This window comes from Salmo salar, chromosome ssa12 (genome assembly GCF_905237065.1).
Source record: "Salmo salar chromosome ssa12, Ssal_v3.1, whole genome shotgun sequence".
In the NCBI taxonomy this organism is placed as follows: Eukaryota; Metazoa; Chordata; class Actinopteri; order Salmoniformes; family Salmonidae; genus Salmo; species Salmo salar.
Genome location: NC_059453.1, coordinates 58,128,804 through 58,200,055, shown reverse-complemented (window position 1 = coordinate 58,200,055; position 71,252 = coordinate 58,128,804). Strand labels below are relative to the sequence as shown.

Here is a 71,252-nt window from a genome sequence, read left to right as displayed (position 1 = left end):
CTATCATTGCTACGCAGACGACACACAATTAATCTTCTCCTTTCCCCCTTCTGATAACCAGGTGGCGAATCGCATCTCTGCATGTCTGGCAGACATATCAGTGTGGATGACGGATCACCACCTCAAGCTGAACCTCGGCAAGATGGAGCTGCTCTTCCTCCCGGAGAAGGACTGCCTGTTACATGATCTCGCCATCACGGTTGACAACTCCATTGTGTCCTCCTCCCAGAGTGCTAAGAGCCTTGGCGTGACCCTGGACAACACCCTGTCGTTCTCCGCTAACATCAAGGCGGTGACCCGATCCTGTAGGTTCATGCTCTACAACATTCGCAGAGTACGACCCTGCCTCACACAGGAAGCGGCGCAGGTCCTAATCCAGGCACTTGTCATCTCCCGTCTGGATTACTGCAACTCTCTGTTGGCGGGGCTCCCTGCCTGTGCCATTAAACCCCTACAACTCATCCAGAATGCCGCAGCCCGTCTGGTGTTCAACCTTCCCAAGTTCTCTCACATCACCCCGCTCCTCCACACACTCCACTGGCTTCCAGTTGAAGCTCACATCTGCTACAAGACCATGGTGCTTGCCTACGGATCTGTGAGGGGAACGGCACCTCCGTACCTTCAGGCTCTGATCAGTCCCTACACCCAAAGAAGGGCACTGCGTTCATCCACCTCTGGCCTGCTCGCCTCCCTACCTCTGCGGAAGCACAGTTCCCGCTCAGCCCAGTCAAAACTGTTCGCTGCTCTGGCACCCCAATGGTGGAACAAGCTCCCTCACGACGCCAGGACAGTGGAGTCAATCACCACCTTCCGGAGACACCTGAAACCCCACCTCTTTAAGGAATACCTGGGATAGGATTAAGTAATCCTTCTAATCCTCACCCCCCACCCTCCCCCCAAAAAAAGATATAGATGTACTATTGTAAAGTGGTTGTTCCACTGGATATCATAAGGTGAATGCACCAATTTGTAAGTCGCTGTATAAGAGCGTCTGCTAAATGACGTAAATGTAAATGTAAACATGTGCGCCTGGCACCTACTACCACGCCCCGTTCAATGGCACTTCAATCTTTTGTCTTGCCTATTCACCCTCTGAATGGTACACATACACAATCTAAGTCTCAATTGTCTCAAGGCTTAAAAATCCTTCTTTAACCTGTCTCCTCCCCTTCATCTGCACTTACTGAAGTGGATTTAACAAGTGACATCAATAACGGATCATAGCCTTCACGTGTTCTTCATGTTTTGTATACACAGTGTATATAACAAATCTCTGTCAAGGTGTTACTATTAATTCTGCTAGATTATACTGGAATGCATCACTGAACTGGAACTCATTTTTTGTTGTTGTCTAGCAAATATTGTATATCTAACAAGGTGAAAGAAGTATCATATAAACTCATTTACAGTCTACCCTGTAAAGACCTTTATTGTATACAAAATCAAAATTTCTATAGATGACAAATGTGTGTTTTGTGGTTGTGACGCAGGGACTCTTGATTAAAAAAAATTGGACTGCTCTCATGTCAGAAGGTTTTTAATTGAGCTAGAATACTTTATTTTAAGGGGAACTACTGTTAATGTTTATTTATTTTGATTTTGATCCCACTGATATAGACCCATGATTCAATTTTAATTGTTAATTTGATTATTTTTCTTGGAAGATTCTTTATTCATAACCTCTTCAGCGTCTCATCCCGTCAGCGGGATCAAAGACCAGCGAAAAATCATATCGCCAATTAGCATTAAAAAAAATCATAATTTAAAAATATATATATATATTTTTTTTTTTACAAACTTTTTTTTACAAACTTCATCAGATGACACACCTAGGACATCATGTTATACAATGCATGCATTATTTTGTTCAATAAAGGTCATATTTATATATAAAAACAGCATTTTACATCGGCGTCTGACGTTGACTAAATAATTTCCCCTCAAATGCGTCCCGGTAAACAATGCTACAATACCCTAAATTACTATCCGATAACGATTTTTTAAATTTATATTGTCAATCTAACATTTATAGATGAATATCTCTTGAGAACACCTGTCATACCAGATTTTAAATTAACTTTACTGGGTAATCACACTTTGCGATAAAAGGAGATGCGATACTCAGAAAATGAGCTAATATACAGAGCTCGGCGCCATCTTGGAACAATCGCATGTCACATCTCATCTTGTATAATATTGTCAATAATCGCCTACCTTTAGTTGTCTTCATCAGAAAGCATCCCAGGTCCACAACAGATGTATTTTCGGTCGAAAAAGTCCATACTTCACGTTCCATTAGCCTGCTGTTGGTAGCGCGTCCTAGGGCTCTCTCCAAGCGCAGGGCTGAAGTTCCGATAAAATGAGATTCTCCCGCCTGTAGGTTCGTTCAAAAATGTCAAACGTTGTAAAACATTAATCTTCAGGGCCTGTAACACCAAGAGAGCCAATAAGATTCGAGGGGGATGATTTCATTGCCTTTAAAACCGTTTCCAAAGGTGGGGGTAGACATGGCCGCCGGCGTCATAATGGTGATGGCCCATCCCCTGTGACCAATTTCCAATGACTCTCATTCACTGAGTTTCGACTGTATAAGGCTCAAACCACTGTGAAAAGACTGGCGACATCTAGTGGAAGCAATAGGAAGTGCTCACTGAACCATGGTTAACGGTGTGATTTATAGGGAAAGATGAGAAGTCGAGTCCACAATTCTGAATTCCACTTCCTGTTTCAATCGGTCTCGGGGTTTTGACTGCCATTTGAGTTCTGTTATACTCACAGACACCATTCAAACAGTTTTAGAAACTTTAGGGTGTTTTCTATCCATATATAATAAGTATATGCATGCCCTAGCTTCTGAGTTTGATTAGTAGGCCGTTGAAAATGGGAACGATTTTTTTTCAAAATGCGCTGTGGCGCCCCCTATCCTTAAGGGGAACTACTGTTAATGTTTATTTATTTTGATTTTGACCCCACTGATATAGACCCATGATTCAATTTTAATTGTTAATTTGATTATTTTTCTTGGAAGATTCTTTATTCATAAGATGAACTGGGCGGAGCACAAACCTCTCTTTAAATTATTTAAGATAGAACTGAAACATTATTTTTAAATTATCAGTAAATGTAGAAACAAAAAAAGGAGTATGTACCATACAAATTAAAATTTACCTAAAAACTGAAATACCCCTGTCTACATTAACTTTATGTACTCCTGTCTGTATATTTCAGTTTTTACATTTTGTGTTATTGTTCAATTCAATTAAGTATTTCAAAAAAGCATTGGAGTTTAACCCCCCCAAAATATCAAAATAATAATAATACAACTTGTTTTTATCTACAGGACAGGCATTTCCACCTCTTTATGAAAAGCTGTGACCTTATGCATTTTTATTGTGTGGCCTTTTAACTTGCAGTGATGAGACTCAAGCCAAATGGATAGGCTACTGCAGCCTGGAGCATGTGATGATGATGATGATGCAAAGCATTGCGCAATGACACTCGCACCAAATTTAACCATTGTGCACTCTCAAATGTTTACATTTTATGCCCTGACTTTCTCTGTTTCTTTTTTTAATTTGTTTAAAAAAAAATATATATATATATGACTATTTCGGTCATGTTAAATATTAGCCACTATCAGTATCGACTGTCAGTAATAATCACACATATTTAACTGGCAATTTATCATTGTTTTGTTTACCTTCATTTGCTTCCTCTGTAAACGCTGTCATGTCCGTGTGGTTGTTGCTGACGATCCATAGCAATAGAAGATTGTAAAAATTAAAAAAAATTAACATGTAGAATAATTAAATCATTATGCAGCACAGACCAAGCCGTAACAGTTTGAACCTGAGGCATGGCGCAATACTTGGCTGTGTCATCACACAGTTTCATGGACAGTGCGTGCAATAGGCCAGGGTATACTATTCTCCCTATTATAATTCTATGTACACTTATCTTCCAACATTATCATGGGTTGAAGAACTGAATGTGGCAATTTTCTGAATTCATCAAACCACCGTTTGTGTGTGTGTGCTTAAAGGCTCTCCAAACCCTATTTTTCCATGAAATGTTTCATGGAAAAGTCCCTAAACATACAGTGTATTCGGAAAATATTCAGACCCCTTGACTTTTTCTACATTTTGTTACATTACAGCCTTATTCTAAAATTGATTTTTTTTTAAAGTATAATCAATCTACACACAATACCCCATAATGACAAAACTTGCATAGTTAAATAAAGGTTAAATAAATAAAATAAATACATTTGCTATGAGACTCGAAATTGAGCTCAGGTGCTTCCTGTTTCTATTGATCATCCTTGAGATGTTTCTACAACTTGATTGGACCTGTGGTAAATTCAATGATTGCACATGTTTTTGAAAGGAATTGTCCGTAGAGATCCGAGACAGGATTGTGTCGAGGCACAGCTCTGTGGAAGGGTACCAAAAACGTTCTGCAGCATTGAAGGTACCCAAGAATACAGTGGCCTCCATCATTCTTAAATGGAAGAAGTTTGGAACCACCAAGACTCTTCCTAGAGCTGGCCACAAGGCCAAACTGAGAAATTGAGGGAGAAGGGCCTTGGTCAGGGAGGTGACCAGGAACCGCTGGTCACTCTGATAGAGCTCCAGAGTTCCTCTGTGGAGATGGGAGAACCTTCCAGAAGGACAACAATCTCTGCAGCACTCCACCAATCAGGCCTTTATGGTAGAATGGCCAAACAGAAGCCACTCTTCAGTAAAAGGCAAATGACAGCCCGCTTGGAGTTTGCCAAAAGGCACCTAAAGGACTCAGACCATGAGAAACAAGATTCTTTGGTCTGATGAAACCAAGATTGAACTCTTTGGCCTGAATGCCAAGCGTCTTGTCTGAAGGAAACCTGGCACCATCCCTACAGTGAAGCATGGTGGTGGCAGCATCATGCTGTGGGGATGCTCTTCAGCAGAAGGGAAGGGGAGACTAGTCAGAATTGAGGGAAAGATGAACAGAGCAAAGTACAGAGAGATACTTGATGAAAACCTACTCCAGAGTGCTCTGGAGCTCAGACTGGGGCAAAGGTTCACCCTCCAACTGGACAACAACCTTAAGCACACAGCCAAGAAAATGCAGGAGTGGCGTCGGGACAAGTCTCTGAATGTCCTTAAGTGGCCCAGCCAGAGCCCAGATCGAAGATCTCTGGAGAGACCTGAAAATAGCTGTGCAGTGACACTCCCCATCCAACCTGACAGAGCTTGAGAGGATCTGCAGAGAAGAATGGGAGAAACTCCCCAAATACAGTTGTGCCGCACTTGTAGTGTCATACCCAAGAAGACTCAAGGCTGTAATCGCTGCCAAATGTGCTCCAACAAAGTATTGAGTAAATGGTCTGAATAATTCAGTTTTGTATTTTTTATACATTTGAAAACATTTCTAAAAAACTGTTTTTGCTTTTTCATTATGGGGTATTGTGTGAAGATTGATGAGAATAAGAAAAAACTTTCAAAAAGCACTGTACATATTGTGAAATATCACATGCAGTGAAATGTTGTTTTACAGGGTCAGACATAGTCATACAGCACCTCTGGAGAAAATTAGGATTAAGTGCCTTGCTTAATGGCACGTCAACAGATGTTTCACCTTGTTGGTCAGGTATTTGAACCAGCTACCTTTTAGTTACTGGCCCAACACTCTAACCGCTAGGCTACCTGCCCTACGAAATGAAATACGCATAGGTTCTGAAACTCAGAAAAATATGTACATGTTTTCCATAGGCTACATTCTAATGTTGTGCCGATCAAATTGAAATTGAAGGTACACAGTATTTAAAAGGATTGCTTTGGATAAAGTAACAAAAAAACTAATTGAAGAAAATGAAAAAGACAATTATGACTCAGATTTGTTACTTTAAAATGTATGTCAAGCAAAAGTCTATGATTGCGAAGTTAAACAAATCATACGACTCTATGCACAAGGACTACTTTTAACCATTTCCATTTTAAAATGAAAAATGTTAGTCTCATCATCACTCTGTTATCGTGGAATTGCCCTGATCAAATTGGTAGGCAACCCAGTGGATGTGTTTTCTGGGATTTTATTCAATGTATTCAGAGCGCACAAGGGAGCCACAACCGCAAACCTCGTTACGCACGTGCATACAGTGCCTTCGGAAAGTATTCACACCCCTTGAATTTTTCCAAATTTTGTTGTGTTACAAAGTAGAATTAAATTGATTTCATTGTTATTTTTTTGTGAATGATCTGCACAAAATATCAAATCAAATCAAATGTATTTATAAAGCCCTTCCTGCATCAGCTGATATCTCAAAGTGCTGTACAGAAACCCAGCCTAAAACCCCAAAACAGCAAGCAATGCAGGTGTAGAAGTACGGTGGCTAGGAAAAACTCCATAGAAAGGCCAGAACCTAGGAAGAAACCTAGAGAGGAACCAGGCTATGAGGGGTAGCCAGTCCTCTTCTGGCTGTGCCGGGTGGAGATTATAACAGAACATGGCCAAGATGTTCAAATGTTCATAGATGACCAGCAGGGCCAAATAATAATAATCACAGTGGTTATCGAGGGTGCAACAGGTCAGCACCTCAGGAGTAAATGTCAGTTGGCTTTTCATAGCCGATCAAAACAAAATACCGAACAAAATACTCTGTAATGTCAAAGTGGAAGAAAAATTCTAACATTTGTAAAACATTTATGAAATATAAAACACTAATATATCTTGATTAGATAAGTATTCAACACCCTGAGTCAATACAGGTTAGAATCAATCACATTTGTCAGCGATTACCGCTGAGAGTCTTTCTGGGTAAATCTCCAAGAGATTTCCACACCTGGATTGTGCAACATTTGCTCGTTATTCTTTTCAAAATTCTTCAAACTCTGTCAAATTGGTTGAAGATCATTGCTAGTGTCACGCCTGCTCCCGCTCTCCCTCTCGAGCGCCAGACTGCCTATCATTACGCACACCTGTCACCATCGTTACGCGCACCTGCGCCTCATTGGACCCACCTGAACTCCATCATTATTTGATTGCCTCCCCATTATTTGTCTGTTTCCTCTGTTTCATCCCTGTGTCAGCATTGATGTCGTTACTTTGTCCCCTGTCCAGACGCTGTTCCTGTCCTGTTTCATGGCCGTAGTTTATCAAATGTTTTTCCTGTCTCCAGCGTCGATCCTCACAGAATGTTGACACCACAATTGGAAGCATCAGGGAGGCCTGGGGTTTTGTTGGTAATGTCAGGTCCAGGTGCCGTTGTCAATGGAACCAAGGGTGCCTCAGCTAGCTCGTCCGGCTTCCATGCCCTAGCTGGCTCGAGAGGTTTTGCTTGCCCCAGCCGGCTTGTCCAGTGCCCATGCCTCGGCCGACCCGTCAGGCTCGCCCAGTTGGGACGCCGGGTGGCGACCCTATAGGGGGGGTACTGTCATGCCTGCTCCCTCTCTGGCGCGCTAGGGCGCCAGACTGCCTATCGTTATGCACACCTATCACATTCGTTACACGCACCTGCGCCTCCTTGGACCCACCTGAACTCCATCATTATTTGATTGCCTCCCCTTTGTCTATTTATTTCCTCTGTTTCGTCCCTGTGTCAGCATTGATGTCGTTACTTTGTCCCCTGTTCAGACACTGTTCCTGGCCTGTTTCATGTCCGTAGTTTCTTAAATGTTCTCCCTGTACCTGCTTCCTGTCTCCAGCGTCAATCCTCACAGCTAGACAAACATTTTCCCGGTCTTGTCATATATTTTCAAGTAGATTTAAGTCAAACTGTACAGTAACTTGGCCACTCCGGAACATTCCCTGGTAAGCAACTCCTGTGTAGATTTGGCCTTGTGTTTTAAGTTATTGTCCTGCTGAAAGGTGAATTAATCTCCCAGTGTCTGGTGGAAAGCATACTGAACCAGGTTTTCCTCTAGGATTTTGCCTGTGCTTAGCTCCATTACGTTTCTTTTTTATCCTGAAAAACTCCCCAGTCCATAATGATTACAAGCATACCCATAACATGATGCAGCCACCATTATGCTTGAAAATATGGAGAGTGGTACTCAGTAATGTGTTGTAATGGATTTGCCCCAAATATAACAATTTGTATTGAAGACAAAAAGTGAATTGCTATGCCACATTTTTTGCAGTATTACTTTAGTGCCTTGTTCAAATCAAAGTTTATTTGTCATGTGCGCCGAATACAACAGTAGACCTTACAGTGAAATGCTTACTTACCAATAGTGCAAAAAAGGTATTAGGATTCATCTTTTGGAATATTTGTATTCTGTAAAGGCTTCCTTCTTTTCACTCTGTCATTTAGGTTAGTATTGTGGAGTAACTACAATGTTGCTGATCCGTCCTCAGTTTTCTCCTATCAGAGCCATTCAACTCTGTAACTGTTTTAAAGTCACCATTGGCCTCATTGCGGTTTACTTCCTCTCCGGCATCTGAGTTAGGAAGGACGCCTGTATCTTTGTAGTGACTGTGTGTATTGATACACCATCCAAAGTGTAATTAATAACTTCACCATTCTCAAAGGAATGAGTGCTTTTTTTCTCTCCCATCTACCAATAGGTGCCCTTCTTTACGAGGCATTGGAAAACCTCCCTGGTCTTTGTGGTTGAATCTGTGTTTGAAGTCCATGCAACTTATTATGAGACTTTTTAAGCACATTTTTACTCCTGAATGTATTTACGCTTGCGATAACATATGGGTTGAATATTAATCACTCAAGACATTTCAGCTTTTTGTTTTTTATTCATTTGTAAACATTTCTAAAAACAACATTTCACTCTGACATTATGGGGTATTGTATGTAGGCCAGTGACATCAAATCAAATGTTTATACATTTTAAATTCAGGCTGTAACACAGCAAAAAGTGGAAAAAGTCAAGGGGTGTAAATCTTTTCTGAAGGCACTGTATGGTAAGTCTGAATTCCAAATGCTGAGAAGTGCTTAAATGAAAAGTGTAAAAAAGGCATACATTTCCGAAGTCTAAATTGGCCCCTTGGGTTGGCGAATTTTAGGAGATTCAAGTGCTTATGAAATTAGCACATTGGATGTGCAATTTGTTACATTTAAATTTACAATTAAAAATGAAAAGAAGATCAAAATACAATTAAAAAGTAATTTATAAAATTAAATCCACCAAGCTGTGGGGGCACTTTTTATAGGAGGGCAAAAGGGCAGTTGCTTGGTAGCTGGTTGAGCCCTATCTGTGCACGTGCCTGCCCAGATAATTAAAATTACCAATTACATTTTTTTCCTTTTGAATGTGACACTTTCCCAGTGGCTTCCATCTGCATTTCCACACCAAATTCAGAAATGATTTTCTGCAGGAGTTCAGAATTGCAGCCAGACTTCCACCACCTGAAAATCTGTTGAATAGAGTCAAGGTTGACATAACCACATAATTGACAATAGCCGAATGTAAACCTTGTAGACCTGAGGAAAACGTGTCTGTCTCTCTGTCTGTCTGTCTGTCTGTCTGTCTGTCTGTCTGTCTGTCTGTCTGTCTGTCTGTCTGTCTGTCTGTCTGTCTGTCTGTCTGTCTGTCTGTCTGTCTGTCTGTCTGTCTGTCTGTCTGTCTGTCTGTCTGTCTGTCTGTCTGTCTGTCTGTCTGTCTGTCTGTCTGTCTTTTTTCTTTGTCCAATAAACCCGTAAGAAACATAGTTTCTCAAAACATGACAACAGGGAGTTGTTTCAGGGCAGTGCAGTGTACTTTGAATGTGAAAGTGATTTTATTTGTTTTTGAATAGGCCTATTTAACATGCATAACAATTTATTTTGTATTTTTTTCAGAAAATGAAATATCCTTGGATTGTTTTCCTAACATCCACTACAAGTTGTGCACAACATGTGTAACAACCACCACAGAAAATTCCCAAAACGTTCTCATTAGGTTTCCAGGTAAGGTAATAACTAACACAATGTACCAGTAATGTTTATAGAATATACTGCCACAACAAAATGTGAGAGCAATGTCCTGGGAACGTTCTTGCAACATCAAGCCAATGTTTTATACAAACATTGTATAATCATCAGCACAACTGGACAGTTTTTGTGTTATGAGAATATTTGCCGCTGGAAGTTGAAACCAGTCCCCTTTTTGCACCCCTTACCCTCTGATTGTTTGAAGAGGCCCCGCTTACAAGAGAACCGTGGCTCAAACATTTGGGTTAAATGATTTGGAAGTATCAGTGACTGCCCTCATACAGTTTTTCTCAGTCGCTTTGGTGCATTTCTTAGATCAAAAGTGCCATTCTTGATACTACTTGTACAAATTCCAAATCATCTAGTCACTTGTGCACATCATTAAAGGAATTTCTTATTCCTTTAAACAAATTACAATTGCTTTTGTACATATTGCAATTGATAATGTACAAGTGTCAGCTTTTTTCCACATTTTCAATTGCTCATGTCATGTTGATCAAAATATAGTAGATGGTTCTCTGTTGAATAGTCTTACCCCTCAAAACATCTAGGCATTAGTTCCTTGCATAAGCCATTACATGCAAAATTGTTGAACTATTTGTCATATACTGTCAAGCATAGTTTTACACATTTCAATTGTTTTACACATTTCAATTATTAGACCTTTTGTACAAAAACGTGAATTGATGAATGGTGCAGGTGAAATTGACCCTCACTCATGAAGGAATGTAAAGCGTTAGTTCAACCAACAATCAACCAGTTGTCTAAATTGCTCAAAGGTGCATCTCATGAAGAATTCATTGGCAAGCATATATAGACAGACCACAACACAGAGTTGCAATTTTCCAATAATGGATGGACCAGGAAATGAACAGGGTCAACAGCCAAGAGGAGGAAGAAGAGGAGCAAGGATGCGTGGTGGAAGGCAAAACAGAGGAAGAGGCAGAAGAGGACATAGGCGCATATCTGATGACATAAGGGCCACTATTGTAGACCATGTTGTCAATCATGGCCTTACAATGGCTGAGGCGGGTCGAAGGGTGCAGCCGAATATTGGGAGATCAACCGTGTCCTCAATAGTTCAAACGTTTCGAAGAGAGAACAGGTATGTCCACCAATGTACAGTGCACAGTTACTGTATATAAGCAGTATACTGTATACTTCCTACAATGCTTCATATTACAGTAGTCCACTTGTATTTCACAGCATACAGAAATATACTCTATACAGATACATACTGCACCTTACATGCACCCACCTGTATGTTTTACAGTAATATGTGTGTTCGCATAGACAAACTATGTGAAAGTGTGCGATGCATCACTGCATTTTTCCCCACATAGGACTGCAAGATTACCTCAAACCGGTGGCAGAGGACGCCTTTTCACACCTCAACAGGAGGAGGCTATTTGCACCATGGTCCGAGCAAAAAATGCCATGAGACTCAGGGAAATACAAAGGACCATTATAGAAGACAACGATGTCTTTGAAAACATCCATACGGTTAGCATCTCAACCATCGACAGGGTGCTGCATAGAAACCAGATGAGTATGAAACAGCTGTACCGTGTACCATTCCAAAGGAATGAGGACAGAGTTAAGGAGCTACGGTACCAGTATGTACAGGTAAAACATATATCTATGTAACTACTTTACAGCAACATTTTATAGTGATACATAGTACAGTAAGCATAAACTGCACACATTTCCATTGCTGTGGAAGGAACATGCAATATATGTACATTTTATGTCACTCTTCCTTACCAAAACAAATTCAACTGTGTGTTCTGGGATATAGCGTATAATGGAGTTGGAATCAAGTGAACCCTCTCACAACTTTGTATACGTGGATGAGGCTGGCTTCAACCTGACCAAATGCAGAAGGCGGGGTCGGAATATCATCGGTCACAGAGCTACTGTGGATTTGCCAGGCCAACGGGGAGGAAATATCACCATGTGTGCTGCTATTTCGGAGCATGGTGTCCTAACCCATATCCCCCTTATAGGGCCATACAACACCCAGCATCTACTCAACTTTTTAGAGACTCTCTACAGGGCTCTCATCCCTGATGATGAGAGGGGTCTGTTTAGAGAGGATTTGCCAAAGTATGTGGTCATTTGTGATAATGTGAGTTTCCATCGATCAAACATCATAAGGCAATGGTTTGTGACCCACCCGAGGATGCTCATAGAATTCCTCCCACCTTATTCACCATTCCTTAACCCAATTGAGGGGTTATTTTCAGCATGGAGGTGGAAGGTGTACGATCGTCAGCCACACACACAGATGACCCTGCTGGCTGCAATGGATGCAGCATGTGAGGACATCACAGTAGACGCCTGCAGAGGATGGATAAGGCATTCCAAAAGATTCTTTCCACGTTGCATTGGAAGGGAAAATATGTGATGTGGATGAGAATATGTGGGCCGACAGACAGGAACGTCTGGATGTGTAGAGACAGCACTAGAACAGTGCTGCGGGCAAAGTTGTGCCTTAGGGGTGGTTTCCTGTGTTTCTTTCTAATTTAGTTTTTTTCCCTTTGTGTCCCTTGGGTTGTCCAGTCTCTTTCAATCAATAACCCACATACAGTAATATGTAAATAGTACTGTTGAAATTGATATATGCCATAAAATTGCAGCCTTGTGCATTTTCAATACAGTAACTGTCATCCAAACTGTAGCCTAAGTTTACATCAGGTAATACTGTCAAAGTACACACTTCCATTGACAACATGCCTAAACATTTTGACGACCTTGTTCGTGAACAATGACTCAATGACTTATCATTCTGATGACACTGACATGATCATTGGCATGAATATTTACTTTTGAGAGATGTACTAAGGATTTTTAGTGACTGACTAGCTTTAGAAACACATCTATTGTATATTGCAGTTTGTACAAATTGTTCTGAGAAATGCACTTATTATTTTGCACATGTTAGGGATGATGTGAAAAATGCACCAAAGCGACTGAGAAAAACTGTAATAAAGTCATGACTCATTAGACAGCCTGACAATTTTTCTGTTGTGATAATGTTTACTGATTCAGATACACTTGAACAATCTGTCATAAGGGTTAATAACAAGCACTTTCATATCTATATCAGTGTTATGTAACCATTGAAGAAGGTTCAAATAAAGTGTTGTGGTATTTCAAAATAAGTGAACAATTATAATAGTCATGTTTTTATTTGTGAAGATTTATAAAAGACTGCATTTGGATATCTTAGGGGTTATTGATTATGCATACAAAAAAAATATTTGTTGAAGACACAACGACGACATGGCCATCCATATTGTATCCTAGCAACTGATTGGACCAGCTGATGTTTGAAGATGAAAATCAGTTCAGTTAAAAAAAATATTTGGTTCAGTTCTCTTAGCAACAGTTATCCCTCTACAAAACCACAAAACAGGAAATTCAAACACTGAAATAAAAGTCCTCAATAGATAGCTCTTCGAGGCCAAGCGTGACATAATTGGTTAATAAGTCAAAAGTGTGTTGATTTAATAATCATGCCTTGTATGCTTTTTATTATGAATCCTTTAGGTACTCTCTGTTCAAGAATGTATATGAAATTCTTAATGTGAAGCAATGAAACGTAGTTTCTCATTTTATTAGCTGTCGAAATGTTCATTCTTCAAGACTCATTCACCTAAGTCTATTTTGCAATACTTTTTTGCAAGTCTAATTTGTAATGTATTTGTGACATACAAGTGATGTATAATGTATTTTTGCATTTATAGAACAAATAGCTAAGTTTGTTAGTTTGTGGCCAATGATCAGCTACTTTTATTTTGAAAGATGAAAAGCCAGAAGTTAATATTATTTGTAGCTAAATGCTGCTATTTGTACAGCAGCTGTCATCTGTCGAGCGAAAACTTGTGTGATTTGCAACGGTAGGTTGGTTTTGCTTTATTGATGATGTTCAATATAACAAATAACAGTTTTTCTATGTGATAGCTAACATGCTGATTATAGATAAGCTAGCTACGTTAGTGTTGTTCTTATTTGAATGGAAATCGAGTAAAAACTAGCTAACTTCTGTCGTCGAGCTAGAAGTGCGCATAACGACGTGATTGCTGACAGTCAGCCTAGCTTGCTATGATGTTAATGTTAGCTAGCTAGATTTGAAAAACTGCTTCAAAACGGCTTTATTGGCTCTGATTCAGTCTGTTAATCTTAGCATGGCTGGCTAGCTAGCTAGCTAACGTTAGCTAGTTATACAGCATGTGTCATGACTAATGACTGTAGGGCACGACATAGCTAACGTTATTATTTTTTTTAAATTTCTTTATTTAACCTTTATTTAACTAAGCAAATCAGTTAAGAAACAATTCTCATTTACAATGACGGCCTACCAAAAGGCAAACGTTTGCACCTGCACAGTCAGTATATCTCACCAGACTGGATGTTCCAGCCCGACTCTACCTGCTGTAGTTACTGTAGTAAGATACGGTATTTAAAAAAATAAATTAAAAAAAACAGTTGGAAGATGCTGTTTACGTCCAGAGCAATCAATCGTTGCATTTGTTGCCAGATTACTAGCTAATGTCGTTAGCCACCTCAGTCATTATCTGAGCTGTCATTTTTCAGATCTCTCAGGATACGCAGCTAACGTTATAGCTACAGATTTTGTTACTATAGTCTGGGAGTCAGTCTACCATTCTGTTTTTTCTAGGACTGTTCTGAATATGGCTGTGTCATACCTCATGGTCCTTTCAGCAGCTTTGATCCTGATCAGTCGTGAAACTCCAGTAACTAAGGTAGAGTAACATACAGTAACGTTACAGGTCATTCCTAAAGTGTTCAGACCCCTTCACTTTTTCCACATTTTATGTTACAGCCTTTATTAAAACGGATTTTTTTTAAATCTAAAAATTCCCTCATCAATTTATACACAATACCCCATAATGACATAGCAAAAACAGGTTTGTATACATTTTTGCAAATGTAAAAAAAAAAATACTAAACTGAAATATCACATTTACCTAAGTATTCAGACCCTTTACTCAGTACTTCGTTGAAGCACCTTTGGCAGAGATTGCAGCCTCAAGTCTTCTTGGGAATGACGCTATAAATCAAATTGTATTTTATTTGTCACATGCGCCGCATACACCTTACTGTGAAATGCTTACTTACAAGCCCTTAACCAACAATGCAGTTCAAGAAATAGAGTTAAGAAAATATTTACAAAATAAATAAAAAAAATCGAATCAAAAAGTAACACGAGAGAATTGCATAACAATAACAAGGCTATGTACAGGGCTACCGGTACCAGCCACTCCTGGATTGTCTTGGTTGTGTGCTTAGGGTGGTTAAGGTTTACAGTGTGTGTTTTTTTTTTTTGTAGGCCCTACATCAGAATCCCTTTGACTGCTGTGGAGAGCGACAGAGGCTGAACAGCTCGTGCTCAAATAGCACTCAATGCGAGCCAGGTACTGACCACCATGTCATCCTATAGTGCAGTTCTGTTAAATGTTATTCATTAACTTTAGAATTGCAACAGTGAATTCCTCGTACATTAGTAGTAGCCCCTTTTGGATTAGACGCATGTACTAGGATTAGAAAATAGACATGGGCCTTTGTTCTTCCAACATTTGAGCAATCATCAAATCTATTTACTCAGGATGCTACCTGCGTGTCCTTGAGAACAACACAGCTGTGTGTATGCACTGTGACTCGACTATTGCAGATCTTGAGAACTTCACCGCTTGCAACTACAGTAAGTGGACAAGTACTGGACATGAAAGCTAGGTACTATTGAATAAGAACGCAGGCCACTGAAGAGAGTTGGGGGGAGGGTTCAACAGGTGTCCTGACCCTGTTCATTTCCCCCCTTTATCTCTTTGCCTTTAACAGCATACATCACAGACAGGACCAATCGTACAACTATAACTACAGTCCTTCCCACAATTGGTAAGAAATGGTGCCAGTTATTCTTTACATACATTTTGGTTAATTCACAGGTAACTGCCAAAATAAAGGAAACGCCAACATAGTGTCTTAATAGGGCATTCTATAGGGTAGAAATCACTGTCTCAAGCGCCACTCCAGAATCTCCCATAAGTGTTTAATTGGGTTGAGATCTGGTGACTGAGACACGCACCCTTTAAAACCCCTATGCTCCTTTGAGACCCCTCTTTCAAAGTCACTGAGGTCTCTTCTAGTCATGCCAAAATAATGGGCAACTGGGCATTTTTATACATGACCCTAAGCATGATGGGATGTTAATTCCTTAATTAACTCAGGAACAACACCTGTGCGGAAGCACCTACTTTCTATATACTTTGTATCCTTCATTTACTCAAGTGTTTCCTTTATTTTGACAGTTGCCTGTGTGTTGAACTGTCAAAAACTGTATGGGCTGTATCCAAACTCTTCTATTGTTGTCATGCCATATGATTTGGGTATAGCACATATAGCAGGCATTGACATTAAGGGTTGTCCTGATGCCTGGGGAAAGTGACCTGAGCTGTTGCGCAAGTTGAGCCTGCTCTGAGTTTGCCCCTTTGGGCAGGTGATTCTTTTTTTAAAGTGAAGACGGCCTAACTGCAAAGAATTCCTGTCGCCTAAAATTGATATTTCTCGTTCCTCCCCATTGAAAAGTGAAAGACAGACAATTAATGGCAGTCGGTCAAGTGGAGCCTGTTCTGAAAAGTTATTTATTTTATTGATAACAACCAGAATACAAAGAATTCCAGAACTGATCATTCGGACCCCTCCCCTATGTGTATGTGAAAGGCAGGCAATATATGGCACTTCTGTATGTAAATAGCTAATTAAATATTTCAGGCAAGTGATCATAATCTTCAGGCAGCCAAAAAATACTCCTGACTTGACCGATGGGCAAGTTGATCCCTAATACAGCATGGGGCTAGACTAGATGAGCTGTATGTTTAGTGAGAACACTAGGAGTGATAAGGTTTATTTAACAATTGTCTGTCTGTGTGAACAGGTGGTCCGGGTGTGGCAGCCTCTCTTCTGTTCGGAACTCTGTTGATCAGCCTGTTCCTGATTCTCTCTGTTGCCTCCTTTTTCTACCTTAAACGCTCCAACCGTCTCCCAGGTATCTTCTACCGGCGGAATAAGGGTAAGTCGGTTCGATAATGGGTTGAATTTGAATAACTGTAAACAGGACAATAATTCTATGGTGTGCTCGAAATATGGAAAAGGTAACTAATACGTCTGGTGTACTTTCACAGCCTACATATTCCAACCAAATGAGACGGTAAGTCATTTTCAAACATTTCAACCGATTTATTGTGAAAAATGTACATTTGTAACAATGGAGTAAATGTATCACCACATCGAATAAACAATACATTAGAATGATTTTATATGCAGTACCGAAAATGAATATCAAGAAATATGACTTGTGAATTTTCATCTTTCTTCAAGGCTGTCATGATACCATCGGCGACCTCTTCAGGTAAGAACATTTCACTAAAACACTTCACAACCTTCGATAGGGTTTTTGGTTGTTGTTTCACTGAGAAAAATGTGTCTGTCTGGCAATTGCGTAATATCATTGTTTTCAATCGTTTTACATGATCTCACTCCTTTATCCTGGCACGATCTTAGTCAAGAGTTTGAACTACCTGCTGTGTGTGGGAAATGTCAACATTGGGGTCAAACCGTATCCTATTGGGTTTATCATCCTCCTCTCTCTCCATTGTGTTGTGTAATCTGTAGTTAGGAAACCCAGATATGTGAGGAGGGAGCGGCCCTCAGCAAACTCAGCGTCCAGCGCTGCCACCATCCCCACCACTACCACAGTCTACAATGTGTAGGGAAGGATGAGGTCCAATGGAGGAGGCCTGAGCCAGCTTGCTAGCAGGTGCCAAATGACAGGCTCAGGCCAGAGCACTTACAGTAAATTGGTGAGCATGTGTAGGCCTGTCCCTCCTCTGTAGTGTTGCCTAAGAAGACCGTTTACTTAATTCAAAAGCAGGTGGTGTCAGCTTTTTGACTCTGCAACACCTGCAGTATAGCCTTGTTACCGGAATTATGTTTTGTAATGTAAATAGACCTTAGATTATTTATTTTGAATCCATGTTTTTTCTATTTAGATTTTATTCTATTGCTGTCTAGAATTGGGCCAATTGTTTGTTTTACTTGAACTCTGTAGAGAATGGGATGAGGTGGACAGTGATAGCTTCAGTGATAGCCCTTAATTTGAGGTTTATAATTTCCAAGCTGATTTCAATATTCTTATTGTTCTCATTTAGCGAATCTTCTCATAGGAGTTTTAAATTGCATACTTATTTTTTTTGGTTTTTTGTTTCTCTGTGCTTTATGCACTGAACCAAACTGAATGTATTTTAATTTATTTAATACATGCACAAATACAAACACTACAAAATGAGAACATAATATAAAAACGCTTAAAGCTCTTTAAGAGCTCTCCTCGCATTCCATGAAAGGTGTGGATCTTCCAGAGCAACACACACCAAGTACGCTAACATGTGATCCACTGGCTGTGAAATATCTTAATGTCTTATTTAATTCATCCCAAAAAGATGGATCCTCAGAAAATGTTATTTCTCTATCAAGTAGGAAAATGGTCATCTAAATGTTGGATGGAAAATGCTTCTCAGTAAAAATCTTTATAATATTCACCCCAACACAGGTAATAGGACCTGAAAAAGGGTGCTAGCTAATATGACGTATGCTTTATCTGGCCATAATGTGGGAAATTCATGCTGCCATTTTGCCTGATCTTTTCAGAACCACTGCACATAAGCTATTACTTGAATTCCTTTATTTCAAGCATAAATTGTGACATTTGTTGGCTAAGAGTAGCAACTGTTGTCACTGTTGCCAAATATGTTGTGATGCTTGTCTTACCAAAAGAATGTGCACTAAACTGAAGTCGTTAGTGTGCCATTGATGTGAATTGTGCTCAAAGATTTCTCCAGGAAACGGGTGGTGATCGTTTTAAAGACAGGTGCATATGTTGTCTTTTGATTTATTATTGGGTATTGAGGGATCTCCTGTGGCTTTTTAGCAACACCTTGTATTAAATCAAGGGTGAGTATTTGTTTTGTTTTTTTCTTGCTGGAGGAACGGTACAACGGGTTTTACTTGCTAAACTTCAAGTGTGATTGAGTGATGATATGGTGAATTTAGGGACAAGTTATTTTTAAGTTACATTTTTAGTTATTTATGCTGGAAGAACTGTGGTATGAAGACATTTTGAGAACTAGTGTGACTGGTAATTCCAGTTTGTGTGTTCAGTAGGCATGAGTCTGAAGTGATGGTATTTCCAACAACAGGAACAACTGATTGTAAAATAATTTTAATCCCAAATAGAATTTATCCTTCTTACATTAGCTGTTGTACAGCCATTTGTAAAATTGTACATAGTTTTTATACAAATGATGTATTGTTTTTGTAATGTGGTATTTTGTACTTATTGATTCTAGTTTTACATTTATGAAGTATTTTCTGATTCTGAAGAGTATGTATGATTTACAAAAATAAAGCACCTTTCTCATAATCCTTTGGTTAGTTCATTTATTATAATTTAATATTTACATTACTGTTGGTAAATAGTAGGATTTTACAATAGGATGTGTTGTAAAATTGGAATAAACAGATTGCCATAGCATACTCTTTTCCCTATAACCTCTGTGAAGGCTGAGTACCTGGAAAGAGAAGAGTATTATGTGCTAAATACAGCTGCTAGAATCCTGACTAGAACCAAAACATTTGATCATATTACTCCAGTGTTAGCCTCCCTACACTGGCTTCCTGTTAAGGCAAGGGCTGATTTCAAGGTTTTACTGCTAACCTACAAAGCATTACATGGGCTTGGTCCTGCCGTACATACCTACACGTACGCTACGGTCACAAGACGCAGGCCTCCTAATTGTCCCTCGAATTTCTAAGCAAACAGCTGGAGGCAGGGCTTTCTCCTATAGAGCTCCATTTTTATGGAATAGTCTGCCTACCCATGTGAGAGATGCAGACTCAGTCTCAACCTTTAAGTCTTTACTGAAGACTCATCTCTTCAGTGGGTCCTATGATTGAGTGTAGTCTGGCCCAGGAGTGTGAAGGTGAACGGAAAGGCTCTGGAGCAACGAACCGCCCTTGCTGTCTCTGCCTGGCCGGTTCCCCTCTCTCCACTGGGATTCTCTGCCTCTAACCCTATTACAGGGACTGAGTCACTGGCTTATTGGTGTTCTTCCATGCCGTCCCTAGGCGGGGTGCGTCACTTGAGTGGGTTGAGTCACTGACGTGGTCTTCCTGTCTGGGTTGGCGCCCCCCTTGGGTTGTGCCGTGGCGGAGATCTTTGTGGGCTATACTCGGCCTTGTCTCAGGATGGTAAGTTGGTGGATGAAGATATCCCTCAAGTGGTGTGGGGGCTGTGCTTTGGCAAACGGTGGGGTTATATCCTTCCTGTTTGGCCCTGTCCGGGGGTATCGTCGGATGGGGCCACAGTGTCTCCTGACCCCTCCTGTCTCAGCCTCCAGTATTTATGCTGCAGTAGTTTATGTGTCGGGGGGCTAGGGTCAGTCTGTTATATCTGGAGTATTTCTCTTGTCTTATCCGGTGTCCTGTGTGAATTTAAGTACGCTCTCTCTAATTCTCTCTTTCTCTCTCTCGGAGGACCTGAGCCCTAGGACCATGCCTCAGGACTACCTGACATGATGACTCCTTGCTGTCCCCAGTCCACCTGGCCGTGCTACTGCTCCAGTTTCAACTGTTTTGCCTGCAGCTATGGAAACCTGACCAGTTCACCGGACATGCTACCTGTCCCAGACCTGCTGTTTTCAACTCTCTAGAGACAGCAGGAGCGGTAGAGATACTCTGAATGATCGGCTATGAAAGCCAACTGACATTTACTCTTGAGGTGCTGACTTGTTGCACCCTCGACAACTGTGATTATTATTATTTGACCATGCTGGTCATTTATGAACATTTGAACATCTTGGCCATGTTCTGTTATAATCTCCACCCGGCACAGCCAGAAGAGGACTGGTCACCCCTCATAGCCTGGTTCCTCTCTAGGTTTCTTCCTAAGTTTTGGCCTTTCTAGGGCAGTTTTTCCTAGCGACTGTGCTTCTACACCTGCATTGCTTGCTGTTTGGGGTTTTAGGCTGGGTTTCTGTACAGCACTTTGAGATATCAGCTGATGTAAGAAGGGCTATATAAATTTGATTTGATATTATATTATATTTGCAGCTGCAGTGTGTTTTAATAGGGAAGCAGGACTGGTGCTAGTATCCAAATGCAAGCTGCAGTAGGGGGTGCTGCATGACCTTCCCAAATCCACTGTCACATTGATTGGTAGTGACCAGTTTATGAGTTCTGGATTACTACAGTATAACTATGTTAACACGATCATTGGAGCACCTTCCCTGAGGATGAATTTTAATTCTTATCACTCAACGATATCTTATCTGTAAATCCTGAATAATTAATTCAGAGTGAAGTTAGACTAATCTTTTTGGGACATAAATAATGAGATGCAGCTGTGTGAAGTGTACTACTTTCAGGATGAGGAAATTGTATTTGAATATAGTTCTCTGGCTGCTTGGAAAAGAATCACCATGGAAGTTCAGATAAGCTTTATTGTGGCAGTAAGTCAGTTTCTGAATGTAGCTCTGCCTTGGTTGTATTGAACTGTGTCACTACCCGAGTCACAACACCTTTTATGATGCAGTGACTTTTATATAAATTTCATTTACGTATTTCTCAGTGTTTATGGATAGACATTTGATATAAAGAGCAATAAAACCAGTTTAAACACATGGTTGTATAAATAGTGTTTTGATCTTCTGACTTTGATGACTGGTGAAGTAGTAAGACATTGTCTGTTTTGGTTCACATCCTTGGGTATACTGATGTATTAATAAAATACAGTATCAGTCAAAAGTTTGGACACACCTACTCATTCACATAATAGTGAAGACATCAAAACTATGAAATAACACAGGGAATCATGTAGTAACCAAAAAGTGTTGAACAAATCAAAATACATTTTATATTTTAGATTCTTCAAAGTAGCCACCCTTTGCCTTGATGACAGCTTTGCACACTCTTGGCTTTCTCTCAACCAGCTTCATGAGGTAGTCACCTGGAATACATTTCAATTAACCGGTGTGCCGTGTTAATTTGTGGATTTCTTTCCTTCTTAATGAGTTTGAGCCAATGAATTGTGTTGTGACAAGGTAGGGGTGGTATACAGAAGATAGCCCAATTTAGTAAAAGACTAAGTCCATATTATGGCAAGCACAGCTGAAATAAGCAAAGAGAAACGACAGTCCATTACTTTAAGACATGAAGGACAGTCAATGCGGAAAATGTCAAGAACTTTGAAAACTTTGAAATTATGAAACTTTCTCTCATGAGGACCGCACAGGAAAGGAATGCCCAGAGTTACCTCTGCTGCAGAGGATAAGTTCATTAGAGTTACCAGCCTCTGAAATTGCAGCCCAAATAAATGCTTCACAGAGTTCAAGTAACAGACACATCTCAACATCAACTGTTCAGAGACTGTGTGAATCAGGCCTTAATGGTTGAATTGCTGCAAAGAAACCACTACTAAAGGACACCAATAATAAGAAGAGACTTGCTTGGGCCAAGAAACACAAGCAATGGACATTAGACCGGTGGAAATCTGTCCTTTGGTCTGATGAGTCCAAATTTGAGATTTTTGTTACAATCGCCGTGTCTTTGTGAGACAGAGTAGGTGAACGGATAATCTCTGCATGTGTGGTTCCCACCGTGAAGCATGGAGAAGGAGGTGTGATGGTGTGGGGGTGCTTTGCTGGTGACACTGTCAGTGATTTATTTAGAATTCAAGGCACACTTCATCAGCATGGCTACCACAGCCTTCTGCAGCGATATGCCATCCCATCTGGTTTGCGCTTAGTGGGACTATAATTTGTTTTTCAACAGGACAATGACCCAACACAGGCTGTGTAATGGCTATTTTACCAAGAAGGAGAGTGATGGAGTACTGCATCAGATGACCTGGCCTCCAAAATCAACTGACCTCAACCCAATTGAGATGGTTTGGGATGAGTTGGACCGCAGAGTGAAGGAAAAACAGCCAACAAGTGCTCAGCATATGTGGGAACTCCTTTAAGATTGTTGGAAAAACATTCTAGAGAATGCCAAGAGTGTGCAAAGCTGTCAAGGCAAAGGGTAGCTACTTTGAAGAAACTCAAATATAAAATCTGTTTTGATTTGTTTAACACTTGTTTGGTTACTACATGATTCCATATGTGTTATTGGATAGTTTTGATGTCTTCACTATTATTCTACAATTTTATTTATTTTTATTTCACCTTTATTTAACCAGGTAGGCAAGTTGAGAACAAGTTCTCATTTACAATTGCGACCTGGCCAAGATAAAGCAAAGCAGTTCGACAACATACAAAAACACAGAGTTACACATGGAGTAAAACAACATGCAATCAATGATACAGTAGACAAAAATAAGACTATGTACAATGTGAGCAAATGATGTGAGATAAGGGAGGTAAAGGCAAAAAAGGCCATGGTGGCAAAGTAAATAAAGTATAGCAAGTAAAACACTGGAATGGTAGATTTATAATTTGAAGAAAGTTCAAAGTTAAAATATAAATAATATGGTGCAAAGGAGCAAAATAATAAATAAAATAAATAAATACAGTAGGGGAAGAGGTAGTAGTTTGGGCTAAATTATAGATGGGCTATGTACAGGTGCAGTGATCTGGGAGCTGCTGGTGCTTAAAGCTAGTGAGGGAGATAAGTGTTTCCAGTTTCAGAGATTTTTGTAGTTCGTACAATGTAGAAAATAATAAAGATAAAAACCCTGCAATGAGTAGGTGTGTCCAAACTTTTGACTGGTACTGTATGTCCCTCAAACATACAGCCCAGTGGTCAAATTCAAGCCGATTTATGTGTTTTTATCATGAATGGGTAATACTATATGAGCTCCATTAGGCCCTATGTTTCCATTCACACCCATACTACAGTATGTCATACCAGGAAGAGCTCTTTATTTTTACAGTAAGACTCACTCCCTACTAAAGGTTTATCAAACAAACTTTATCAAATCTTTTGTCACTGTTATATGGCAAGATGTTTGTGTGTGTGTGTTTGTGTGTGTGAGGAGTGAGTAAGTGTTTTCCATTCCCTCCCACCTCCTTCCTGTTCTCCAGACAAGCCTGTGAGCACTGCAGGTGTAGGTGAGACTCCACTGTTAGTTCGTAGACAGCAGAGCAAGGAAAGCAGAGAGAGGGAGTGACTGAGTTATTACCTGAAGGATCACAAAGACAAGAGAAAGGTCATAGCTGTTGATGCTCCATCAGTTGGCCAAATACTGCCCCCTAATACCACTCCCTGCAGGTAAGGACTATACTACTGTTTTGAAATGAATGGTAATGATAACACATTTTGGTCCTCCTTATCTCTCTGTTTGTTGTTGTGAGATGTCATTGGCAGCAAGTCATAAAGGAAGCATTCTCCTAATAGGATATTTTAATGCATGTTAACATTTTAAACTAAAGCTGCTACCAAGCTAAAACATTTCTATACTGTAAATTGATACCTGACAGTCACTGGTAAAACTGATGGAAATAATCTTAAAAATGTTATAAGGATGTTCGAGCTTCCTATGCTGCTCCATGTATAGAAGGAAGGGAGAGTCAGGAAGTAGAATGTAAAGTTAATGATTAATCTGCTGGACATAAAATGACGCCTGTCACCTTCCCTCTGGGCCGTTAACAAAGACCACACTCACCTGTTGGCTACACTCACGGACCTAGCCAGATCAATAAGGAAATGGGGATTTGGGATTTCTGTAACAGTTTCCTTTGTTTCCATTTCCCCTGATGTTTCCTTTACATTGTCAATGTAACACATAATGTCTACCCAAAAAGGTTATGACAGACTATAGCAAGGACAGACAGAATACACAAGACAATGTAAATGTGTAATGTAGTATAACGTAAATGTTTAAAATATACCCAAACAGACAGTAATGTTTAAGGGTTGGTTGGCATAGTTGCATCAATGAAAAGCCTCCATTGAAAACATGTTCAGTAAAAGATAAGAGAAGCAAGACATGAAGAAAGTGAACAGTCTAATCTATAATGTGTACTTCAATGCACTGTCTAATATTTGAAGAGAGACGTTTTCTTTGGTATTGTACTGCCCTCAAGGAATCATTGTGCCAAAACCTTTAGTCAAATTGACACAGGCTAATCAGACCTAAGACTATCCCTTCTTAATCTTCATGGTGTGCAAACAAAACATGACACCAACTTAAACGTTTTCAAACAGTCACTGTCATCGTGGGCATCTATTTCTTTAGGTGCGTATCAGAAAACCAGAGGGAGAGTAAACCATGGAGGTCACCAAGGTCTGGCACACCCAGGTCCTGGACCCAGTGCCCGAGGAGGATGAGCAAGAGTCGGACCCTTCCTCCGGCGGGGACAAGCCAGAGTGCTCCATCTGTTTCAACACCTATGACAATGTCTTCAAGACGCCCAAGCTGCTGGACTGCACCCACACCTTCTGTCTGGAGTGTGTCACCCGGGTCATGGCCGTGTCTGTGGAACAGGACGGGGGCCAGATCCCCTGCCCCCTCTGCAGGCACCCCACCTCCATCCCCGCCAGCGGTCCCCCTGCCCTCCTCACAAGCCTGGAGGTTCTGGGCAGGCTCCCCACCCACCTGCAGCAGGAAGAGAGGGTGTGGATGGAGGGGAAGAAGCTGTGTTACTCCAGCCTCAGCAGCCCTGACCCCCTCCACCCTGTCGGCTCCTCCACCTGTATCTGTATCGACATTGGGAGGATCCAGGAGGATGCTGTGTCCAGACAGACTGAGGCTGAACAAGGGAGACGCGTCTGGGCCAGACGATGCCTCTGTAGGTCCTTCTCAGACTGGAAGCGGCTGGTGTTGTTCGTGGTGCTGCTGGTCATGCTGGTGTGTGTCATCATGTGGCCGCTGCAGTGTGTCTTTAGTACTGGATCGGTTCGTTGTTTGAAAAGCAAGGCTCCAGCCACTGTGGGGCAGACCCCTACTCCCTCTACAGCTTCCACCATCACTCAGCTGCTAGGGTGAGATAACGAGGGGAGACCCAATGTGCAGCAAAGGGCCTGGGGGCACCTTATTATCGCAGGTGATTCTGACTGGCACAGCAGGACTGTGAAGGATGAGACTGAAAGACAAGCTAGCTCTTCTGGTGAAAGGACTTCAAATGAGCCATAGAGATCCTGTTCAATTACTAAATGGGCTACATTGAGCTCCAAAAGTATTGGGACAGTGACACATTTTTTGTTGTTTTGGCTCTGTACTCCAGCACTTTGGATTTGAAATGACAACAATGACTGAGGTTAAAGTACAGTCAGTCTGTCAGCTTTAATTTGAGCGTATTTTCATTCATATCGGGTGAACCGTTTAGAAATCACAGCACTTTTTGTACATACAGTGCCTTCGGAAAGTATTCAGACCTCTTGACATTTTGTTACGTTACAGCTATATTCTAAAAATGTATTAAATGTTTTTTTTGCTCATCAATCTACAAACAATACCCCGTAATGACATCCAGGCTGTATCACAACCGGCCGTGATCGGGAGTCCCATAGGGTAGCACAATTGACCCAGCGGCGTCCGGGTTTGGCCGTGTAGGCCGTCATTGTAAATAAGAATTTGCTCTTATCTGACTTGCCTAGTTAAATAAAGGTTCAATTAAATAAAAACAAATGACAAAGCAAAAAACGTTTTTTATTTATAAACCTTTTAAAACTGAAATATAACATTTACATAAGTATTCCGACCCTTTAATCAGTACCTTGTTGAAGCACCTTTGGCAGTGATTACAGCATCGAGTCTTCTTGGGTATGACGCTACAAGATTGGCACACCTGTATTTGGGGAGTTTCTCTCATTCTTCTCTGAAGATGCTCTCAAGCTCTGTCAGGTGGGATGGGAAGCGTTGCTGCACAGTTATTTTTAGGTCTCTCCAGAGATGTTCGATCGGGTTCAAGTCCAGGCTCTGGCTGGGCCACTTAAGGACATTCAGAGACTTGTCCCGAAGCCACTCCTGCGTTGTCTTGGCTGTGTGCTTTGGGTCGTTGTCCTTTTGGAAGGTGAAACTTTGCCCCAGTCTGAGGTCCTGAGCGCTCTGGAGCAGGTTTTCATCAACAACAAAAAAGGAGTCACTGTCCCATTACTTTTGGAGCTCACTGTATGTCATCAACCCTGAAAGTCCCAGAATGGGATGAAAATGGCAGCCGTATTGGTCAGGGAGAAATCCAAACAAGTCCAATTGGAATGAATGCCAGTAGAGGCATAATCCTGATTTTACTTATCCAGGATATTAAAAGTAAGGCATGTGATATATCAGAAATTGTGTCATATAATTTTTGTCAACCTAAGATATTGTCATATAATTATAAATACAGTTTATATGGTTTTTATACAGATTTTCTGAAAAAAATGTTGGCACATTGTCATTTAATTTAAAACATTTATGGAATCATTATTCTAAAACTGTCTGGCTAGCTAGCTAACAAATATACTGTGCAGATACATTTTTCAAATTCATAGGTTCTTTGAGGGTACATTGTTTTATATGATAGTTTGTTTTATATGTGAGATATTTTTTGATTAAATCATGTACTAAATTTAACAATTTTGTTTTTAGCAAATCATACTGTCTTTTTTAGGATACCTAGGGCTCTATTAAATCTGTAACGCTAAATAAATTGTTATCTAAAAAAATTAAAATGCTACAGATTCCGCAATATAAACGTAAAGGTAATTTCCAATTGATCCGACATATGCAGTGTTTTTCATGAATGCAGTCTCTGCTAAAGCGAGAACATTGCCTTTAAATTTCAATCACGCTGTAACGCTGAACTTCCGTGATGCCTTTTGAACAGAGCCCCTAGTGTTTGGTTTGTGGGTTCTTTGGAAAAGACAGTGGCATCTTGGCATTTTCATGGCCTTGAGTGGTGATCATCACATGAGCACACCTAATCCGCATGCACGTGTTACTCTTGTCTCACATTCACACTTACACATTTTATTACTTTCAATCTGCTGACACACAGCTATTTTATTGTACTGTACCTCCTTATATAAAGACCAGTACACCTCTATTTCTGCTCTCTTGTCTGTGCAATCAGCTTGTTGTGTCTGTCTGTACACACGTTCATCTATTTAAGCAACTTTCTTAAGAGCGCTATGTTATCAAATGGTCTGTTTGGTCAGTGTATCACCTCATGCTACCAGATACTTATGTAATAATGGTACGTTCATGAAGACAAAACTCTCAATACAGATGTACCATATCCACTTGTCTACACACACACTAATACTCTCTTTATCACTGCCTCTGTTTAGATATAATATGCTCACCGTTGTTATTGTGTAAGGTAATAGGTAATTATACAATTGATCCTATCCTACCTCTTCCACTTCAGAGGGCTTCTATTTAAGGCACTGAAATGTTACACCTCTGGGAGGGAGATAAAGAATGGGGGGGGGTCCGGACCCGAGCAGAGCCCTACATGTGACCAGGAGACAGACACACCGCTACAGGTCTATTTATAATGTGGTGAATGGCTAGGCCCCACTCTGACTCTGCTACACCACAGGCAAGGACAGGGGGACGCAGGAGGACAAACACACAGCATGTCACTGCTGCAGGACAAGCTGAACCTGGAGACTTTATACTCATCCCACAGGTAGGAGGCCATTCTTGCTGAACAGACACTAAAAATATCAGCATGGAATACCTACACCACACATACTGTAGCCTACAATACAGTTCCCATCCTTCTTACTGAATGCTAGAATGCTACTTATGGACCCGTGTTTTGCTTATGACAAAAGTTACCACTAGCCTACAAGGCCTCACAGTGCACTTTGCAAATTTTTTGCACATTTCTGACTTAATTTCATTATAAAAAGCTGTCTGTCAAACCAGAACAAAGCCTCAACAGCATACGTTGAATGGTATCTGAACTTGTTTACTTTGAAGAGTTGGACGGGTTAAAGCTCTTTCCATGAAGTGGATTTTAATGCACATGAATCTTATATCTTTATGTATGTGAAAACAAAAGATACGCTAACTTGAATGTATTTATTTTGGACCACATTAGGATTTATATGGGTATGGACTGTATGTCAAAGTTTATGCAGAGTGAAGAGGTGAGTTACAGTACGTCTAACATAGATTGTACACGCTAATAGAATTTTAACCTTGAGATGTTTCCAGTATGCATAGTATGTTGTGATATTGTAGGTGGAAGGTTACAGTAGTGTGGTTGCCCAACTCTGATCACATGACCATTTTTTCCAGGAGTAGGGCCATGAAGTATTTTTGGGGGTCTGTTATAGAACTGCAACTGCCATGTTTCTGTGACGCATATAGCCCATAACATTTTTACATTAACTGATCTACAGTGTGTAGATTTTGACAAGGTACTGCTTGAACTAGAGTCAGCTTTCAAATAGCAAGAGAGGAGGGCAGTGAGGTCATCACAACAACACCCCAAGACAAATCAAACATTAGTTCTAAGTCTGAAATGGCATGAGGGCACCGTTTACAATCATCATTTTCAAATATATTCTGTACGGCATTGTGCTTGATTTACGGAACAACATAAAACAATAACACTTTTTGCAGATACTGCAGAAAAAAACTATTAAAAAAGTAATATTTTATCTATCGTTTATTAATTATAATTAGCAAAAGATGCATAAACAATGTGTCATACTGTAACAACATGTGCCTTACTTGCAATTTGTTTGCACACTTCTCCCCCCAAGTAAGAATACACTGCATTCGGGAAGTATTCAGACACCTTCACTTTTTCCACATTTTGTTACGTTACAGCATTATTCAAAAATTTATTAAATAGTTTTTTTCCACTTATCAATCTACATACAATACCCCATAATCACAAAGCAAAAACAGGTTACATACGTATTCAGATCCTTTACTCAGTACTTTGTTGAAGCACATTTGGCAGCAATTACAGCCTTGAGTCTTCTTGGGTATGACACTACAAGCTTGGCACACCTGTATTTGGGGAGTTTCTCCCATTCTTCTCAGCAGATCTACTCAAGCTCTGTCAAGTTGGGGAGCGTCGCTGCAGACATTTTCAGGTCTCTCCAGAGATGTTCGATCGGGTTCTGTCTGGGCCACTCAAAAACATTCAGAGACTTGTCCCGAAGCCACTCCTGCGTTGTCTTGGCTGTGTGCTTAGGGTTGTTGTCCTGTTGGAAGTTGAACCTTCGCCCCAGTCTGAGGTCCTGAGCGCTCTGGAGCAGGTTTTCATCAAGGATCTCAATGTACTTTGCTCCGTTCATCTTTCCCTCGATCTTGACTAGTCTCCCAGTCCCTGCCGCTGAAAAACATCCCCACAGCATGATGCTGCCACCACCATGCTTCACTGTAGGGATGGTGCCAGGTTTCCTCCAGACGAGACGCTTGGCATTCAGGCCAAAGAGTTCAATATTGGTTTCATCAGACCAGAGAATCTTGTTTCTCATGGTCTGAGTTTCCTTTAGGTGCCTTTTGTCAAATTCCAAGCAGGCTGTCATGTGCCTTTTACTGAGGAGTAGCTTCCGTCTGATTAGTGGAGTGCTGCAGAGATGGTTATGCTTCTGGAAGGTTCTCCTATCTCCACAGAGGAACTGGAGCTCTGCAAGAGCGACTATCGGGTTCTTGGTCACCTCCCTGACCAAGGCCCTTCTCTCCCAATTTATCAATTGGCCAGGCAGCCAGCTCTAGGAAGAGTCTTGGTGGTTCCAAACTTCTTACATTTAATAATAATGGAGGCCACTGTGTTCTTTGGGACCTTCAATGCTGCAGACATTTTTTGGTACACTTCCCTAGATCTGTGCCTCGACACAATGCTGTCTTGGAGCTCTACGGACAATTTCATGGCTTGGTTTTTGCTCTGACATCACATGCACTGTCAACTGTGGGACCTTATATAGACAGGTGTGTGCCTTTCCAAATCATGTCCAATCAATTAAATTTACCACAGTTGGACTCCAATCAAGTTGTAGAAACATCTCAAGGATGATCAATGGAAACAGGATACACATGAGCTCAATTTCAAGTCTCATAGCAAAGGGTCTGAATACTTATGTAAATAAGGTATTTGTTTTTTATAAGTTTGCAAACATTTCTAAAAACCTGTTTCCACTTTGCCATTATGGGGTATTGTGTGTAGACTGTAACGTAACAAAATGTGGAAAAGGTCAAAGGGTCTGAATGAACTGTATGTAAAGGATTCTATAACCTTTCAACTTTGACATTTTAACACTGACGTCCTTAAATGTTGTGTTGTTTACAGATGCAGGAGCCTGTGAAGGTTGCCATGGATGACTTAGACCACAGTGTGCACATAGCGGAGCATGACTGGGACAGCTTCTATAAGGACAGTGAGGAATGCTCCCTGCCACAGCCCGAGCTCGCAGGCTCAGACGACTTGGGCCTCAGTGATGAGGAACCAGAGGATTCTGTGTGTCCAGTGTTTCCGGCCTTAGGCAATGTCCAAGATGACCCCCGGCAGCAGAATGCAGCTCAAAACACTGCCATCCCATCTGAGCCCAGTGTTAAGGAAGAGGCTACCCTCAGAGAGGTTTTCATCTGTACAGACCTGGCTGTAAAGATTTGTGAGAGTGGCTCTGAAGAAACACAACTAAATGATCCATTGAGCTTAACTGAGGAAGAGGGTGGTGGTCTCTTGGACAGGGTCTTTGACAACTCCCCCCATGCACAGAAAGAATCAGATTCTGGCTACTATAGAGAAAACAGAGAATCTGGCTACTTTGAAGAAAACTGCCTCACCACAGAGTTGGTAAAAGAAACCCCAGGAGAGACTGCTGAGCAGAACACAGAAGAGACCTCTAGGAACCAGGACGTAACTAAAAATCTGGGTTCAGTTCCAGAATCTTCTAGCAACACGTGCATAACTAACAGTGACCCCTCTGGAGCCTGTGATGTCTCAGATATCAAAGGATTTGACGGAGAGCTACCAAGCGAAGGTGGCACTGGTACATTCCGTGGCATCTTAACACCCCTCTCCCTACAGCCTGTTCCACTACCACCCCAAGACGTGTATCCAGGCCAAAATATCAGCCAGGAGCAGCTGTTCTGCCACACAGAAACAGCTATATTATGCGAGAGACACGCCAGAGTGGCACCAAGGGAAGAAAAAGAGCGCTGGTTTGTGACCGTGAACGAAAGTCCAGCGCCTCACAGAGTGCATGCTGCCACCGCGGTGAAAAAAAGAAGAAGAAAAAAAAAAACTTGTAGGAATTCAGTCCCACGGGGCCACCACACCTCAGAGGGGCCAGACCCTCCCCCTGAGAGTGAGTCAGAGATAGATATAGACGGAATGGAGGAATCTAACAAACAGGAGACCATGAATGAGTTTAGTACCCAGTCATGCAATAAGTCAAAACCACTGCCAGACACACACACGTTGCTAAATCATTTTCATCGAGAAGTCTATATAGAGTTTCCCAAAATAAATGTAAGCTATTCAGAGTTACCCCCTCTATTTTCAGAGTTAAGCTCTTCATCATCATTCAGTGAAGAAGTGAATGTTTCTACAGAGTCGCCCCTTCAGAGGGAGGACTCTACCGAGGCGCTCGACACAGAGTCATCTACAGAAGAAAACAAACAGGAAAATTACAGCTCAGCCGTTGGCTTAAAAAGGTCAGTAGACCATCCATTATCCAAACTACAACACCTATTATTTGCACTTCACCGCTCTGAGTCTGTGTACTCGAATGAGGAAGGGGAATTATTTTACACCACCAGCACCAGCTATAATTCTGAAGAGGAGTATGTCTCAGCCACAGAAATGGAGGATACTAACACACCTTCCAGTGAGATAGGTGGAGAGAGTGGAATCTCTCTTCCCCTACAAATCGATACTACTAATTCACAGCCACTAATTCAGGAAGACTGTCTAAATTGCCCCTTGCAGTCACAACGTGAAGGTTATGAAAGCACAGCTGACCAGGCTTACATCGAGTCTGTCAGAACATGTCCCTCCACTGGTCACAGTAACAGTAACCCTATAATGTCAGAGAAAAGCTCAGTGCCAGCTGATTCAAACCACAGCCTTGACTTCCACATGACTAATGAGACACCAGCACACAGAGTTGGTGAGCAACTTACAGTCTGGGAACATTTACCACAGACGAACACTTCAGAAGATCAACCTTCTCTTCCTCTTCCCGAAGTAACAGTGACACCAACAGAAAACCCTGAAACATCATATAATGCATCAGACCCCACTCGCCCAGTGTATGCCATCTCTGCTTTTTGGGATGAAATGGAAAAATTGACGATTAAAGACATCTTGCACCTCAGGGTATGCAGAAGCCCATCTCCCCCGAAGGAGACCCTCCATCCTCAGGAATCTGACATTGCACATGTTGCTGTCACAGACGTAGACATGCTGAACAGTTCCCTGACTGATATTGCGGAATACTATTCACAAGACAGCTCTCTAATGGACACTTCCGATACTGCAGACTCTGACTATTTCACACACAACGATGACTCCCCCAAGCCAGACTGCTCGAGTTGCGAGTTCTCTACCTTCTCCGATTTTGACGAAGACTACATGCCATTTTTCGGCACTAGCTCAATCCCCAGCCCTGAGCTTGGGAACTTCGAACGGAGAAAATCAGAGTCTCCCTGCTCAGGGGCCATCTCACAGGAGGAAGAAACAGACTCCAGTACTGGCCTGGCCACTCCTGTTGACTGTGAAGAGCTTGCAGCACTATCCTCTTCCTCTGAAGACAGCATCCCCAACGAAGACAGCATCTCCAACACCAGCCTCCTCCCAGAAGCTACATGCCTGAAAAGGATCAGGAAGAGCAGAAGCATGCTCAACATTGTGCAAGCTCTGGAGGTAGCTCAAGTAGAGATGCAGCTGAAAGACATGCACAATGCCCAAGCTCTGGATGTCGAGAAGCAACTGAAAGACATGTGCAATGTACAAGCAGCTCTGGAGGTCCACATGCAGCTGAAAGACGTGCACAATGCACAAGCTCTGGAGGCAGAGATGCAGCTAAAGGACGTGCCCATTGTACAAGGTCTGGATATAGAGATGAGGCCAAAAGACATGCGCAATGTCCAAGCTCTGGAGGTCGAGATGGAGCTAAAGGACTTGCTCGAGGAAGCCGAAAATAGCTTATTTCCCAACAGCTGTGAGGACTTAGACTTTGCGGAGAATCCTGTTTTTGCAGTGATTGATAGAATCAGCCGAACACCCTCCCCAATTCTACCCAGTACAGACATACTGGACGAGCGCTACAGAATCACCTTTCCAGAACTATATGAGTACCTGTTCACAGAGGATGTCCTCTCTGTCTACGAGTCCCTTATGTCTACGTCAGTGGCTGAGAGCTGTTATGACTACTCTCTCTCTAAGTACGGAGCTGGAGTGTTATTCCCTCCCCTGGTCCAGCAGTCTCTGCATGCTGAAGGAGAACCAGTCCCCATCTTCTCCTGCTCCCGCTTGGCTGCACAAGACCTCAGGTCCCCCAAACTGGAAGATTTTCTCTTCCCACAACAAGACACATATCTCGAATCCGAGGAGGATGACTGCTCTCCTATCCGAGTGGTGACTCGCTCCGACATCCAGGCCAAAGAGGCTGTGTCCTTCTCCTCGTCCTCTTCTGCAGCCCCAGATGGTTACCCACCAAACACCCACTTCTACAGCCAGAGAGGCTGGACAGGGAACTGGAAGAGCCTGCTCTCCCTGAGGAGGATCCGCTTCCCAGGAATGGGCAGCACTAGCAGTAGCTGGTGCTGGAGGTCTGGTGCCTGGATGTCTCCAGCTGTGGGTCAGGCTCAGAGGGCTCTGCCCCCTCCCATTACACCGAGCAGCCAAGCTGATACAATTGTCAATGAGGCAACCAGGGTCTCCCCTCCTCCACCTGAGGTCATTCAACTCGGACACGAGATCTTCAGACAGCTTTCAGAGAAGCAGAGACGATTCAAAAGCTTACAGACAACCGTCTCAGTGTCAAGTAAGTATTATCCAGTGATGTGAGATGGTTGATCCTTTACCTATACAATCACACATTGTGTACATACATACTCGTATACTTATACACATACAGGTAACTGCCAAAATAATGGAAACACTTGAGTAATTGAGGGATTCAAAATATATTGAAAGCAGGGGCTTCCACACAGGTGCAGTTATGAGTTAATTAAGCAATTAACATCCCATCATGCTTAGGGTCATGTATAAAAATCCTGGACAGGCCATTATTTTGCCTACCATGGCTATGCCCCCATAGGATAACAATGCCCCCATTTATTAGGCACGAGTGGTCACTGAATGGTTTGATGAGCATGAAAATGATGTAAACCACATCCCATGGCCTTCTCAGTCACCAGATTTCAACCAAATTGAACACTTATGGGAGATTCTGGAGCGGTGCCCGAGAGCTCGTTTTCTACCACCATCAACCAAACAACACATTTCCCGTGGAAAAATGGTGTCACATACCTCCAATAGAGTCCCAGACACTTGTAGGATCTATGCCATCTATGCTGTTCTGATTCATGGTGGCCCAACGTCCTATTAAGACACTATGTTGGTGTTTCTTTTATTTTGGCAGTTACATGTACATTATACATAATACTTAATACATTTTATGTATTAAGGTAATGTATTTTCATTGACCCATCCCAGTTACATGTGTTTTCCCTCCTGTAGAGAAAGATGGCATCCTCTTCTCACTGAAGCAGTCTGACATGTGTCTGGTCTGTATTGCCTTTGCCTCCTGGGTACTGAGATCAGCAGATCCAATGGCTGCCGATACATGGAAAGCAGGTAAATCCATAGAACTGCGTACTATTGCCAAAAAGCACTGTCATCAACTATCATTGGTTTTTATATCAATGTTTTATTGTATTTATTCTATAAATTTCTTAGGTATTAAAACAGAATATTAATAAGTCAATTACTCATGTCTAATTGTAGCCAGGATGATAGTCTGTTTCTGCACTTGCCAACTCCTTGTGGAATTGCCATGCCAAACATTGGCCGGACAATGAGTTACCAAGGTAGCACAAACAGAGCTTGGACCAGACTGGTATAATTGCGAGACATGTTTCAAATTATGTAAACAACTCTCTCTGAACAATTGTTCAGCTCTGCTGGCAAATGTGAGTGCCATATCTGCCATCCAGTACCTTCGGCGCTACGTGGTGAAGAGAAGGGAAGCTGGAGATCTGAATGATTCAACTGAAGATAAGGCATGATATATAGCTATTGCTTCTAGAGAACCCTTTCCAGACATTTTAACTTGGGTCCATAGGAGTGTCATAAGAGTTTCATACAACGTAGAAACACGAACAACCATTTACCGTTGAAGTCGGAAGTTTACATACACCTTAGCCAAATACAGTTAAACTCAGTTTTTCACAATTTCTGACATTTAATCCTTGTAAAAATTCCCTGTCTTAGGTCAGTTAGGATCACCACTTTATTTTAAGAATGTGAAATGTCAGAATAATAGTTGAGAATTATTTAATTCAGCTTTTATTTCTTTCATCACATTCCCAGTGGGTCAGAAGTTTACATACAATCTATTAGTATTTGGTAGCATTGCCTTTAAATTGCTTAACTTGGGTCAAACCTTTCAGGTAGCCTTTCACAAGTTTCCCCACAATAAGTTGGGTGAATTTTGGCCCATTCCTCCTTACAGAGCTGGTGTAACTGAGTCAGGTTTGTAGGCCTCCTTGCCAACACATTTTCTATAGGTTTGAGGTCAGGGCTTTGTGATGGCCACTCCAATATCTTGACTTTGTTGTCCGTAAGCCATTTTGCCACAACTTTGGAAGTATGCTTGGGGTCATTGTCCATTTGAAAGAACCATTTGCGACCAAGCTTTATTAACTTCCTGACTGATGTCTTGAGATGTTGCTTCAATATATCCACATAATATTCCTTCCTCATGATGCCATCTATTTGGTGAAGTGCACCAGTCCCTCCTGCAGCAAAGCACACCACAACATGATGCTGCCACCCCCGTGCTTCACGGTTGGGATGGTATTCTTCGGCTTGCAAGCCTCCCCCTTTTTCCTCCAAACATAACGATGGTCATTGTGACCAAACAGTTCTATTTTTGTTTCATCAGACCAGAGGACATTTCTCCAAAAAGTACAATCTTTGTCCCCATGTGCAATTGCAAACCGTAGTCTGGATTTTTTATGGCGGTTTGGAGCAGTGGCATCTTCCTTGCTGAGCGGCCTTTCGATATACGACTAGTTTTACTGTGGATATAGATACGTTGTCCTGTTTCCTCCAGCATCTTCACAAGGTCCTTTGCTGTTGTTCTGGGATTGATTTGCACTTTTCGCACCAAAGTACGTTCATCTCTAAGAGACAGAACACATCTCCTTCCTGAGCCTTATGACAGCTGCGTGGTCCCATGGAGTTTATACTTGTGTACTATTGTACAGATGAACGTGGTACCTTTAGGCGTTTGGAAATTGCTCCCAAGGATGAACCAGACTTGTGGAGGTCAACAATTTGTTTTCTTAGGTCTTGGCTGAATTCTTTAGATTTTCCTGTGATGTCAAGCAAAGAGGCACTGAGTTTGAAGGTAGGCCTTGAAATACATCCACAGGTACACCTCCAATTGACTCAAATTATGTCAATTAGCCTATCAGAAGCTTCTAAAGCTATGACATCATTTTCTGGAATTTTCCAAGCTGTTTAAAGGCACAGTCAATTTAGTGTATGTAAACTTCTGACCCACTGGAATTGTGATACCGTGAATTATAAGTGAAATAATCTGTGTGTAAACAATTGTTGGAAAAATAACTTGTGTCATGCACAAAGTAGATGTCCTAACCGACTTGCCAAAACTATAGTTTGTTAACAAGAAATTTGTAGAGTGGTTGAAAAACGAGTTTTAATGACTCCAACCCAAGTGTATGTTAACTTCCGATTTCAACTGTATATCTCAATCACAGTAGTAATTGCAATAGTATTACATCGTTTTTACTGGCAGGACAGTAGAAGTAAAGTTAATAAGCATTCTAATCCACATAGGGGCAGTTTTCCAGATACAGACTAAATCTAGTCCGGGACAAAAAAAAAGCAAGCTCAATGGAGAATCTCCATCGAAAGTGTTTTTTTAGTCTGGTACTGGGCTTAATCTGTGTCTGGGACACTGGCCACTAATGTTTTACTCAACAGGAAGCTTGAGCTGGTAAATTATATTAGATTTTGACAGTGAGACATTACCTAAATTACGATGTTCAGTATGCAAATATTTCTCAGACAGTATTAAACACACCTAAATAGCAGTGATAAAAATGTTCTGGGTGAACGGAGGTTGATGTGGACCATAGAGACTAATAGAGACTGTGCAGTATGTCAATGTAACTTTACAGTAACATGGTAAGCATGACTTTGTGGTGCCTTCATGTAATAAAGCAGAGTATTTGGGTCTTGTAAAAAGCATTTGTTGTGATTAAGTCAGTCAGTATTGTCAGTTCCTACATTTTATCAAGAGAATTTTAAAGCTAACCATAGTGCCTATTTTTGACAAATGTGCAAAGCAAAATTAACGCAATTTGTATGTAGAAAGTCTATGTGGAGAAAATGGATTTGTCAGAGTTACGTGTAAATCAAAGATGTCAGTCAGCCTGGCAGGTTTGTGTTAATGTTTCGGAGAGAGGCTACAGCCTACAGTATATGTCTTTGCTTTGTCATGCATGCAAACGGGAGAAACGTGCTAAATATTCTGTGCCTGCAAAAAGGGAGATGTGCAACATTTCATGTGAATGTACATGGTCAACGTACGTATAGTGTATTGTACATGGTCAGCGTACGTATAGTATAGTACATTGTACATGGCCAGCGTACGTATAGTATAGTACATTGTACATGGTCAGCGTACGTATAGTGTATTATACATGTCATGACAGAATGTCCTTCCAAAGCGTTACGTTGAGGGAAGAAAAAGAATTGGAGGAAGAGTTTTAAGTATGTCTAAATGAAAGAATTGATACAATTTCATAACGCGTGGTTGGTTGCTGTGTAATAAATGATCTAAATGATTGTCAGTCCAAGCAAATCATTCAGCTGTTGCAAATTACCATCTCAGATATCAATTACATTTCCACCAAGGGCTCTGTTGTGTACACAACATATTATATCACATTGTGCACCTATTAAAGTAACTGAATGTACTTCAGCATGATTCTGCATGATTATAAAATGCCAATATTAACACGGTCTATGCAAGGCTCCGATTTGTTTTCTCGGCACTGGAAAGAAAGGCCAAATGGTATCTGCAATATTTGAGAAATTTGAAATGAATATCAAAACACTAGCACTTTTCACCTTAGAAAAGTTTCATGAACCTCTATAATAATATGGTGCTGTGTGTGTAAGTTGATGGAATAACTTCAAGAAGCTATTTGTCATTGTTTAGCAATTAAATGTACCACTGTGCATCTCTTCCTCTCAGTCTCCACTTCATTTACATATAATTGCACAAGTCTGGATGTAGGGTCTACATTACCATACACTCAGTGTGTTGGGATTTGAAATGGCCACAGAGTGTACAGTGATCCTACTGAAACAGCACAGCTTCAACGAGGAAGGGTGAGGATTGCCCCCTATTGGCCAAATGCTGTTACCAGAACAATTTCCCCAAAAGTTCTATCCTAAGCAACCATACATACAGAAGACATACATTGAACAAATGTTATCATGTTATTGCAGAATTATTTATTCAAATAAATATGCAATGCATACATTTTGTTTTTCCATATTATTATTATTTCACATAAATATTAAAACAGGATTTGTCCATGGTAGGGATGCCAAGGTTATAATGCTTTTTCTGTTTCGTCTAACCAACACAATATTACTATCCGGATCCACTGTTCTAAACACCGTTTTCTGTCAGGGGTGACAATAGTGATACTCCAATTTATAATTTCCTGTGCTAACCCACTTTACTTTATAACGCTATATATACTGTGTGTATTTCTAAATAATTTAACTTTATTGTGCCAGCTTGCAAGTCAAGAATTCACACCTCATATTAATAATAATCATAGTTATTAATATAGAATATTGAACATATATTATTTACAATCTCAAAAATGTACTGTGTGTGTCAGAGCTTAGGTTAAATTGTGAAAACTTATCTTGAAATATATAAAACTTTAGGGTTTAGACAAATATTTAGCAGATATAGAATAAAATTAATCTACTATGCTTTTTAGTTGTCTAAACACAAATGAACAACGCTACTCTAAGTTCTGATGAAAATCGAAAGGGAAACAGTCATGCAAGGTTATTACAGTCAATCATCCAAACATCTAATATTAAATGTCATTCTGTACAAGGAGATCATTCAGATTGTTTAGAAATTAAAATGATAGTTCACCCCCCCAAATCAAAGTTTGTCAGATGTTTTCATAACTCCAAAAAAGGTGAGCCATATTCCGCACTCGCTATATATTGCATTAGAACTCTAGAATCGACAAAATCCATATTAAGTGGTAGACAACAAATGGCATGGAATAGAGACTACGCTAATCTTCTACTTTTATAACCAGACCATTATTGAAATATGAAAAAGTCTCACAAACTTGGATGATTTGGGGGTAAACTATCCCTTTAAGTGCTGAGCAAGAAACAAGCATACAGATCCAAAGATTGTTAATTCTCAATTACATTTAGACTTATAGAAAAGGATACACTAAGATTAGTTGTCGCATAATGTATGTCAAAAGTACACAGCATTGCTATCTCTATGTATTTTCATGGTGACTCACACCGCCAGGTGTCTCACGATGGCTTGTCACCTTCTTTCTTCAGGCGGCTGCGGAGGAAAACAACAACAATACAATATTAAATGTCAGTGCAATAGCTCATCAATAAACCAAGATCCTACTTTGGTCTAGTGATTTAAGACTTCTCAATAAATGCATAAATGAAAGCGCTGTGGTTCAGGTAAACTATTGTTGTTGGTTGTTTTTTGAGGTGGTAATCACCTCACCTGTAGTAATCCTCCTGCCCAGGCAGAGGCCCCCCATGTTGTAGGTGATGGTGTCCATGCAGCCACTGCTGCTCCATGGCCAGCCTCTGCAGCTCTGCCGACTGGGCGTGCATGGCCTGGAGCTGGTGGGCTGCAGACATCTGTGGGATGGGGCCCTGAAGCTCACGGGGGTACCCTGCTCCTGCAACAGCGGCATAGGCTGTTGATCAAGGGACACAAAACCTCAGAGTGAGTCTCAGTCAACTCACAATAACACAGAAATATAGACTAAATACAGTGAACTGAATGTGTGCGTTCACATATAAAACAGTGAAGGTTGAGGTTTCTCACCAAACAGTGGGTGTCGCAGCATGTCATGGTCGTGGGGCAGGTCGTTGAGCAGAGGGTTGGGGATGGGGCCTCCGGGGAAGGGGAAGCGGGCCAGGCGGGGCCCTGGAGCCAGGGGATCCAGAGGGTGGGGGCCATTACCTGGGTGACAGTAACACACATCATCTAATGAAGCAGGAGAACAAACAGTATATCAATTAACACATGTCACACACATCAGTTAACATAGGTCGGGGTGAGCAATACACGCATACCAACTGACAACTACACTGGTAGGCAGACACAGTAATATTGAGAAGCATCCTCTCTCAACAATAAATAAGACTACCAAACAACACTAAATAACAATGAATATTTTTTTTAAATGAAGATGGCTACCTTGTAGCAGAGCGTGGTGGTTAAGCTTCACTCCCCATAGATTATTACCACTTAATTCTGTGCTTTTTAAAAACTTTATTGGATTTTATTGTTTTAGAAGACAAAACTAAAACAATAATCGATTTGTGAATATGCAGCACACATATGTACACACATATCCTGAAGATGAAACAAAAACATACACGTGTCCTTACCCTCACCTTGGTTGAGTGGGTCCTGCTGGTGCAGGTGCAGGTGTGAGTGGATGTGGGAGTGCTGGTGGTGATGCGGCGTCACATTCAGCATCTGCAGCCTGGCGGCCGGGTCGTTCGCCACAGACGCCATCCTCTCTGCGTGGAGCCTCTCGGCAGTCAGCCGCTCAGCGTAGCTCAGCTCCGGACGCATCTGGGGCCCGGCCAGGGCCAGCGCCTGTCTCTCCCTCTCCAGGTGGTTCTGCATGGCCGGATGGAAGTGGCCAAAGGGGTGGTGGGGCGGCCCAGCGATGTGAGGCAGGGCCAGGGCTCCATGTCGGGCAAAGTGCTCCATGGGGTTGGCTGATGGATGCATGGTCTCCATCTCCGGGGGTTTGACCTCAAAGCCGGGCTTCATCCTCTCGCGGAGCTCCCTCTCCCGGAGGTTGCGGAGCTCCCTCTCTCGCATGCTGGGGTCGGCGGCGTACAGGCCGGGCATGTGGTAGGCCAGCAGGGGGTCCCCGGGGGACAGGGACACGAAGAAGGGGTGGTTGCGGTTGGTGGGGGACATGACGTGGGGTCGGGCGTACTCACTAAGGGTGCGCAGGGCCGGGGTGTCGGGGCCGATGTAAGGGGGGACGGCCGCCACGCTGGTGGGGGGCTGCTCGAAGGAGGAACGCATGTGGACCTGGCCGATCATCTGGACATCACTCATACGGCTGTCGTGGGACGAGCTGGACGCTCTCTGGAAGAGGGAACATTTAGGTGGTTAAAATTTTCGAGAAAACAATGTATAGAGCCCTACAGGCATCATTAACTGATTACGTTGTTGTACTATGTAATAATATCATTGCTGAGATAGGAGATAGTAAGACATGTCAGTTTCAGAAAGGAAACGATAGGCTCTGCTCCTTCATGTAGCTCAGTGCCAGAGCAGTGAGCACAATATGCTCTATCAAATCCCTTGGAAGAAGAAACACAGAAATCAGACAGGCGGAGGCTTGGGGGAGGATCAGAAAACAGCAAGCATAGCGAGTAATAGCAGCACGGCAGCAAGAGACACCAGCGCATGCGTGCGCCTGACATCAAGGAAGCATGCGTAGAACTGGTCGACTTAAATAGACCGCAAGTAAATAAGAGTGCGAATCCAACTTGTGCAATATCCGCTGATGCCACCACACTCGGGTTTCCCTTCTGAATGGGCCACGATTTATTTATGTCAAAGAAAACGAACAAGGAAAAGAGGGAAGACCACAGCATATTACTCACAGCATTTTTCTCTTCCTGCCTCTCTCGTTCCCTCTCCCGCTCTCTCTCCCTGTCCTTCTCCCTCTCCCTCTCTCGGGCGTTGTGTTCAGCCTCTCTCTTGGATCTCTCCACAGCCTCCTCTCTCTTCTTGGCCAGCTTGGATGAGGCCAGAGGGGTGAAGAACAGGTCTGTTCTGGAACACGAGTTGTAGCCACGGTCCAGGTGTTTGATAAACCTGAAAAGAAAAACAATGGACGTGTATCAAAACAGCATATTTTGAAATCACACAACATTATGTTTGAGAATGTAGCAAACTCAGATGAACAACATCTGGCCACAATTAATATGGCAACAATATGGCCACAATTAAATCTGTAAAGGAAACCTATTCTATAGGACCGTCATGAGTGTTGTCATGCAGTAAGTACCGTGCTGATTGGCTGGCGTGGCTGGCGATGTCGACAACCGAAGGTTCTGGCGAGGGACTTCTGGGTGGAGGGGGCGGGCTCTCAGGCTCACACTCATCCAATGGCTCTTCTTTAATCTGGACATGTGACCCTCCCATGCCAATGGGGTTTCCGGGCGAGGGGCGCAGGGGCATGGAGGAGAAGGAGGGCTGGAGACCAGGGACTGGACCCATGTTAGAGGGAGCAGAGGCAGACGGGACAGGGTGCAAGGCCGAGGGGCCAGAGGAGGGCAGGGTGGAGTGGGAGTGACTGCCTCTGCCAGAGAGGTTCTGCAGCTGAGTGAGCACAGGAGGCTGGGGTGGGAGTCCCTGCTGCATGGGCAGGGACTGGGGCATGAGCTGGAGGGGGGGTGGAGGGGCACCGGGAGGGTGCTGGTTGGGCAGGGAGTTGAGGGGCTTCAGTGCTGGTGGTGGGGGCAGGTTGGACGGCATCTGGGGGAAAGGGGGAGCAGAGGAGAGGTGCGGTGGCTGCTGCTTGTGCGATGGTGGGATGGGTGTGGTTGGGGGTGGTTTGATTTGTGGCCCAGATGTAAGGGGGATCGCCTGGGATAAAGGAGGTTCCCTGGGTATGTGAGGAGGGGGTCGCTGGGGGCGGGGGCCCTGGGTGGGAGCACCATGCAGGGGCAGGGTGGGAGGAAGAGATCCAGGTGGAGGAAGAGGACCCTGGAACACAGGAGATGGAGGATGAAGGGCCTGTCCCAGTGGTGGAGGGAGGGGCGATGGGCCAGAGATGGGGTGAGAGGAGTGGGGTGGGGGTTGGCTGTGTGGTGGGCCTGACTCATAGCCAGCTGACTGACCAGCCTGGGGGGGCTCTGGGGAGGGGGGTGCCTGGGCCTGTACCTGGCCAAGCTCTGCAGAGGGAGAGGTGCCCTGGGGGGGCAGGAATGTGGTCGAGACTGCAGCCTGCGATGGAGGAACCGTCGGTGCGGTCTGTGTTACAGCAGCAGGGGCACTGATGGTCTCTGCTGCCGCCTGGTGGGCACCCTGGGGCTGCTGGGCAGAGGAGTCGGAGTCGCTCTCATTGCCTTCGTTGCCCTGGTGAGGGCTGGGGATGCTGGGGGAGGAGGAGCGGTTGTCCTGGTCGATGTCTTTGGTGTCGCTGCTGCCGTCGTCCTGGGCACTGCGGCTGTCTGAGCAGCATTCCTCCTCCACCTCCCCCCCCTCTGCCTCAGCCTCTCCATCGCCCTCTGACCGGCACTCCACCTGTTCACCCTGAGAGGAATGACACACGGTTAGAATTGTCGATGAGGGGAGTTCTCATCATGTTAATGTTACACGAAAAGAGGCACTGGATAGTTCCAGGCACACCCAACAATGTAGCTCAGGAAGATAAGGAAGATAAGACATTAACTGAAGAATAATGAGGAAACAAAAGCGTTTCTGAGAACTGGTTTTGTACATTTTGCTTCTCACTGATCTTGATCCTGTTCGCTGTCATCGCCTCGCTACCGTTTTAGTCTCTGTCTCACCTGCTGTGTTTTCGTCCTTTTAGTTGCTGTTCTCTCAGGCTCCTCTGGGTCCTGGGCTGCACTCTCCCTAGAACGTTTAGTACTCTTTGGTAGAGGCACCTCTTCCTTGATCTTCTGTTGGATGGAAGGAATAGAATTCGGTTATTCAATTCAGTTCTACAATGTACGTACAACACAGTCAAAAGTCTTCGGACGAAGAGGAAGCTCTGGTCTGAATAGCAGATATACAAGTAGACATTTGTTAAGATATGAAGTGTACTTTCAATTCACAAATGCGCCATTACAGTGAATACAAATCTATATCCCTGACTTAAAACAAAAGAACATGTACCTTGCCAGGCTTCTTTGTGGAGTCAGTCTTGTCTGAGCAGGAGCTTCTGGATGTGTTGGAGGTGGAGCTAGCTCCACTGGGTGCAGGAGACGGATGGCTACTGGACTGCTGGTCTTCACTGGTAGGAGAGCCGGTCCGCCTCTTGTGGCCACTTCTTAGTGAAGACAACTGGAGAGAGATACAACTTGGAGTAAGTATTGAAAGAGAGAATGATTATAACAACAATAGACAAAGATCTGGACGGTACTGACTGAGACAAATGAGTGAGGGTGGCAGGGGAGGTATCCACTAGATGGGGCTAAGATGGGAGGTTCTCAGCCTTACCGGTGCTCTGCTGCGTCGCGTCCTCATGCCGTGCTTCCCGTTGCCCTCCTCTTCCTCTTTGACAGGTTTGAACATGAAGGGAGGGTCAGCAGGCTTGGGGCCGGGCGGCAGGCGGCCATGTTTGTTGTAGAAGGTCCGACAGGTGGTACACAAGAGGATGTTATCTCTGCCGCCGTGCTGCCAGTCCTTAGAGGCTGAAATTAAGGCCCAGTGTAGTCAAAAAAGGGAATTTCCTGTGTGTGTGTATGTATGTATGTATGTATGTATGTGTGTGTGTGTATACATACATTTCCACACTATGAGGTTGGAATAATACTGTGAAATTGTGGAAATTATGATAATGCCCTTTTAGTATACATTTTTGCCTGTTTTTGTGGGATGGAGTTTAATTTAATCAACGGTATTGATCCCGAAAGGAGAAATTGGATTTGGCAGCTACATAGTACACAGACACACAATGCATCAGAACCCATTGACCTGAGCGCTGGTGGAGTAAGTACGATACATGACATCAATGCAAGCTAATAGAATCAATGGGGGAATAACATTGTTGTGTTCTCTGGAGAGAAATGGAGAGAGTTCAGCTGTACTCACTGGTAGTAGCACAGTGTCCACAGGTGCCCTGCTCGCTGTCTTCACTGTCCAGATCGTCCTCACTGGCCGAACTCACGTCCACTGCAGGAGAGAGAAGAGATCAGATTAAAGACTATATCAGATTAAAGTTACTGAACTAGAAGATAGCTGATTTTATGGCAGGCCGTTAGTCTAAATCTTAGGGGAATTGATCATCCCCGGCACTCACATGATTGGGCCCGGGAGGGGGTATTCACAGTGGCAAGGGCGGCGCGAGTCTTGGCCTTGCGTGAGGATGGCTGTCTACGGTGCTGACGGTAGGGCCGGGTGCCTGCAGCCTCGGGTGTCTTTTTCCAGTGGTAGTAGAATGTGATCAACTCACCCTGCCAACAACACAACACGCATGATTTTGAGGAGGGGCACAGATTGCAGTTAGGTCTGTTGATTGTGTGTATAGTTATGTCCAGTTATATCTGTCCGTTATGTCCAGACAGACATGAGAGACAGTATGATAGTAAAATATACTACACCAGGTGTTTTCATTTACCGTTTTCTTGTTGGGCAGCAGCTCTTTGCGAATCCTGAAGAAATGTTTACCGTACTGTCTCAAACCTTTGATAAACCGCTTCTGTTGATTGTAAAAAGATTGATGTGGAAGCAAAACAAAGTCAACATAGTTCCAAAACATTTACGTCATTTAGCAGACGCTCTTATCCAGAGCGACTTACAAATTGGTGCATTCACCTTATGATATCATTTGTCTTGTGCAATATACCATGCAGTGTAAACGTGTTTCGTAATGTTGCACTGTTGTCTATGTTACACAATGGCCATAATTCATATTGAACATGCATAGCAATGTTGCTTGGAGTAACCCGATGCAACCACAGAGCAGCCCTAACAGCACATAGGGCCATATTCTGTCTTGAAATTTGAGCGCTTAACTCAAATATCTGCGCTGACATCAAGGAATGATTTATGCAAAAGCCTGAGTTGCAACGCTCATCTTAACTCTAAATCGAGTCCATAGTGTCTAAAGTTAAACATTGTCTTTGCACCCGAAGTAAGCATGGTGCACGCTGCCTTACCACATCATCTTCTGACCAACATTTCTCAATAAGTTTGGGCACAGGTTTCTTCACTAGGCGCTGCAGAGCTTTAGCCGCGTCGTAGCGGCTGGCGTGTAACTGTAGAGGGAGACAAAGGAACACAGAGCTTCTGAGAAGGGTTACAGATCTTATTCGTAACAATATATTGTTCACACAATTGTACACTGGACATTTTTTCTATAAAAATGTTCTCTACCATTTTTTTCAGAAAAAAAAACAAATTACATTTAAAAAGGAAAAGGAGAAAAAATGAATTAAAACAGGTGAAAATTAAATTATGTTATTGTTCCATTTCATATTCCCATTTAGATGCAGCAAAGTTATCCTGCTGACCATGTTTAAAGCGTTGAGTGTGGTATCGTCACGAGAGGCCGCCAAACAACCATCCTCTGTGGATCCTCCATCACACATCCCTGCAAATGCTGCCATGCTCCTTCAGTCAGGAAGAGGCAGGGAATATAAATAAATTAGGAGGGCTGTGCAGTCAGTCAGGATGACAAGCATAAAAGCATTGTACACTACAGACCCCTATAGAAGTGTTTTTAAATGACATTATCTTTAACAATAATGACCTGACAGGCTAGCTCGAAGAACTCTGATAGGACAAGTCTTTAGACTAAATGACAACTAAAAACCAGCAGCAGTCACACTTGCTTGATATGCTCACCAATCTGAAACAATTATGTTCTTTCTGCACACAACTTAATGACCATAGTAATGCACATCCCTCTCACCACCAGTGTTATGCAATGCTGACAGACACCAAGGTTTTCAATGCATCCCATCAGTCTTTAAATCTGCCAGGAATCGTATGCACCATTCATCACACAAGAGATACAGTATGAGTGTAGCCTGGTCCCAGACCCATTTGTGCTGTATAGCCAAAAACAACAAGAGTTGGATATACAGCACAAACAGATCTGGGACCAGGCTAAATTGAGTGCTGCTGAGTTGACACTAACCTGGCAGCTCTGAGGTACATGAGGAGGTCACAATCATTGACCCCTGGCATCCACACCAACTCTTCATTCTCTGTCTGGGTCTGCACACCAAACACAGGGCGTGGTTGCAGCTCAGGGAGCTTGGCCTGCATACACACAAATAATACAGACAGGTACCATGTTAGTCTCACCATCACAGACAGTTTATTACAATGATATGACTTTTGCACCATGTAATTCACAAATACGGGCAAATCTATGACAGGTTATGACCGTGAGATGATGACACACTGTATGAATCAAGTAGCTCACAGATTTTGCAACAGAGATTGTCAAAGACATAGTGGTACTGCTAAGGTCTCGTATGGGCAATACAGACTAGACAGAGTGACATCCTGCCTACAGGGGGTTGTTGGACTATTACCTGATGACTTGATCCCACTCTGATCTCCCCCTGCGTGCTGTTCAGGCTCCTGGAAATAGGGATAATTCAGTTATAACATAAGTTACATATAGTATTACATTGTTATATTATTACGTTATTATAGATTTCATTACATTAACTAGCCTTTATTGTATAATATTTGCAACTGACAATATGAACAGAAAGGAACCAAGATAAATATTTTTTGGACAATGCAATGCAAGAAACAAGTCTTTTTTTTGTTGTTGCATCAAGTCAACTTGACACAATTTCATCAACTGTATTACTAATCAAGTAAACAGTGTAAGGCCGATAGGTAGCCCAGCGGCTAAGGAGTTGGCGCATTAGCTGGTTGCTGGTTTGAATCCCGGGAGGGCACTGGAAATAAAGGGCGGATTTGATCTGGCAACTGGAGAGCTGCTGGGTTCACAGTTTAACAACAATCCCCTATGGTTGGGCCCTTAACCCCACAACATGCTCTTCATCCAGGGGTGCTACACTGCAGCTTGACCCCGTGCTCTTCTCAACTGTGTGCAATCAAATTTCTGTTGTCTGCTGTAACATATGGATAATAAAGTTGTATTGGATTTTAAATGTTTATTGCTATACAATTCATGTTCTGTTCTAAAACAGAAAGAGAACTAGGTCTACTGCTAGATGCCTCCCTTTTTATGACATACTAATGCATGTGTTGTTTATATGCAACAGTGATTATGCATATTTAACACAAATCACAAGGCAAACAGGCTATATGAGTAGTGGCAATATTTTAATCCCTAATCTAAATATCAGAATATTACTGTTTTAAAATTGCATTTCAATTGGGCAGTGCTTTCCTTTAATCCCGCCCATCCATCAGTAAGAGCCAATCTGAGTGCGGCCATTACGTTCCCGCCTCCAAGCATTACATAAACGAGACTCGTCTCGAGGCCCTTGCAAACATATCAATCACACATTGACATCTTTTTACAAATTGTCAACAAGCATTTATTGCTCTCGAGCGTATAACGCATATTTCTGATTTAAAATAATCAACCTCATGTCGTCAACGCGTCTATTTACGTGGCACGACAAGTCTCGCAAAATGGAGTATTGATATAACCTAGCTACATACTCTTTTCCAATGTGTAGCTAGCTAGCCATCTTTACAGGGAGCAGAAAATCGACAGAAACCACAGCAACTCTGTCGCAGTTGATTTGGCACATACCGGTATGACACTAAAGTCCAAAATTCACTAACGTTAGCTAATGTAATGATATTTTCTCCGTGCGGTAGCTAGCTTGTTAGCGTTACATAGATTAGGCTAACAACACCATCGCGACAATTGCAATTCCCAAGGATGTCATAAAAATGGCAATGTAAACATTACAATACAAGATGTTCACGTCCAAAAACATATACATTTAACGAGGCAACTCGAATACCTTCTCGGACTGAACAAGTCGTCCATGTCGGAGGCTTGTGTCGTTTTTATGTTGACACTGCCAGCGTAGTGGTCGATACAAACTATGCAATTCCTCTATTTCATAGCTACTACTCAAAATGGAGGCTACGAGGAGTCGATTTTTTTCCTACCACTAAGCTGTGCAATGACCTCAGCCCCCACACGCAGCCTTCAAAGTTCCTTTCTCTGTAGACATAACTGAGCATGTGCCGCGGTCCCTAATAGGATCATCCACTTGATGTCCACAGAGCCGTCCCCCTTTCGAGCAACGACGGGAAAAAATACAGAAGATCATCAAACCTATACAATATAGTTCAGAATTCCAGGAAGATTGTAGAAAGCGAGAAAACTGATTAGGTTAAATGAAAACTGTCCGTACAAAAAACATTTAGCTATAACTCAATTCAAGATTTCCATTCACCCATCACACTGTTATTATAATATGCTTGACAATCAAACATTTACACATCCTGCTGAGAATAAATGACCAAAGAATTGCAAATGGCTCAGTTTCAAAAAAAGGGGTTTATTCACTGCATCTACAGCTAGGCTGCAGCTTTTGTAATTTCACAATCCATTACATTGATTACTCATGGATATAATTATTTTGCTCTATATTGGAAGACATTCATTGCAACTCACAGGTAACTTGTTAATCTAGGGCAGCGGAATGTATGTAATAACCTATGGTATTGGACTGGAACTTTGAATGAGTCTTTCTAGCTACCTCGTTATGTGCATGTAAACCAAAATCTGAAAGAGTATCAGTAAGCTTCTTTAGCATTTGTAAGTAATCATTAGAATGCTTGCTAAACGCCCATGAGTATGTTCCCATTGCACTCAGTTAAGCCAGGGGGTTCCTGAAGTTCTTCCCAGCAAAGACTGCCTTGTCTCCCAATTCCTCTTCAATTCTGAGAATGAACGGGGGGGATAAAGTTTAACACTACAAAGCAATATTCAATAATACAATTGTTATGATGCCATATGTGAAAACCATGCTCAACAAGAAAGCCTTTGTAGCAGAACAAAAATGACAAGCGTCACAACATTGATTAGGCTGTAAAGGACATGAACCCTCACCTGAGAATCTGGTTGTACTTGGCCAGACGCTCAGAGCGGCAAGGAGCCCCGGTCTTAATCTGGAGATGAACAGAGGCAACATTACTTAAACAGCAGTAATGAAGACAGTAACTAAAATACAGTAATATGACTATATAATACAAATTGGTATTTCAACTGTCATATACAGTTGAATACCAACAGTATTTCCTTTGGGAAGCCCCTTACCTGTCCAGTGCATAGGCCCACCACCAGATCAGCAATAAAGGTGTCCTCTGTCTCCCCAGAGCGATGGCTGACCATCACTCCCCAGCCACTGGACTGAGCCATCTTGCACCTGGACAGTGGGAAGAGAGGAGTCATTAGGTAGACATTTTCACACAGTTGGAAAATTAAATAAAATGTAAGGCTCACGTTAGACTTGCAACTGTCAGGCTGTTTGACTTGCCTCATATGAGACGCATCTCGGTTTGTTGACAGTTTCATGAATAGATCATGATTGTAATGCATATTTATAGTGCAATTACGTCAACTCAAATCTCAGAAAAGGCATAAAATAAAAGAGGCTGGAGTTCCTCTTGTATAAGTCATTATGGAGTAAAGGGAGGTTGAAACTTACGCGGCCAGAGACTCGGTCACAGAGCCGATCTGATTGACCTTCAGCAGCAGGCAGTTGCAGGCCTTGTCCTCCACGGCCTTGGTGATGCGTTTGGGGTTGGTCACTGTGAGGTCATCGCCCACCACTTGGATCTCAGTGCTGCCGGTGAAGTTGGACCACGCCTCCCAGTCATCCTGGTCAAAGGGATCCTCAATGGATACCACTGTCAAAGAGGGGACATTGATTGTAAGTGATCACATACAGAGAGGAAAGTCACAGTCCTATACTTTACAGAGTAGACAACCATAGAAAAGGACAATTGATAACTTTGTGTGTAACTTTAATTTCAATTGCCAGCTCAGAGCAGTCCTACAATAGGTATTTGAACCATAATATTCAACACAGTGCCCATCTCAATTATAGCGTACAATGATTGAATTGTGAGAAAAAAAAGAAAAAAAAAGTATAAATAAAGCTGATCCAGCCAGAGACAACATTACATAGGTTTAAAACAATTATCAAGGAATGACTAATAGGTCAACAAAAGAGGACAGGACACACACACCTGGGTAATCCTTGCAGAAGCTCTTGTAGAGGTCAGCCAGCTCATCAGGAGTGATGTAACGCTCTGGGTCATCAGGGGACTTGAAGTCTAAGTCGTATTTCCCATCCCTGTAGAACTCAGAGGCTGCCACATCCATGCCGATCACAACCTCTTCTGTGTATCCTGCTTTGCTGATAGCCTCTTTGATCAGCTCCAGAGCTATGGAAAATTAAGCAGAGATGTACATTTGTTAAAATATGGTTAATTAGATATTGGCAGCACCTTGTGATCATGTGGGTACTACACAGGGGTGAATGAGGTGAGTTTTTCCCTTAATGTAAAGAGCTGAATCCAATCAAGTATCACAATATAGTTTTTTGGGCTGAAAATAAAACCCTCTGATCCCATTGTTCTCGTACCTTCCTTGTTCTCCAGGATGTTGGGAGCGAAGCCCCCCTCGTCTCCCACATTGGTGGCGTCCTGGCCGTACTTCTTCTTGATGACGTTCTTCAGGTTGTGGTAGACCTCAGCCCCGATGCGCATGGCCTCCTTGAAGGTGCTGGCACCCACCGGCAGGATCATGAATTCCTGCATGGCCAGCTTGTTGCCCGCGTGAGATCCACCGTTGATCACGTTGAAGGCCTGGGAAATCAGAAATCCACAATTTTTTAAAATGACATTTCATTACATAATATCGAATTATTTTATTAATCAGTCCCTTAAGATCTTTTGACAAAAAGACCTAGGTGGAGAAATGTAACTACACAACAAGCTGTAAGACAGGCAGTGGTGGAAAAAGTACCCAATTTTCATACTTGAGTAAAAGTAAAGATACCTTAAAAGAAAATGACTCAAGTAAAAGTCACCCAGTAAATACAACTTGAGTAATAGTCTAAAAGTATTTGGTTTGAAATGTACTTAAGTATCAATATATATAGTTTTTTTTAAACGGCTAGCCAGGGGCACAGTTCAACACTCAGACATAATTTACAAACGAAGCATGTGTTTAGTGAGTCTGCTAGATCAGAGGCAGTAGGGAAGACCAGGGATGTTTTCTTGATAAGTGCATGAATTATACGATTTTCCTGTCCTGCTAAGCATTCAAAATGTAACGAGTACTTTTGGGTGTCAGGAAAAATGTAAGGAGTAAAAAGTACATTATTTTCTTTGGGAATTGGAGTAAAAGTTGTCAAAAATATAAAGTACAGATGTTTTAATTGTAACCTTTATATTTAACTAGGCAAGTGAGTTCAGAACAAATTCTTATTTACAATGACAGCCTACCGGGGAACAGTGGGTTAACTGCCTTGTTCAAGGGTAGAGCGACAGATTATTATTATTATTTTTGTTTTTTACCTTGTCAGCTCGGGGATTTGATCCAGCAACCTTTCGGTTACTGGCCCAACACTAACCACTAGGCTACCTGCTGCCCCACAGATACCCCCAAAAACTACTTAAGTAGTACTTTAAAGTATTTTTACACCACTGAAGACAAGGCGGCATTTGTGAGCGCACTTTGATATTAAATAACAGTAAAATATGCCCTGTGCTCACCGGTACGGGCAGTATGACCTCTGGGTTCCCAGCGAGGTCAGCGATGTGACGGTACAGGGGGACGCCTTTCTCAGCTGCACCAGCCTTACACACCGCAAGGGAAATACCCAGGATGGCATTGGCACCAAACTTGGCTGATGTGTCAAAAACATGAAAAATAAATAAGTGAAATAGATAAGATACACTTTCATATGGGGCAAATATTTAGTCATTCAGCAGACGCCCTCATTCAGAGTGGCTTACAGTCAGTGCATTCAACTAAACTAGGTAAAACATAAGACAATATAAACAATACTCCTCTGATGTATTCTAATCTGAAACAACTTACACTTGTTCTCGGTGCCATCCATGTCAAGCATGATCTGATCGATTTTCTCCTGCTCAACCACAGACACCTCCTGAGATGAAGAAATAAAATGAGTGTTTGGCACATTGCACACTGAGGAACTAGGCCTGCATTAACTAGGAGTATGTGGAAGTGGAGTGAACACTAGACCTGCTTATCTTTACTAGGGTGGGAAACATCAAGACAACATTCCATGTCATTGCCGGAATAACATCAACTTTTTAAAAATATTATGTTCCTACCTGCCCAACGAGTGCAGGTGCAAGTGTAGAGTTAATGTGGTCCACTGCTTGTGAAACACCTGAAAGACCAAGGAAACATTACTGACTAAGAAACATGGAGACAGATGGGGGATTTGGAAACAAACAATTCAATCAACATCAACAATCCAGTATGCTTTTTCAGACGCAAACAAAATGGTCCTCAAAACAGTCAGAGCACTAATAATCGAATACGTTTTTTTAGCTTCCTTGTTATCAAGCTTGGTGAATCATACAACCATTAGTGACAAAGTGTTGACTTCATGCACAAGGATGACTTCATGCACAAGGATGAGTACAGTAGTTAAGAGAGACAACAGATCAGTCTCGCTTTTCATTTCCAAAGTCATCAAGAACATACATCACACAAGACAGGAAAGATGCCTTGGATAAACAATTAAGCTAATTCGTAAAAAGAAATCATGCATAAGTGATCACCACTCCGTAGTTCTCCAGTATGTCGATGCATATGAATGTTGATTTGTCTAGCAAATCTTCAATGTGTATAAACCCTGTATGACTGACAGAGGGCGCTGTTTTGGTACTCTTCCTCAATTGTAATTTTTTTTAAAAAGCAATACAAATGTCTACATTCGTTTTTGCCAAGTATATTCTATGACAGACACCTTAAGGCAGTGATATTCAAAGTTGTGTTCTAAACTGCCCCCACCCTTAAAAAAAATAAAGAGTACAGATTGTACAATTATGGGACCATATACAAATGTTTTTGAGAAAGAGCATTTGAAATTAAATGTATAGGCTTCTTTTCTTTGTGATAAGAGACTAAAATGTAATTAATTTAAGGTTACTTGTTTTCTGAAAAAATCTAAATGTATCGATTTTAAGATTGTGACATATATGGGATTGGTTCATCAGAAATTCTGGTGGAATTAAAAAAATATTAATAAATAAATAAAAAAGGGGGCCCCGGCCGAAAAGCATTGAATACCACTGCAGGTTTAATTAATGTATACTTTAAAATTATATTATGTGAACGAAACAAAACAGTGATAAAAAAATTATAATTTAACTAATCCTAAAGTCCCAACTACAACAAATACATGTAATTTTGTCATTTTATTGAAATACTGTAGAATTCCACTCATTCTCCTTCTGAGGAGAACCAATATGGCATCCTGTGGCTTTAAAGACTCATTGGCCAATACATAGCATCGATAATCCAGGCTTTACACACATAATTGGAGCAAACTCACCAATGTAACAGGCTTTTTTAGACCTGACAGAGAGGAAGAGTATAAAAAAGGAAGGAAGACTGTGAAGATTGCAGATGGCAAGTTATAGAGACCTCCCTGGAAAAGACTGCCATCATAATCATACAGTATAATGAAGTTACACTATTTTAGCCCCAGATACACACCTTTCCCAAGGTAGCGTGACTTGTCGTTGTCTCTGAGCTCCAGGGCTTCATAAATACCAGTGGAGGCACCACTGGGTACAGCTGCTCTGAACAGACCTGGGAGATGGAGAACAGTGACAGAGATAGAAAATACTGACTCATGAAAAGTAGGGCAATCACCTATAGGAGGAACTCTTGAACTCACTGTCAAATTTGAATAAAAAAAGGTAGGGAGGGTGAATGAACAGGCTGCTGCACAGTCACTACTTCTAGAGCACCTGGTTAAATTGTGCATAACAGCATTTTTAAAACTCTCCAAATGTATAATCTAGTGAGAAACATACACTGACTGTACAAAACATTGAGTATCATGCTCGTTCCATGACAGACTGACAAGGTGAATCCAGGTGAAAGCTATGATCCCTTATTAATGTCAACTGTTAAATCCATTTCAAAATCAGTGGGGATAAAGGGGAGGAGACAGCTTAAAAACTCTAACTTGTGAGACATGATTGTGTACATGTGCCATTCAGAGGGTGAATGGGCAAGACAAAATATTTAAGTTTCTTTGAATGGGGTATTGTGGTAGGTGCCAAGCGCACTGGTTTGAGTGGGTTAAGAACTGCAACGCTGCTAGGTTTCACACTCAACAGTTTCCAGTGTGTATCAAGAATTGTCCACCACCCCAAAGGACATCCAGCCAACTTGACACAACAGTGGGAAGCATTGGAGTCAACATTGGCCAACATCCCTGCGGAACACTTGACAGTCCATGCTCTGACGAATTGAGGCTGTTGAAGGCAAAAAGGGGGCGCAATTCAATATTAGGAAGGTGTTCCTAATGTTTTGTACACTCAGTGTATGAGATTTTTTTAAATACATATATTTTTTTACAATCTGCGTTTGCTTCATTTACTATCATCCTAAACTAAGCCATATTTAATATTACGCAACTTTCCTTGATGTGAACATTATGCGTTATTAAAATTACACAAACTCATGTTGACCAAATCAAATTCGAGGAGGAATTACACATCCTTTTTACATCAGATTGGTGATGTTTGTATAAAAAAAAGTATATTGATTTTGTCATACGCACTGGGATGGCGGGGGCGCAGGATTTAGAACCGCAGTCATTTTCAAACTCAAATGGGACAGCGATTTCAGTACGGTCTCTCTTTATAAAAATGGTCACTGGCCTCACAACAACACAGATTTGAAAGTCAAACTATCACTTCAACAGCCAACCTTGTCAGTGTTGATATCCTATGTCGGGTTGTGATTCGTTTGCGTTAGATAACAAAGCAACTGATTCGTTTCATCCCCGTTTCGGCAGCCTCCCAGAATCTCCACCCGACATTACAAAACTTTGACCATAGTCTTAAGCAAATTCTCTTGTAAACAGTGATATAAAAATACTCATTAGTGTGGCCTTTGAACAATGTTAGTTTAAACAGTATACACAACCGAAACATTTTCCCCGACGATTTCGATGTGATATCAACGAGTGATTAACAAAATAGTGTTATGTTTACCTTTTTGCGTTGGCGACCCACGTGAAAAAAAAAAAATATATATATTTTTTTTTAAATTGCAACAATCCAAAATGTAGCTGGCTGTCTTCTCCATGTTGCCCTCTAACCAGTGATATGCATATTATTCCCAGGATCCTGCAGTTTCAGTAGGGTTAGTGTCACCAGCGCATACAACCCGTTGCCCCCCCTAATCGATACAAGTGATTTATTTACCACTTGTCAAAAAGGGTTTTAGGTGCATATGCAGTTTAAGGTGGCGACAATTTTTATTAAAAATACTAGTAATAGGATTACTATTGTGGCACATGTAGTGTATATTAAACATAAAATGTACTACATACATGACCAACAGTATGTGGACACCTACTTGTCAAACATCTCATTCCAAAATCATGGGCATTAATATGGATTTGGTCCCCCCTTTGCTGCTATAACACCCTCCACTCTTCTGGGAAGACTTTCTACTAGAGGTTGGAACATTGCTGCAGGGACTTGCTTCCATTCAGCCACAAGAGCATTAGTGAGGTCGGGCACTGATGTTGGGCGATTAGGCCTGGCTCGCAGTCGGTGGTCCAATTCATCCTAAAGGTGTTCGATGGGGTTGAGGTCAGGGCTCGATGCAGGCCAGTCAAGTTCTTCCACACCGATTGACAAACCATTTCTGTATGGACCTCACATTCTGCACTGTTGTCAAAGTTGAAAGCACAGAATCATCTAGAATGTCATTGTATGGTGTAGCGTTAAGATTTCCCTTCACTGGAACTATGGGGCCTAGCCCGAATCATGAAAAACAGCCCCAGAAGATTATTCCTCCTCCAAACTTTAGTTGGCACTATGCAGTTGGGCAGGTAGCGTTCTCCTGGCATCGCCAAAATCAGATTTGTCTGTCGGACAACTAGATGGTGAAGCGTGATTCATCACTCCAGAGAACGTGCTTCCACTGCTCCAGAGTCCAATGGCGGCGAGCTTTACACCACTCCAGTCGACACTTGGCATTGCGCAGAGTGATCTTAGGCTTTTGTGCGGTTGCTCAGCCACGGAAACCCATTTCATGGAGCTCCCGACGAACAATTATTTTGCTGACGTTGCTTCTAGAGGCAGTTTGGAACTTGGTAGTGAGTGTAGCTTCAGCACTCAGTGGTCCCGTTCTGTGAGCTTGTGTGGCCTACCACTTCATGGCTGAGCCGCTGTTGCTCCTAGACGTTTCCATTTCACAATAACAGCACTTACAGTTGACTGGAGCAGCTCTAGCAGGGCAGAAATTTGACGGACTTGTTAAAAAGATGGCATCCTATGACTGTGCCACGTTGAAGGTCACTGAGCTTTTCAGTAAGGCCATTCTACTGCCAATGTTTCTCTATGGAGATTGCATGGCAGTGTGCTCGATTTTATACACCTGTCAGCAACAGGTGTGGCTGAATTAGCCGAATCCACTCATTTGAAGGGGTGTCCACACATACATATATACACACACAAAGGTATCATAAACTGTTTCTGCATATTGAGTTGGACACTTCAGAAACTGTGTTTTGACATCAAGCAATTTATCAAAAGTTCTTGTCAATAGGAAACAGCGACAGAATCATTTTCAACTTATGTTTAAGGAATAAACATTTTACTTTCAACATTAACTTCCAATAGTATTCTAATTAAATCAGATAAAACTGCTGAATGAGTACAAAAACGTGCTGTGATTAAGTTATTTTGATGATATACCAGAAGTCGTGAAAACGGGTTTGTCCTGTCCAATAAAAGGTAAAAGGCCCTAACCTGGTTTTAATATCATCAAGTGAATGCTTTTACTTGCGAGTTCTTTGTAAGCTAGTGTTTACCTGGGTAAGCTAGGCTTAAGCTATTTTCAGATTTTATATGCCATTTAGCAGACACTTATCCAAAGCGACTTAAAATGTATGCACGCAGTGAATGTTTTATACTGGCATTGCAAGAGCCATGCTCTACCAACTGAGCTACAGAGGACCACTTAACATTATGTTAGGCCGATAGCAACGTTTACCTTTGTCAGTGTAAAGGTCCACCTCCACAGTGGGGTTGCCACGGGAATCAAAGATCTCCCGGGCATGAATCTTCAGGATGGACATGGTGCTCGACCTTTAGAGGAGAAAAGTAATTAAAAAAAAAACATGTTTTAAGACTACCAGATAGTCTCACCATGACACGAGTTCTTAGTCCTATAAAACATGATACCTCAATGTCCATTGTGCAAACTCTCTACTGAGCCTGTAAATGTGAATCAGCATGTTTCTTTCAGTTTCAGTAATTTGAGGTACTGACGTTTTTCAGAAACCATCTGACCTTAGGTCAAGGCAATGAACGTGAACACTGCCCCAAATGGCCTTTCCATATCAGAGGCCAATTGACTGCTGAATACAAATAACCTATCAAGTCCAGTACAACCTGTCAGTGGTGGATAAAAATACAAATAAAATTCACCCAAGAGTCCCCCCCCCCCAAAAAAAAAGGTGTCCTTCCTGGCGGTTTTAAAGCTTAGTCGTGCTAGCAGTAGGTTGGCTGCCTAATTCGATTAGCTACTGTCCATCTGATAAATCACAAGATACTGGACTGCAGCATTGGTAAGGTATCTTTAGGCCAAGGCTAGAAGGACTACAGGATGTCAATAGACGACGTCTTGAAAGTCAAACCAATAATTTATCGTTCTGAACGTTGCAAGCCATCTACTCTTGGCGTTGTGGATGACATTGTGTACGTTTTTTCTTAGGATCTCAAATGATCCGATTGACATGAGATCCCCTATAAATCCTCCCAATGGAACGTCCCTTGAACCTGGAGTTGGTGTGCAAAAAGTCGCGTACGTGGGTTGAGAATGCACGGTATGAATGAAAAGGTTACTCACACAATTCTGGCAACATCACTGCGATGAAGATGAATTGTATCGTCATATTACAGGAAAATGCACTACAGATGGCTACATCATTTTTAACACAGTCACTGGACTAAATGTTGCGTAGCCAAATGAGCTAGGAATCTAACTAAAGTTACTCAAAAGTTAACGTGCGAAAGTGCGGATTACACTGTTTGAAAACAGGATGAATCAACATGATAGTGGATGGGCTGGCTAGCGGAAACGAATAACCTTATTTTATACCTCAATGGGAACAACTCAAAGCTGTGTCTTCAAAACAGTTTGAATATTGTGAAAACACTAAGTTTTCTCACAAAACAGATGAATGTCGGTTGTCACTTACCTTTGTAATTAAAATAGAGGTCAAGGTGACGGGAAGAGCAGTCTTTCTCGAGATGCCGGCGAGTTCAGTACGAAGTTCTGAGAGGCGTGGCAAAGAGATTTCCGCTTGCTCCGTTTCCCTGGGATCGTCACTAGTTACCACAGCCACAAAGTCATAAACCCCGCCCATTTCTACAACTTCTCTTCGTAAAATGGGATTTTAAAGATAACCTTAACCCTAACCTTAACTGCACTACTAACCTTATGACTAACCATAACCTTAAATTAAGACCAAATAGCACATTTTAGTGATATAGTCACTTTGTGCTTGTAAACCTGTTCCGTGTTTTGCTCTTCTTCTCTGGAATCATCAACAAGAAAGCTCCACACCGCCCCTATAGCTTAGGAGTAGGGCCTACAGTTTCAACCTTCTCCATGTTTTGCTCTTCTTCTCTGGAATCATCAACAAGAAAGCTCCACACCGCCCCTATGGCTTAGGAGTAGGGCCCACAGTTTCAACCTTCTTGTTTTGCTCTTCTTCTCTGGAATCATCAACATGAAAGCTTAGGAGTAGGGCCTATAGTTTCAAATTCAAAGTTTTATTGAAGTCGTATGTATGGGATGAGCATGGCATACATCGTCCAACGAAATGCTTACTTGAAGGTTCCTTCTCGACAATGCAACAACAATAAAAAATACGAAAAGATAAGGATACGAACATAAAGTAAATGGCATTAGAATAGAATAAACATTTTAGCATAAATATAATACAGAAAGGAAAATTTTTTAAACATTATTTTTATTTGACCTTTATTTAACTAGGTTAGTCAGTTAATAACAAATTCTTATTTTCAATGACGGCCGTGGAACAATTGGTTAACTGCCTTGTTCAGGGGCAGAACAACAGATTTTAACAATGTTTATATAAACATATATATATATATATATTTATTTATAGTCCGATATTTACAAGTCAGTGGAGACTGTTGAGGGGAGGGCGGATCATAATAATGGCTGGAACGGAGCTAATGGAATGGCATCAAACATATGGAAACCATCTGTTTAACATATTGATACCATTCCCACTAATTCCGCTCAAGCCATTATTACGAGCCCTTCTTCCCTGATTAAGGTGCCACCAACCTCCTGTGTAACATGTGTATTGGGGAAGGGGGGATGGGGGGCAAGTGTATAAATTGAGCAGTATAATAAGAGTCTGGTAGCAGCAGTTGTGATGTGTGTGTAGCATGAGTGTGTGTGTGTGTGTGTGTGTGTGTGTGTGTGTGTGTGTGTGTGTGTGTGTCTGTGTGGGTGGGTGGGTGGGTGGGTGCATGAGTGAGTGCATGTGTGCTATGGTGCAGAGAATCAGAGCAGGTGGTCAATCCAGTTCAGGTGTTCAGAAGTCTAATGGCTTGTGGATAGAAACTGTCTCTGAGCCTGTTGGGATCAGACCTCATGCTCCGATACCGTCTGTCCGACTGTAAGGGAGTGAACAACCTGTGGCTGGGGTGTGGGTTCCTTGATGATGCTGTGTGGCTTCCTCAGGGACTTTTTTGAGTAGATGTCAAAGATGGGTGGGAGCACGGTCCCAGTGATGTCCTGGGCCATCTTCACCACCCGATGGACGGCCTTGCGGTTTTGGATGAAGCATTTCACATACCAGGCCGTGATTCAACCGGTCAGGACGCTCTTGATGGTTCAGTGATAGTATTTGGAGGGGACCCAGGGCGGCATGCCAAATTTCTTCAGCTGCCTTAGGAAGTAGAGATGCTGTTGTGCCCTCTGTAAAAGAGTAGTGGTGTTGTGGATCCATGAAAAGTCCTCGGTGATGTGGACGCCGAGGACTTTCTCTACTGCAGTCTTGTTGATGTGGATTGGGGCGTGTTCCATCCTCTGCTTCCTGAAATCAACAATCAACTCCTTTGTTCTGCTGGCGTTGAGGGAGAGGTTGTTGTCATGACACCACAATGCCAGTTCACTTACCTCCTCCCTATAGGCTGATTCGTCATTGTTGATTATCAGGCCTACAACCGTGGCGTCGAGAGCAAACTTGATGATGGAGTTGGTGTCGTGCAAAGCCACACAGCCGTGGGTGAATAGAGAGAGGGCTGAGGACCCAACCCTGGGTGGCCCCTTTGTTAAAGACAATTTATGCTTGATCCGAAATGTGGTCGGAGGCTTGGTATGGAGGGTGTGACACAATTGCTGAGCCTCTGGAGGCATGCAGAGGCCAAATCAAGCTCCGTACCGCATCACCGTGCGCCTCTCAATTTTTTGAACAATGCGGAGCACTCCGTATAGCTCCGCATTGACATGATTGGTTGATGGTAGGTGGGGGGTGGTAGGTCCTGTATAAATACAAACTCACTTCCTTGACAACTTCCTTCACAACAGCTCTGTTCTGCTCCGCTAAGCGCAAGAAGTATGAAAGCCCTGACGTCTGCGGAGGCTGCATCGCAGTAAATGCTGTACGGCCACTTCAGACTCTGGATTGACTATGCAGAGCCTTTTAAGAGTCAGTGTGGAGGAGGTGTTGTTGCCAATCCTCACAGCCTGTGGACTGCCTATCAGAAAGTCCAGGATTCAGTTGCAGAGGGTGGTTTTCAGACCCAGGGCTCTGAGCTTGGTGTCAAGCTTGGAGGGAACAATAGTGTTGAATGCTGAACTGTAGTCAATGAACCGCATTCTCACATAGGTGTTCCTCGTTTCCAGTTACGGCTGTGTGAATAGCGATGGAAATGGCATGTCATGGATGAGTGTACCTTTGAGTGTGCCTTTGATGCACTGAGAGTAAATCATAAATCATAGACTAGTAAATAAATACTGTATCTGGACTGACATAACGGTCATCTTCAGGATAGATTGTTATTTAGCCTATACCCCAGTTTATTTTGAGCTTTTGCCTACATGAAGTTGAGCACAAAGTCAAAGATGGCCACCTGGACAACTAGGGCTACATCTGTTCATCTCTATCTTCCCCCAACCCCTGCCTCTCTTAGTCCATCTTCCTGAAACCCACCTCTCCCCTTTTCTTTTTTGATGTTGTCACTATGTCAGCCTTTGTGCTTTTACTCACATACCCTCTATCTTCTTCTCTCCATTCTCAAGACAATCCTATACAGTAATATGACAATCATAGGGAAACTATGTTGAAAGAAATAGACACGATGTTGAATGAAAATGCCGCAAAGAAATATTATTCCCCACCCAACTCCAGAAGCCTAATGAGATCAGTTTGCTTTTCCTCCCCAATGTAACCCCATAGAATTAGGAATTAGAATACTAGGATCTCTATGTGTAACCCTTGGTGATATGTAGGCCTATTGTAACTTACTCTATAGACTGGTACAGTGTACTATACGTGGGAATACATTTTTGCTTTTTCACGCAGTCTCCCTGGCTGTGGCCCAATTTCTCCCAGCTGGCAGGCACAGCATACTGTGTACACTATACTGTATGTAATCGGTAACTTTTATGAGCTATAGAGCACAGGAAGTCTTATATGGTCTTAGCAGTCAACATAGCTTTCTACTACTTCCACTTGTATACAATATTTGGTTAAATCATATCGGATAACAAAGATAAAATGTGTTGTTGGTCAAATGTAAAATGCACTGACATATTCTTTCTTCGTCTTCATGAGAATGATGAAACAACATCAGGGATAAAGGTACAGTACCTTCAGGGCAGTGTGTTTGTGTGGCTTGGTACCCATGGTTACACTGTCGTAACAGGACTCCCTGAGCTGAACTCACCATCTCCACAGGGTCTGTCTCTGTCTGTCTGTGTACCAGTAGCTACATCATTCCCACAACCCCCATTCCACCTGTAGCTGGGACATGACATCTGTCTCTGGGTGATCTTCTTTATGTATTATGTATAAAGGCAGGGAGGTACCGGAGTATCTGAGTGAGGTCATGGGATTGACAATGTTTGACAATTCGTTTGTGGTTTAACCACTGTATAATCAATGCAAGGCAGATGTCTTGAGTTGGAAGCGGAATCAGCCAGTTAATTGGCTTGTTTGGTTGCTGCTTTGCTTCCCAGATTCACCTGGTCCCATGGGGCTCTGGGGATAGTCATTTGAATCCCCTGCACCACCCCACCTGGTGCACAAACATCCTGCTGGGCCCAATTACCTGGGAGTGCAAGTCAGAGCACAGCCTTGTTGCTCGTGTGCATGTGTTCTCTGATGATTACCCCATGCCCAAAGATTAACTCAGTCAAATGGAAGATCTCAAAGCCTTTGTCTGCTATTATACAGTGGACTAGAGTTAAATATTAGAGCTCATGAAATATTTAAATGTAGAGTTTATTGTTTGAATAATTTATCAAAAACATTTGACCTCTCTAATATTAGATAGCAGTTATTGGTGGCTGGTTCTGTATTGCTTATTCGTGGTTTATGTGAGGTAAGATTAGTTGTGTGTCATACAACCTGATCAATGACACATAAACAAAATAAACCATAAAACGCTATGAAATCTAAAAACACTAATGAAAAAGGAATTGTTGAGGATATACACTCCCCTCTGTATTTATTTGGAAGTGAAGCAAAAAACAATTTGTGCCCTATCCTCCAGCGTTTTGGATTTGAGATAAGATGTTTCATATGAGGCGACAGCACAGAATGTCACCTTTTATATTAGGGTATATTCTAGCATATGGTATCTGTTTTACTGTTTAGAAATGAAAGCACTTTATGTATCTAGTCTCCCCATTTGAAATGTCTTATTTTTTTCATAAGTATTTGCACAAATTCACAAATATTATAACCCCTCAAAAATGCTACCCTCCCCTGTTATTGGTCATGATAAGAGGTTAGCATATCTTGGGGGTATGATCTTTGTGCCTCTGTAACTTTCTCACTCATCATTATTCACGATCCACATATGGTTATCTGTTATCATGGTAGCATCCACATTAACCCACTTATTCCCAAATTTGTATGCCACTAGTGACACTAAAATGTAATCCATATTTATTTTTTTTACACGTAAAAAGGCATGTTTTATTCTTGGTCACAATTGTAAAAGATGTGAACATACAGTGCTCTGCCTATAATACAATTTACCACTATTCCTCAGCCTCAATATCTATATACCTCAGCCCAATTACCCACACACCCCAGCCCTGTTACCCCATGCCCTAACCCCCATATCCTACCCTTAAATGACCTATTTGTTACTCACAGACCCCAGTTCCTTTGCCAATACACCTCATCCGTGTTGCTTGCCTATCTCGGCCCTGTTTTCCACTATCCTTAGGCCTATATTGCTCAAGTCGCCAACAGTAACCTATATCCAGCTATTCGCTGCACACCCCAACCTTGTTATTTGCGTATCTTATTCCTGTGACTTCTGACCTGTATACGCTATTCATTTCATAGATACACTCAGTACAGTGGTATAACACGTGCCGCAGCCCCATTCACTTTTTTCTTACCACAAACGTGTGGTCCATCCAGACCCATTACCTGTGTGAGACTTGACTATCCCTACACCACATTACGCATGTAAACCAGGTAAATCCATGGGCATACTCATATAAAACAGTTCTATCCCAGTGCCCAAGCCTCAACTGTCATACAAACCAGGTCTACACTAGTATATCAGCCCCAATATTCTTACAGGCCAGATGTACACCTGTATGTCTAGCCCAATATTGATTTAAAAAAAATAAAAACAGGTCTACTGCTATGTCAACCCCACTTGTCATAAAAGTAGGTGTACTTGTGCATTTCAGTCCCAATATTCATACAAACCAGGTATACACCTGTACTTCAACTCCAATTTACAGATATACAATGTCTGCCCCTGTGCTTGAACCCAATTAGTCAACTAAGCCAGGTCTAAATGTGCCAAAGCCTGAATACTCATAAACTGTAAACTAGGTCTACTCCTGCAACTCAGCTCCAGTACTTCTACAAACCAGGTGTACACCTTTGATTGAGTCCTAATACTAATATAAAGAAGATCTACACTTGCATGTCTCAGCCCAAATACACATACAAACCAGGTTTACACCTGTGGCTATGTCCTCTGAGACACAAACATATTCCCCCTGAAATAACAAAATATGAAGTTTTACAGTCAAAATCTGTGATTTAAACATAATCTACACGACCAAAAGTATGTGTACGCCTGCTTGTCAAACATCTCAGTCCAAAATCATGGGCATTAATATGGAGTTGGTCCCCCTTTTAATGCTATAACAGCCTCCACTCTTCTGGGAAGGCTTTCCACTAGATGTTGGAACATTGCTGCATGGACTTTCTTCCATTCAGCCACAAGAGCTGAGGTCGGGCACTGATGTTGGGCGATTAGCCCTGGCTCGCCATTGGTTTTCCAATTCATCCCAAAGGTGTTCAATGGGGTTGAAGTCAGGGCTCTGTGCAGGCCAGTCAAGTTCTTCCACACCAACCTTCCCCAAACTGCTGCCAGAAAGTTGGAAGCACAGAATTGTATAGAATGTCATTGTATGATGTAGCGTTATGATTTCCCTTCACTGGAACTAAGGGGCCTAGCCCAAAGCATGAAAAACAGCCCTAGACAATTATTCCTCCTCCACCAAACTTTACAGTTGGCACTATGCATTGGGGCAGGTAGCGCTTTCCTTGCATTCACCAAACCCAGATTAGTCCATCGGACAGCCAGATGGTGAAGCATGATTCATCACTCCAGAGAACACGTTTCTACTGCTTCCGAGTGCAACGGCTGCAAGCTTTACACCACTCCAGCCGACGCTTGGCATTGCGCATGTTGATCTTAGGCTTGTGTGCGGCTGCTTGGCCATGGATACCCATTTCATGAAACTCCCGACAAACTGTTCTTGTGCTGAAGTTGCTTCTAGAGGCAGTTTGGAACACAGAGGTGAGTGTTGCTACGCGTTTCAGCATTTGGAGGTCCTGTTCTGTGAGCTTGTGTGGCCTACCACTTCGTGGATGAGCCGTTGTTGCTCCTAGACGTTTCCACTTCACAATAACAGCACTTACAGTTGTCCGGGGCAGCTCTAGCAGGGCAGACATTTTACGAACGGACTTGTTGGAAAGTTGACTTCCTATGATTGTGGCACGTTGAAAATCACTGAGCTCTTCAGTAAGGACATTCTACTGCCAATGTTTGTCTATGGAGATTGCATGGCGGTGTGCTCGATTTTATAAACCTGTCAGCAACGGGTGTGGCTGAAAAAGCTGAATACGCTGATTTGAAGGTGTGTCCACATACTTTTGTATATATATACTGCTCAAAAAAATTAATTCTTTACATAGTTCAATGTGCTGACAACAAAATCACACAAAAATAATCAATGGAAATCCAATTTATCAACCCATGGAGGTCTGGATTTGGAGTCACAGTCAAAATTAAAGTGGAAAACCACTCTACAGGCTGATCCAACTTTGATGTAATGTCCTTAAAACAAGTCAAAATGAGGCTCAGTAGTGTGTGTGGCCTCCATGTGCCTGTATGACCTCCCTACAACGCCTGGGCATGCTCCTGATGAGGTGGCGGATGGTCTCCTGAGGGATCTCCTCCCAGACCTGGACTAAAGCATCCGCCAACTCCTGGACAGTCTGTGGTGCAACGTGGCGTTGGTGGATGGAGCGAGACATGATGTCCCAGATGTGCTCAATTGGATTCAGGTCTGGGGAACGGGCGGGCTAGTCCATAGCATCAATGCCTTCCTCTTGCAGGAACTGCTGACACACTCCAGCCACATGAGGTCTAGCATTGTCTTGCATTAGGAGGAACCCAGGGCCAACTGCACCAGCATATGGTCTCACAAGGGGTCTGAGGATCTCATCTCGGTACCTAATGGCAGTCAGGCTACCTCTGGCGAGCACATGGAGGGCTGTGCAGCCCCCCAAAGAAATGCCACCCCACACCATGACTGACCCACCGCCAAACCGGTCATGCTGGAGGATGTTGCAGGCAGCAGAACGTTTTCCACGGCGTCTCCAGACTCTGTCACGTCTGTCACGTGCTCAGTGTGAACCTGCTTTCATCTGTGAAGAGCACAGGGCGCCAGTGGCGAATTTGCCAATCTTGGTGTTCTCTGGCAAATGCCAAACGTCCTGCATGGTGATGGGCTGTAAGCACAACCCCCACCTGTGGACGTCGAGCCCTCATACCACCCTCATGGAGTCTGTTTCTGACCTTTTGAGCAGACACATGCACATTTGTGGCCTGCTGGAGGTCATTTTGCAGGTCTCTGGCAGTGCTTCTCCTGCACCTCCTTGCACAAAGGCGGAGGTAGCGGTCCTGCTGCTGGGTTGTTGCCCTCCTACGGCCTCCTCCATGTCTCCTGATGTACTGGCCTGTCTCCTGGTAGCGCCTCCATGCTCTGGACACTACGCTGACAGACACAGCAAACCTTCTTGCCACAGCTCGCATTGATGTGCCATCCTGGATGAGCTGCACTACCTGAGCCACTTGTGTGGGTTGTAGACTCCGTCTCATGCTACCACTAGAGTGAAAGCACTGCCAGCATTCAAAAGTGACCAAAACATCAGCCAGGAAGCATAGGAAATGAGAAGTGGTCTGTGGTGTCCACCTGCAGAACCACTCCTTTATTGGGGGTGTCATGCTAATTACCTATAATTTCCACCTGTTGTCTATTCCATTTGCACAACAGCATGTGACATTTATTGTCAATCAGTGTTGCTTCCTAAGTGGACAGTTTGATTTCACAGAAGTGTGATTGACTTGGAGTTACATTGTGTTGTTTAAGTGTTCCCTTTATTTTTTTGAGCAGTGTATTTATATTGTATGTAAAGGCTAATGGATAATGGTAAAATAATAAATAAAGTATATATATAACCAACTCACCTTCAATCTACTGAAAAAATAAATTATCTTCTATGATTAAATATATATAATAAGTTAGAGCCACTGTGTTTTCCCATTGGTCATAAATGTAACTGCTGAGATATTTTCTTAATACCACAAGCATCATGGATTCAATGTATTGAAAATGAAGGCACATATGTTATCTACAGTAGCTAGACACTTTAAACATTATATTTACAAAAAAATCTATTACAAAAACAAAATCGACCAAGTATTTGTTTTTCAAGCTGTTGAATACAGACTTCTGTGTATGTGTCACGTGTGCTCCCTCTCCGGCCTCTAGGTGACCAGACTGCTCGTAATGGCGCACACCTGTCACCATTGTTACGCGCACCTGCGCGTCGTCAGACTCACCTGGACTCCATCACTTCCCTGATTAACTTCCCTATATATGCCACTCCCTTTGGTTTCTTCCCCAGGCGTCATTGTTTCTGTTTGTTTCATGGCTGTGTGCTGTTAGTGGTTCTTGTTTTGGATTATGTTTATTTTATTAAAACACTCACTCCCTGAACTTGCTTCCCGACTCTTAGCGCATATCATTACAGCATGCTTGTTCTTGGTGCAATTTAGAGAAATCCTATGAAACTTCTCTGAATCATACTACACAAGTTAGTAATGCATAATACATGACTTTGTTGATAAGTACAACTTTAATCTCTAGAGCCTGTAAATTGTGACCGATGGGATTAAAGGGGTTGTAGCACTGTTCATAAACAAATTCTATTCTTATTAACAATAAGTGACTCCAATATTACACAATATATTATGTACCATTCATTTCTATTGGGCACAACATACTCTGAAACACAACCAAAACAAACAGCAAATGTACACAGCAAATGTACCCAACAAGTGGATAGAGTCACAAGCTGTAATCATTGTGGGCTATGAATATGGGACCAAATTCTAAACTTTTGACTACTTTAATACACATATAAGTGAATATGTCCAAATACCTATGACACCTTCCAATGGGGGGGACAAGATACATAAAGTGCTTTCATTTATAAATGGTGAAACAAATAAAAGGTTATGTTCTGTACTGTCAACTTATATGAAACATTTGATCTCAAATCCAAAATTCGTGAGAATAGAGCAAATTAAACGTTTTCGCTTCACTGTCCAAATAAATAAGAAGGGGAGTGTATAGTTAAACCAGTCAAAAAAGAAAACTGTTGCTAGGCTATCAGCTAAATTGACATAGCCCTAAATAGCTCAGCTGTATAAACTTCCAGTCAGTGTTACAGGTTTGTAAAGCTGGTCTGGTGGTCTTTTCTCTCAGTTAATTTCAGTACAACCATGTCTATGACTCCATGGCCTTTTGTCAGTTGTACCTGCAGGGACCCAAACATTGCGCAGGCTTATTTTATTTCAGTTTAGTACTAGTCCAGCACACCTGAGTTTAACAAATCAACTAATCATCAAGCCCTTGATCAGTTGAGCGAGGTATTGTATGTTAGTACTGCCTTAGAGAATATGTTTAGATACTGCTTTAGAGACAATGTATAGATTAGATAGATGTATGTATTCTGACCAAGAATGTACTTTTACCTCAAGGCTTTACTATTACTTATACCTTATACCTTTTACTGTGTGACACTCCAATAAGAGTTCAATTATGATGTTGTTCTGTATACCCATGCACTTTGTTAATTCATTTGAATCTTCAACGTGAACTCAGGTCATAGGGGAAAGGCGTGTTTGAGACGAGGAAGAGAAGCCATGCCGGATAAGGCGTGGTTCTCGACAGTAAAGCTGATGTCATACATGCACGAACACACATACCCCAGTGGACTCT

The 71,252-nt window shown here is 42.2% G+C and overlaps 5 protein-coding genes across 10 annotated transcripts; 3 read left to right on the top strand and 2 right to left on the bottom strand.

The window, feature by feature from the left end:
• The first annotated feature begins 13,742 nt into the window (after positions 1-13,742).
• On the top strand, positions 13,743-19,412 carry cssa12h1orf159 (chromosome ssa12 C1orf159 homolog). The gene is made up of 9 exons (XM_014132382.2): positions 13,743-13,809; positions 14,592-14,676; positions 15,264-15,348; positions 15,540-15,635; positions 15,773-15,829; positions 16,869-17,003; positions 17,116-17,141; positions 17,312-17,342; positions 17,606-19,412. Exons 2-9 carry the CDS (start codon positions 14,605-14,607, stop codon positions 17,701-17,703), a joined length of 600 nt encoding a protein of 199 aa, XP_013987857.1. The 5' UTR covers positions 13,743-13,809; positions 14,592-14,604; the 3' UTR covers positions 17,704-19,412.
• Positions 19,413-24,076: 4,664 nt separating this feature from the next.
• On the top strand, positions 24,077-26,386 carry LOC106565502 (RING finger protein 223). The gene is made up of 2 exons (XM_014132720.2): positions 24,077-24,256; positions 25,224-26,386. Exon 2 carries the CDS (start codon positions 25,257-25,259, stop codon positions 25,971-25,973), a length of 717 nt encoding a protein of 238 aa, XP_013988195.2. The 5' UTR covers positions 24,077-24,256; positions 25,224-25,256; the 3' UTR covers positions 25,974-26,386.
• Positions 26,387-28,458: 2,072 nt separating this feature from the next.
• Positions 28,459-36,431, top strand: perm1b (PPARGC1 and ESRR induced regulator, muscle 1b). The gene is made up of 4 exons (XM_014132381.2): positions 28,459-28,602; positions 31,228-34,930; positions 35,629-35,745; positions 36,067-36,431. Exons 1-4 carry the CDS (start codon positions 28,477-28,479, stop codon positions 36,174-36,176), a joined length of 4,056 nt encoding a protein of 1,351 aa, XP_013987856.2. The 5' UTR covers positions 28,459-28,476; the 3' UTR covers positions 36,177-36,431.
• A 3,209-nt stretch (positions 36,432-39,640) lies between these two features.
• Positions 39,641-50,362, bottom strand: rereb (arginine-glutamic acid dipeptide (RE) repeats b). Of its 6 annotated transcripts, none has more exons than XM_014132377.2 (17): positions 50,131-50,362; positions 48,706-48,754; positions 48,303-48,427; positions 47,674-47,773; positions 47,320-47,418; positions 46,779-46,859; positions 46,461-46,614; positions 46,253-46,333; positions 45,659-45,852; positions 45,335-45,502; positions 45,004-45,117; positions 43,497-44,746; positions 43,090-43,303; positions 41,845-42,565; positions 41,276-41,437; positions 40,941-41,144; positions 39,641-40,768 (listed from the first exon to the last, which is right to left on the bottom strand). In XM_014132377.2, exons 1-16 carry the CDS (start codon positions 50,154-50,156, stop codon positions 40,942-40,944), a joined length of 3,741 nt encoding a protein of 1,246 aa, XP_013987852.1. In that variant the 5' UTR covers positions 50,157-50,362; the 3' UTR covers positions 39,641-40,768; position 40,941. The 6 variants fall into 6 exon arrangements, with proteins under 6 accessions (XP_013987852.1, XP_013987848.1, XP_013987850.1 ...); XM_014132373.2 differs by having other exon boundaries at positions 40,946-41,144; XM_014132375.2 differs by having other exon boundaries at positions 40,946-41,144; positions 41,276-41,413.
• Positions 50,363-50,656: 294 nt separating this feature from the next.
• Positions 50,657-60,776, bottom strand: eno1b (enolase 1b, (alpha)). Its single transcript, XM_014132379.2, has 12 exons — positions 60,628-60,776; positions 59,418-59,512; positions 55,890-55,985; positions 54,494-54,552; positions 54,234-54,303; positions 53,906-54,039; positions 52,771-52,993; positions 52,373-52,570; positions 51,829-52,030; positions 51,438-51,546; positions 51,231-51,289; positions 50,657-51,061 (listed from the first exon to the last, which is right to left on the bottom strand). Exons 2-12 carry the CDS (start codon positions 59,500-59,502, stop codon positions 50,995-50,997), a joined length of 1,302 nt encoding a protein of 433 aa, XP_013987854.1. The 5' UTR covers positions 59,503-59,512; positions 60,628-60,776; the 3' UTR covers positions 50,657-50,994.
• Positions 60,777-71,252: the final 10,476 nt, after the last annotated feature.

Coding starts and splice junctions, on each gene's coding strand:
- cssa12h1orf159 (XM_014132382.2), top strand. CDS start 14,605: ATGGCTGTGTCATACCTCATGGTCCTTTCAGCAGCTTTGATCCTGATC. Junction 15,830..16,868: donor TACAGTCCTTCCCACAATTG/GTAAGAAATGGT, acceptor CTGTGTGAACAG/GTGGTCCGGGTGTGGCAGCC. Junction 17,004..17,115: donor CTTCTACCGGCGGAATAAGG/GTAAGTCGGTTC, acceptor GTACTTTCACAG/CCTACATATTCCAACCAAAT.
- LOC106565502 (XM_014132720.2), top strand. CDS start 25,257: ATGGAGGTCACCAAGGTCTGGCACACCCAGGTCCTGGACCCAGTGCCC.
- perm1b (XM_014132381.2), top strand. CDS start 28,477: ATGGCTAGGCCCCACTCTGACTCTGCTACACCACAGGCAAGGACAGGG. Junction 34,931..35,628: donor GACAACCGTCTCAGTGTCAA/GTAAGTATTATC, acceptor TCCCTCCTGTAG/AGAAAGATGGCATCCTCTTC. Junction 35,746..36,066: donor TGCCGATACATGGAAAGCAG/GTAAATCCATAG, acceptor ACAATTGTTCAG/CTCTGCTGGCAAATGTGAGT.
- rereb (XM_014132373.2), bottom strand. CDS start 50,156: ATGGACGACTTGTTCAGTCCGAGAAG. Junction 46,615..46,778: donor TGCTGCCCAACAAGAAAACG/GTAAATGAAAAC, acceptor TGTTGTTGGCAG/GGTGAGTTGATCACATTCTA. Junction 45,118..45,334: donor CCACAAAGAAGCCTGGCAAG/GTACATGTTCTT, acceptor TCCATCCAACAG/AAGATCAAGGAAGAGGTGCC.
- eno1b (XM_014132379.2), bottom strand. CDS start 59,502: ATGTCCATCCTGAAGATTCATGCCCGGGAGATCTTTGATTCCCGTGGC. Junction 52,571..52,770: donor CATCCTGGAGAACAAGGAAG/GTACGAGAACAA, acceptor AATTTTCCATAG/CTCTGGAGCTGATCAAAGAG. Junction 51,062..51,230: donor AAGTACAACCAGATTCTCAG/GTGAGGGTTCAT, acceptor GTTCATTCTCAG/AATTGAAGAGGAATTGGGAG.